Genomic DNA, 61808 nt, shown 5'->3' on the forward strand with positions numbered 1-61808 from the left:
ATGGTCAAAAAGAGGAAGGAGACTATTCTTTCTTGCCATTTCTAAGGCTGCAATCCAATACACATTTACATTGCCATGCCACTGAATTCAATGGGGCTTAGTATTGAGCCAAAATGCATTAAGATTGCACTGTAAAACTCCTACTTCTGGTCCTGTCTACTGCCTATTGCTTCCATTGAATAACATCTCCTTGAAGCAAGTCCCCTTTTTGTAAATGGCCCTCCTGAATGCTTGCTTGACTTCCACATTCCTGATGGTGTATATGAAAGGGTTCAGCATGGGGGCAATGACTAAGTTCAAGACAGCGACCGCCTTGTTGAAATGAAATGAGGAGTGCATGTTTGGTCGGCTGTACATAAACATAATAGCCCCGTAGGTAATGGAGACCACAGTCAGGTGGGAGGTGCAAGTGGAAAAGGCTTTCTTGCGGTCACTTGCAGAGGCAATTCGCAGAACCGTGGAGATGATGAAGATGTAGGACACCACAATTAGAAGAAAAGTGAAAAGCACAAAGAAGATGGCTGACAGCAGCCCTATCAGTTCAAGGTGTTGAGTGTCTGAGCAGGATAAACTTAAGAGTGGCCCAAAGTCACAGAAATAGTGGTCTATGACATTGGAATCACAGAAAGGTAAAGTCCATATCATGACAACTTGAATGAGTATCTCTACAAATCCTCCCAACCAGGATCCAATGGCCAACTGGATGCAGAGAGTTTTGGTCATGATGACTGGATAGCGCAGTGGATGGCATATCGCAATGTAGCGGTCAAAGGACATCACGGTGAGGAGGAGGAGCTCAACGGCACCAAAAGAAAAGATGAAAAGAACCTGAGCCATACAGCATTGGTAGGAAATGGTGGTCCTTGCACTAACAAATGTCTGCAGCAATTTGGGGACCACAGTGGAGGTATAGCAGATCTCCAGAGTGGCCAGATTGCACAAGAAGCCATACATGGGTGTTTGGAGCTTGGGATCCACAAAGACGATGAGGAGGATGAACCCATTTCCCAGAATGCTCAGACTGTACATCAAAAGAACCACTGAGAAGCAGAGGCTCCGTACGTGGTGAAGAGAAGGGAAGCCCAGAAGGACAAATTCCGTAACTGTGGAAGTATTCCTCACTTCCATGGCTTCATAGGACCAAACAGGATGTGTTAGAGAAGATACAAGATACTGATTTCCACTGAGAGTTACTGAGGGTTCAGGTGTGGACATTCAAAATCACTTGTGTTTGAGTCTTCTTTTTTAATCTGGTAGGAAAATAGAAAGAGAAGAGCTTCAGCAGACATTCAAATCTTTGTCAATATAAATGACAGAAAAGGCACTACTAGTAACAGCGTATTATGGAAAGATGGAAGGAAGATATTGGGGCTTCTTGTCTCTCATATAGCTAAAGGTGTTCTTACATGTTTTTATTGTTTCACAAATTTCATTTTTTCCCCATTGGAGGAAAAGTGCAGAAAGTGGTGTTATGTCATTTTATTCCAAAGGTGTGTTTTTATAAAGTATAATAATTAAAAGTGTACTCTTAATGTAGGTAGTATAGTGTCATCAAATACAGCCAAAATCATTACCCATGCACCCCCTCGTCCAGCCCATTATTTATCATTTATATTTATTATTATTAACATTATTATTAACAGTATTTATGTACCGCTTTTCAACTAAAAGTTCACAAAGCGGTTTACAGAGAAAAATCAAATAACTAAATGCCTCCTTGTCCCAAAAGGGCTCACAACCTAAAAAGATGCAACGGAATACCAGCAGACAGCCACTAGAACAGACAGTGCTGGGGTGAGGTGGGCCAGTTACTCTCCCTCTGCTAAAAATAGGAGCACCCGCTTGAAAAAGTGCCTCTTACCCAATTAGCAGGGGTATTTTTCACAGATCCTGTCTTTTAGAGTTTGTTTGTTTGTTTGTTTGTTTGTTTGTTTGTTTGTTTGTTTGTTTGTTTTTACAAAAATGAGGAGTGAAGAATGAGATATTAGGTGTTTTATTTTGTTATAACTGGAAAAAAAATCACACCTCTACCTATAGCATATGAGAAATCATACTCTGTACATTATATACCCAGAACAAAGAAGAAAACTCATTAAAGATTGTACAAGCTTCTGCCTAGAGAAAAGAAAGTTAAAGTTAAAATAAAAAAATAAAGTCTGTTCATGATGAAACTTGTCATGAAAAAATAAAATATCAGTTATCAAAAATAATCAAATATTGAGATATGGAAATCCCGTAAAACTCATGGAACCTCATGACAGATTTGGAATATTCAGTGTCTCAACCATGTCCAGAATGATGCCAATGTATGAAATGGTGCAATGACCTCTTCATATAGCCAGAAAGGTACATTAAGATTTAACGAGCGGGACTTCTGTAAGCTGCTATGCATAAGAAACAGGAAATCCTTATCATCTGGATGGAACATGCACTGAATGGTACCTGCTGAAACGACCGGGAAGTTTTTAACAAACTGTTTCTATACAAACCTAGTCATGGCTAATATATTTTCAGGTCTTAGATCAAGTCACTATTAGCTTTCCTCACTGAATTCTGTGAACATTAGTGATGGCTACATGTCTGAATAAAACCCGATGTGTATTTCAATATTCTTTTCTCCCAGCCCATAAACACAGAACAAATTTCCTCCCGTTGATTTCACTGGCGCTGCTCTCCTAAACGTACTTACTCAGATGCAAATTCTTTTGCAGTTTGAAGGGATTGAGGTTGACTGCAAAAATGCTTTCATGGACTGGGGCTCATATTTTTTAGACTCCGTTCAGATGCTTCACTTCTTGTTTCGGTGCTAGAAATGTTGTTGACATTGGGAAGGAGGCTCCATTGACATTCGGGAAGAGGTTCAGAGCTCCAGACGGGGGAGATGAACATGGCAATCTTTCCATCTACCCCCCATGTTCTTTAGAAGATTCTTCTGCTAGACTGAAACAATTATTTCCTGTCTTCTGGTAATAGCTCCTGCAACTCCCATTTCCCAGAGGAACAGCATCTAACAAAGGACTCCCAGACACTTTGAAAGCATTCATTAAAATTTATAAAGGGATGTTTACTACATTCAATCCTCCAAGCACCGAAAGATCCAAAAGTGCAGGTTGGTGGGTGGAATGGGATTGGGCCATGCCAGTACAGTTTGGATTCGAACCCCCACTCCTGACCCAATCAGCCTTACGTGCACTGCGCAGATTAACATTTCCATTAGCAGCCACTTTGCCACAGTAGAACATGTGCCTGCTCTCAGAAAAGGCTATGCGCAACAACTCAGCCCTCAAGAGGACTCGGCTGTTAGTGTGGATGAAACGAAATGTTTCTTCACAAAGACCCACCGTTCATCTGTGGAATTTGCAACCGGAAGATGTGGTGACGGCGACCAGCTTGGAGGGGTTCAGAAGGGGATTAAACACATTTATGGCATTCAGGCTGGCCTGTCACTGGCTACTGGTCATGCTGGCTATGGCTGCCTCCGTTTTCAGTGGCAGTGTGCCTCCATATACCAGTTGCAGGAGCATAAACGTGAGAAAAAGACATACTCTCATTTCCTGCTTGTGGGCTTTGCAGAGGCAACTGACAGATAAGCAGATTAAGTAGATAGAAGCTGGACTAGTCAGGCTTTGGCCATTTCCAACTGGGTCTTCTTAAATTCTTATGTTAATAAACCAACACTCATGCTTCATTCATTATGGGCGCAATCCAAATTTGCCCTTGGGCTGACACAAATCCCTTGCCCTGGCCCAGGAGGGTCGCAAACATGCCGTAAGGCATGTTTGCATTTCCTTGAAAGGAAGGCGAGCCGGCACTTGCGAAGCGCTGGCCTGCGGAGTCTGACGCAAGCCTCCATGCTGGCTTCCTTTCTCAGACTTGCGTTGGCCTGGCTGGGCTGACACAAGAAGAAAAGGTAGGCAGGGAGGAGATGAGGAGGAGGCGGGAGGGAGGCATTCCTGTGCAGGGGAGGGTGGTCCTGGGGCAGGTGGGTGGGAGGCAGGGGTGGGATCCAGCAGTTATGACAGATCCCAACCCCCGTTCCCGGGAAGAATGGAGCGGCTTCAATTCACTCCACTCTGCTCAGACTTGCACCACCGCAAGAAGTGGTGCAAGTCCAAGGATACACAAGGGCACCAGCAGCCCTTACCCAGAGTTGGTTGGCAACCTTCAGTCTCGAAAGACTATGGTTAAGGGAAAATGTTTCCCCTTGCCTCTGGCTGAGCCGCTTGCGGTCACAATTCTGCACTGATACAGCGCAAGCCTCTTGGCTTACCTGTTCCAGCGCAGGATAGGATGGCACCCAAAATTGTTATCTCATCTGTACTTGAATATTTATGTTCAGAATCATAGGGATTATACTGTGATATCAATACTTAAAATAAAAATCTGAATTTAAGAATGGGGCTTAAATTTTCCGAACCAAGAACTGCTCCTTCTCTTATAGTAAGAGACTCAGTGAGTATTTGGGGGGGGGGGGCGGTGTGATGGAGGGGGGCACCATGTCATGGACCTGCCCCAGGGCACAATGAAGGCAGCTCTTTTACTGCTTGCCATCACCACAGCACCTAGGCCAGATGAGAACCACTTACGCCTTGCAAGGAAGAAGAGGTGGTGGCCTGGGGGTGCTTCCGAGGGAGGGTCTCCCAACCAGCCCTCCAGCTCTGGCCGGCCCTGCTCAGGAGGCAGGTGCTGCGCCTGCAGGTCCCTCCCTGCCTGGGAACTGCGGTGCCCTCACCTCGGTGTCCAGCGGTCCTGTCGCCCAACCCTCCCAGACAGCCAGAGCTGTGGTGTCGGCTTGCCTGCAAGAGATGGAGAAGACCCACAACGAGTGGCTCAGAGCTTCAGAGGCCATCAAGGGGCAGGTGGTCTGTGGAACTCCTTGCCATGGGATGTGGTGATGGCATCTGGTCTGGACGCCTTTAAAAGGGGATTGGACAGGTGTCTGGAGGAAAAATCCATTACAGGTTACAAGCCGTGATGTGTATGTGCAACCTGCTGATTTTAGAAATGGGCTATGTCAGAATGCCAATGCAAGGGAGGGCACCAGGATGAGGTCTCTTGTTATCTGGTGTGCTTCCTGGGGCATTTGGTGGGCCGCTGTGAGATACAGGAAGCTGGACTAGATGGGCCTATGGCCTGAGCCAGTGGGGCTGTTCTTATGTTCTTAACTACAATTCCCAGGAAGCCTTGCAGGTCTCTTGTTATCCAGTGTGCTCCATGGGGCATTTGGTGAGCCACTGTGAAAGACAGGAAGCTGGACTAGATGGGCCTATGACTTGATCCAGCAGAGCTCTTCTCATGTTCTTAATGACACTTGAGGGTGGGAGGGTTGACCGAACATGTAAAAATATTGTGTGAATGCACAGGGCAGAAGTCGGTTTAGCCAAAGTGCTCCTAGTTCGGCTTCTGTTGTTTTGCTATTTCTGACTAAAATACGTGCTGATGTAGGACCCAGTTCGATCCAGCTTTGCAGTGCTGCAGTGCAGCCCCAAGCTAAAGGAACACACAGTCCCTTACCTTGAGGAGAACACCACGACTGCCCCTCTGCTGAAAGATGCAGTGTACATCCCATGGGCATGTTTGCATCGGTGCTGCAAACTTGGATAGGATCAGGCCCTTAGTATGCTAAACACTCCGACCTTAAGGGGGGCGGTCAAAACTTTTCCTATCAGCATGACTAGGAAAGCATCACCTTGATTTATCTTCCCTGCTCCTCTGGACTTATCTTTGTGCTCTGTTTGTGTCTCCATGTGAAACGCTGTAGTTTTGATGGGACAAGTCGAGACATTTTTCCAGGTCCTTCCAGTGGTCTTTTTTTATATGGGGGCTGTTTTATATCAGGCCTTCTTCTTCTTCTTCCTTAGGACAGGAGCAGGGTCTTGCTTAACTGAGGTACGTGACACGAAGACAGGCAACCTGCATACTAGGGGAACACAGCCAGGATAGGCAGGAGAGAGTGCGCACTTGTTTCAGATACAGGTGTTTTTTCAACTCTGTTTCAGTAGGGAACTCAAGAAGGCACCTTTGGCAGGTGTTTTGGCCAAGTCCTTGCAGGTTCCAAAGACTTTTTACTTTTATGTCAGTTCCAAAGACTTTTCACCTGACAGAAGGACTGTGGAAGCACCTCTGTAGCACCTCTGATAGGTGGGAGTGGAACCTTCCATTGTAATGACAATATTGACAAATGGACATTCATTGTTACCCACATGAACATATTACTGTAGTAGGGCTGTTTTGTCTTGGAAAGGGGGAAGGTCTCCATCCTTCCGGTTTGCGTAGGGACAATAAAAGCTGATTCACTAAACTACTGATTAGTGAAATACACATTACTCCCATACCCGCAAATAAAGAGACCAGACTTCGGCTTCCATGAAAATGGGCCACTTTATTAAGTCTTACACTGCAGCAGGGCAATAAATTATAACAACCAACGTGTGGGACTATATGGGGGAAACGGTTCTAGCCGTCTGCCTCCTCATGTGATCTCATTGAGCATACCACCTGGCTCGGGGCCCCAGCTGTCAGTTGCCAGCTCAGGTCTTTCAATGCCACCCCCAAAGGGGGCAAGGCAGCCGGACTTCAGACCAGTCGACAGAGCCTCACCGGCCCGACAGTCCAGGCAACGGGTTCGCCTGCCTGCCTGCCTCCTGGAGCCGGACAGGCATCATGGGAGCGGTTCAGGCTCACCCCTCACCTTGCTGCCTTGGATGGACACCGAGCCAGATACCTACCTACCCAGCCCCGCACGTATCCTGCCCCACACGACTGAAAGTGACCTAACCCTTCTTGGACCTAAGGACTGCACCACCCATTGCCAGTCTGAGGCAGGCGAAAAAACAGTCAGGATGACTGCAAAAAATTCCTACCTGGCCCTTGAAAAGCGACCAGCTAATCCCAGACTGGTTAACAGGCGGGAGGGTGGGGTTGCCAGCTGGGAGCAAACTGAGCCCAGTTGGAGCACGCGATCCAGGCTGGCGCTCTGGCCCCGCCTTCCCCCAGCCGCAATAGCCAATCGTGGCTCAGCCTCAGCCTGGAGGCACGAGGCAGGGAGGGGGGTAATCGGCCGCTGGCGCCGAAGTGTCGCCAACAGCTGTTGGGAGAGCTGAGTTGGGAAGGACGAGTACATATTTTTATAGGTTATGCATTGCTTGCGTCCTCAACCTGAACCCTGTTGTGACCTTTCTTTCAATTAACAGCTTCTATTCCTCTGTCCTGCTAAATAAACAAATGCATACAACTGATGGTTTCCTATTGGTCAGGAAGAGGATAGAAATACTGTGCCTTGCAATTTCCACAGCTCCAAATCCTATATGCACTAACCTGGCAGAAAGTCCCATTCAACTCAATGGGACATCCTACTGAATCGATATGCGTTAGGATTGCATTGTGTATCTCCTATTTGTGGGCCTCTCTGCTGGCTTTGCTCACACCGAATAATTTCTCTTTGAAGCAACTTCCCTTTTTGTAAACGGCCCTCCTGAACGCCTGCTTCACTTCCACATTCCTGATGGTGTATATAAAAGGGTTCAGCATGGGGGCGATGACTGTGTTCAAGACAGCTACCGCCTTGCCGAAATGAAATGAGGAGTGAATGTTTGGCCGGATGTACATAAACATAATAGCCCCGTAGGTAATGGAGACCACAGTTAGGTGAGAGGTGCAAGTGGAGAAAGCTTTCTGGCGGCCACTTGCAGAGGGAATGCGCAGGACAGAAGAGATGATGAAGAGATAGGACACCACAATCAGAAGGAGAGTTATAAGCACAATGAAGATGGCCAACAGTAGTCCTAGGAGTTCAAGGTGGAGGGTTTCTGAGCAGGATAAACTTAAGACTGGCCCAATGTCACAGAAATAGTGATCTATGATGTTGGAATCACAGAAGGGTAAAGTCCAAACCATGACAGATTGGAAGAGTATTTCTACAAATCCTCCCAGCCAGGATCCTACGGCCAACTGGATGCAAAGAGCTTTGGTCATGATAACTGAATAGCGCAGTGGATGGCATATTGCAATGTAGCGGTCAAAGGACATCACGGTGAGGAGGAGGAGCTCAATGGTTCCAAAGGAAAAGATGAAGAAAAGTTGAGCCATGCAGCATTGGTAGGAAATGGTGGTCCTTTCACTGATAAATGTCTGCAGTAATTTGGGGACCACGGTGGAGGAATAGCAAATCTCCAGAAAGGCCAGGTTGCACAAGAATCCATACATCGGTGTGTGGAGTTTGGGATCCAAAAAGATGAGGAGGAGGATGAACCCATTTCCCAGCATGCTTAGACTGTACATTACAAGAACCACAGAGAAGCAGAGGCTCCGTACGTGGTGAAGAGAAGGGAAGCCCAGAAGAAGAAATCCCACAACTGTGGAACTATTCCTCACTTCCATGACTTCATAGGACCAGCTCAGTTATCAGGATGTATTACAGAAGATAAAAGAAATTTAGTTCCATTCTGTGTTTTTGAGGACTCAGATGTGGACATATAAGATCATTTGTGTATCTTCTTTTTTTAATCTGGTAGGTAAAGGAAGACTGTTAGCAGACATTAATATCTTAGCTCATATAAGTGACTCAAAAGGCACTCTCATTGCATGTTATGGTCAGATAGAGGGAAGATGTCGGGGATTTTTGTTGGGAAGGAGGTCCCATTTTTTAAAATTGTTTTTGTTAGGACTTAAAAGAACGTTATATTTTCACCCTTGGCCTGCCTGGTCTGTGTTCACAGATAATTCAGTGGATTTTCATGCATCTTCATTCTATAGATGCTACTGTAGCATTGACTGTGGGCGGGAGGTCTGGTCTGGGGGTCTGGTTTACAGGGTTGAGCTGCTGTTATGCCTGAAGATATCATCTGAAGATCACCTGTTCAAGATCCCCGGAAGCCCCTTTAACAGCAAGACCTTGACAAGCTGAGCAGAGCTCTTTTGGGTGAGAGCCAATGAAGCTGGCTCTGAATCTCTTTGTGTGGGATGAGATGGCAGCCAGATTATGACCAGACTTTGAGAAGATCCACCTGGAATGTAATCAATTCTTGAAAGGTAGAACTTCTCTGTTCGTTGTAAAAACTCCTTCTGGGGTTTAGAGAAAGCCTGCCTATGTAAACCGACTTGAATAAAGCCAAAGGAGCAGCGCAATGACCAGAAAGGCGGTATATAAATATCTGTTGTTATTATTTTTAATTATTATTTGTCTATCTCATCTATAGCATGTGAAAAGCCTCAAATAATATCCTATACATTATATGCTCAGAACAAAGACAGAGATTAAACTTCTTAAACTGAGATTGTTTAGGTTTCTGATCAGAAACAAATCAAAACTTGATGAAGACAGGGTTTATCATGAGATATAAAAATATAAGTTATCAAGTTACTATTAACTTTCCTCAAGAAATTCAGGGATGAGCAGTGATGACTGCATTTGGGGGGGGTGTGGTGTTTTTAAGTGCTTAAGCAGAAGCACACAGAAAGCCTTGGTGCGATGGCAATTGCGGGCAAACCCTCCCTTGTTGGCAAACCGACAGGGATGCTAGTTCCCAGGCTGAAGTGTGACAATAGCTGATACAGCACTCTGTGAAGAAGCACCCATTGTTCTCACCCCTGTATGAGATTCTAATGTGGCTTTATCTGAGAACTGAATGTAGCTGTTAATGTTGCAAGCACAATAAAAACGCAGGAGGAGGCTAGTAGAATCAGCTTTTCTCTCTCTCTGCTTTTAATCTAAAAGTCTGTCTCTCGTCTCTTCCTTGGCTCCTTGATTCTTTCCTGCACTTATCCAGCAACCTAGCCCGGGCGCTTGGTTGCTCCCCCAAGGGTCACTGCAACATCTGGTGTCCGAGCAGGGACATCTAATCCTAGAACAGGACTTCTAATCCCAGAACAGGAACCTCTAATCCTAGAACAGCGACCCTCTGCAACAATCAGGTACAGTAGACAGGCTGCTTGTCCACTGGTGACCTCCCATTCATTGCTTTGACTTTCTGTTGCTCCAGGTTTCAAACCCTCAGAGTGCTTCTGCTTTAGCACTCTCCCTCAGGCAACAAGATACAGTCTTGTGTGTCTCCCAGGCAGCCTTGCGTTGCTACATTTGGGTTTATTCTGACTCTCTAACTTCTCACTGCACCTGTTCTTACAAGCATCCTGACTCTGAAGTCAAGTTGCTTCTCAACGCTATTGTAGCTATACCAGGCGCCCAGACGTGGGGCCAGCCAAGTATAGCAAACAAGCTGCTTTACTCTTTCCTATATCAAGTAGCCTGTTTCAGGTTGCTTCCCATTCATTGCTTCACATGACCCTGAAAGAGGGGGCATGATAGCAGCTAGCTTACCCGCCTTGCACAGGTTACAGAGCTCATTCATCCTGACTTCAGGATCCAGGTAAGTATAGCATTGGTAAGTATGGGTATAAGCTTATCAATATCGAAGCAATGATTTACTGTTTCTCTTTAGCAAAGCTCAGCACCATGTTTCCTCCCAAAAGGTCACAGACTTAATTTGCCATCCAAACTTATGCTCTACAAGTAGAGCTGCAAACACAGTCAGAGGAAATAAACAGTGCTACAAGCCCTCTTCCGCCAGACTATACATCAGCTTATATTTCTCTTTTTCCTCCTCTATACCAACCCAGCTAGAACAAGCAGCCATCCCATACAGAAACCATGGCTCAAAACACAATAGCATCAAAAAACTTAATAGCAGAGGAGTCTTTAAAGCTGTCCATAGTTCTCCCTGTAAAACAAGGTCAGAATGCCCAAAGGCAAACAGTCAAAAAACAGAAAGCTCTCCCCCATTCTGTGCCAAAAGAGGTACAGATTACACTTAAAAACAGTTAGCATCACTAGCATAGATGCTGAAGAATTACAAAAAGGTACAACACATACATATCTTTTAGTTCCCTATGGTTGGAAGTTCCTAAGAACCCCTGCACAGAATACAGTATAGCTCAGTAATGTTCCAACCACTTAAAAAGAAAGCCAGAAGTATCAGTAGCTAAGTTTTTTCCAAAAGCATGCTAAACAGCCCAAAGCATGTTAAATAGCCCAACTTCGTGTCAGCTAAGTGTAAATTAAACCTTATAGCCATTTATCATATGGATTTTAATAGCAGGTTCCCAAGTAAATCCTTTTTTCCTACAGGACCTGCCTTAAATTTCACAACAGTTTAGTTTTTATATAGTACCAAAAAAGTGCTAACACAAGCACTTTATTTGTAGTAAAGAGTATAAAGTGTTATTATTTCATGTTGTACCTGCAACACCTGAATTAAAAGTCCCCCAACAGTTAACTTTGGTGTAATTGCAACATTTAGAAGCAACATTTGTAACAATTGTTAAAGCCACTGTTTGACCACCTTAAAAAAGGTCAAAATCCTACAACACAGGCTATTTTCCCCCCAAATGCTTAAATAGCTTTATTTTTTATCTAACCCCTCAAAAAATGTGTTCTGCTATCCAGAAGCCATCATTTCCCTTGTTAGAAAAAGTAGGGAGCAAGCAATAAGACTTCAAAGTCAAGAAGTCTTAAAAATCACTCTACCCATTATAAAAAACAAAGAGTTAAGATTTTAAACTTGCCCAAGTAACACAGGCAAATCTCTCTTTAAAACCAGTTCTGATCCTCAAACTGCTACCAACAAGCTAAACTCACCCCTCCCTTTCAGTTTAGTTTGTAGTAGTTCCCTAACTTTTCAGTGTTTCTCATTTCACACACCTTTCAGAACAGCGACCACCAGCCAATTTACCCATCAGCAGCAGTTATCACAGCTTTAAAGTCCAACTAAACCTTATTCTGTTATTAGTCAGAGTTACACCTCTTTTTTCTAAGATGTTTATGTAAAGGTAATAACAAAGCTATTCAGGCTTTTAAAAAGTCTCCCTGTTCCCATAGCTTTGACTGATTCTATCCTGTTCCATCAGAAACCTTTTCTGATCCCAAGGCCCTTAAAGGCCCTTAAAAGACCTCCCTGAATTCACCAAGAAAATGATTTTCTGATCCCATTCTGCTGCATCAAAAAATTTCTCCTGATCCCATAGTTTAAATTCATCAAGAAAAAGATTTTTTGATCCCATTCTGTTTCATCAGAAATTGATTTTCTGGTCTCATTCTGTTCCATCAGAATCCCATAGTTTTAATCAAGCCCTTAAGGCCTTTCTGTTTTCATATACAAGTGACTAGCAGATAGTAATATTTTAAATTAGTTGTAGTGGTTTAACTATATCAGAAAAGTTTACACAAAGTTATTTCCAGTTCAAAGTTCAGATTCTCACAGAGAGTGCAAAAGATAGCAGTTTAGCAACAGTTATGTTGCATTTCAAAGGCCAAAGTAAGTCATACAATGGTTATGAGAAATGAAGTCGTTGTGATTAAAAGTGCAATGCCATTTGCTGACTGCAGAGAGTATGTGAATTGTATGTGTAAGATGGAACAACAGAATTGTTTCCAGTAAAAAATGTATGTGTTTCAAGGAGAGAACCCCACATTGTAATAACACACATACAAACTTTTCTCTTCTTCTTACTTCTGAATCTCACACACATACTCAATGCTTAGACATAAATCCCTTAAGATGTTGATGTGACTTCACTCACTCTCACTTCTAACTCTAACACTCTCTCAATGCTTAAAAATGTTCCCTTGAAACGCTGTGTTACAACCTTTTGCTAAATTCTAACTTTCACATTCATTCTCAATGCTTAGAAATAATCCCTTAAGATGTTTAAACTAAAGGCCTAAGAATTATCACCACTTCTGCCTGCTCAGTTTGTTTTCAAACCTAAGCATATCTCCTATAACATCTTAGACCTTGCAACACACATACACAGTGCATCTTACAATTTTTCTATTTAAATAATTAAAAAACGAGGGATATGAGATCATATTTAAGCAACACTTTACAAGGCTCAAGTCTCCCTGTCTTATTAAGTAAAACACAAAATGCAAATATAATGTGCTTTCACCCCCCATGTGCTTTTACAGATAATTGCCGGGCCCAGAGTAAAAGGGCAAGCTTCATTAATAACTTAGCAGCAAGATTCTGCTATTCTGTTTATTTTCACAGAAATGTTTTAAGTGTCAGCACAGTGCGTGAAGATGCGTGGCACTAAAGTTTCCTGAAGACATCCAGTGAACCAAGAACCCCTAATAAAAAGTTCAGTGTTGTTGTTTTTATGTTTGTTTTTGCTTTTTATAATTGTGTTAAAAGATAGTCATTTAGCACCCCCCTTAAGGGAGTGCATAGTATGTAACCAAGTTTTTAAACTTTCCCAATGTTTGCATAGCTCATGATGCAATGTCTTATAATGTAAATGTAATTCATGGTGAAATCTCAATGTTTTTCACTGCACACTCTTTATGTGGTCAGTGGCAGCAATTTAACATGTGTAAAAATATTTAACAAACCTTGTATGCCCATTGGAATGTGTTCCATGATAAAAACGTTTCTTTTAATTATGCAAATGTGTTGTAACCACCACCTGTTGTTTTAATTGATTTATAATAATTTTGTTCACAACAAATTATTTTTAGAGAAAAAGGCGTTGCCTTTTCTCCCAACTGTAATTTTAGCATGTATTCATGAAGGTCTTTTTGTCTTATCCAATGTCCTTTTTGAATGGTGTCAAAATTTGTGTGTTATGACCCCACAATACCAACCTAAAGTCTTCTTGTTTGGCTAACAAAGCCTACACTGATTTCATGAAATGCTATCTCAAAATTTAAATAAATAAAAAGGGGGACAATGTGGTGTTTTTAAGTGCTTAAGCAGAAGCACACAGAAAGCCTTGGTGCGATGGCAATTGCGGGCAAACCCTCCCTTGTTGGCAAACCGACAGGGATGCTAGTTCCCAGGCTGAAGTGTGACAATAGCTGATACAGCACTCTGTGAAGAAGCACCCATTGTTCTCACCCCTGTATGAGATTCTAATGTGGCCTTATCTGAGAACTGAATGTAGCTGTTAATGTTGCAAGTACAATAAAAACGCAGGAGGAGGCTAGTAGAATCAGCTTTTCTCTCTCTCTGCTTTTAATCTAAAAGTCTGTCTCTCGTCTCTTCCTTGGCTCCTTGATTCTTTCCTGCACTTATCCAGCAACCTAGCCCGGGGGCTTGGTTGCTCCCCCAAGGGTCACTGCAACAGGGGGGAACCCCTATGTGTATTTCATTGTCATTTTATCCAAAGCCCATAAACAAAGAACTGATTTCCTACCCCTGATTTCACTGGACCTGCTGTCCTAAATAGATGGGCAGCCAAATCCTAATGGGACTGTCTGTGCCACAATATAGGGGCAGCACAATGGCCTTTGCTATATCCGGCAAAAGCAAAGAGGCCACTGGAGGTCGCATCAAGGTTAGGGATCATTTATTCCCTTACCTTGGGTCGAGATCCAGCAGCCGCTATGTGCCCACTCTCATCCCTGCTAGCTACGTAATCCTTGTGTCACCAGGATGGGCAGATATCATAACTGCAAAAGGGGACCAAGCATGTAGGACATCCAAGAAAAATGTAGGATGTGACAAAATCAAAGCTAAAAACACTCATATATTGATTCCATGTGGGTAATGTCAACACTCTATTACAGATCACTAAATTTAAAATTATATTTCACATAATGTATTAGTATAATTTATTAATTACAGAAAGGCTATGCGCTGCCTGCAGGGGCTCTTTAACAGGGAAAAGGAGGACATTTAAGTTTTTTTCCAGGTCACAAGGATAAAACAGAGGGCATGCTCTGGAAAAAGAGGACAACTAGTTACCCTGCACTTAGCACTCTCAGGACAGAAAGGGAGGATAGTATCTGGTGGTTGTCTCAGTCCCAGTCCCCCTGCCAAGCTCAGTCAACCCACCTCCCACCACACTCCCCACCCAGTTTTGTCCCCTCCCAGCGTTCCTCTGTCCTTCCCCATTGCCTCTGCACCACTCAGGGGCATGCTCACCACTGACGCTCCTATGGCCTCTCCAACTGGTACACAAGCCAAGCATTCACCCACACGGGACTCCACGACGGCGCTTCCCTCTTCCTGACCCTTACAAAGTGCTTTACGGCACTTTTTCAATGGCCATCTCCTGGTAGCGCAAGCAAGACCTGTGCTACAGAATTGCAGGATCAGGCCTTACTGAGAAGCAAATTCTTTTGGCATTGGAAGGTACTGAAATTGACTGCAAAATAATCTTTCACAGGTTACAGCTCACATTCTTTAGGCTTCATTCTGATGCTCCACTTTTTGCCTGCAGTGCTATAAATATTGTTGACACTGAGAAAGAGGCTTCATTGACCTTTGGGTGCATAGGAGAGCCATGTATGTTCCCTCTAATCCACAGAACCGAATAAAAGAAAACATGACTGCCTTTCCACCTACTCCACATGTTCTTAAGAAGTTTCTTCAGCTGGAATGAAGCAATTATGTTCTGTCTTCTGGTAATAGCTCCTGCAACTCCCATTCCCAGAGGAACATCTTCTAACAAAGATCTCTCAGGTACATTGAAAGTATTTGCAAAGGTATTTTAAATTCATTTAAACCTCCAAGCACTGAACGATCACAAATAGTACCTACAATTAGAAACGACCTTGCATTTTTAGACATTGGTCTGCCATCCAATTAAGTACAGGTCATGTTTATCTCGTGTGGGGCTACCGCTAGATTCCCATAAAGTCTGTATGTGTGTTGGGGGGTGGGAGCTTTAATGTGTGACCAGGAGTGCTAAGCCTTTCTCTCCACTCACCTGCCCTGATACTTCCTCATTCCACCTTTTTTGTTTCCCTCTCAATGTATTTTGACATCAGAAGACATCATACCAGTAGGGGAAAGCAGATTTTTTTTTTTTTTTTTTGGGGGGGGGAGGTGAGAATACTACAGGAAGGGAAAGTTTCAGTTGACCCCTTCCTCACCAAGCACATTGCACTTTAAATGATCTTAAATACCATGGAGAGACAGTATCACCGTCAATCTAACCCAGTGTTTTCTAAATTGTGAGTCACGATCCACTGGCCTGATATGCTGTTAACTTGCACATGCCCAATCTCATCTGATCTCGGAAGCTAAGCAGGGCCAGGCCTGGTTAGTCCTTGGAGGGGAGACCTCCTTTCCAGACTGAAGGTTACCAACCAATGTGTGGTGGGTTGCAATCGGATGCTCAGTTGTTCACCTGCAAAGGCTTTCTGAGTGCCCCCAGGGGTCACTTCCAGATCTTGCTAGTCCTGTGAACCACTCCAGTGGCATCCAAGGTCCAAGAACATCTCCCAGAAGCAACTTCTGGTTTACTTCTGATTTGAATACTTGTTATTTGGAATCTTCCAGGAGGTGTTATGGAACCACAGACACTAATGGAGTGTATCACAGGCCTAGTGCAACTCGGAAGCAGCTTCCTAAGAAGACTTTGTATGTGAAGCACTGAACATTCATTTGTGACCCACCATAGAGGATGAGGTGGGTTGTGGCGCTCAAAAGTTTGGGATCCACTGATCTAACACATAGAGGCTTCATCCATAATGTTTAGTTTACTTTGCTGTGTCCGTAAAGGATACTTCTGGCATTTTCTATGTCTAAATTTTTGATTTCTAAATGATAAGCTTTGTAAAGTCGAATTAATAAATTGCTCTGTTTTATTTATAACACTTGCACAGGAGGTTGGGCATGGACAGATTGCCACAGCTTGTGGTCCTTCCCTTCTTGTCCTTACAGATGTGCATGGGTGCATTGATAGAACATTGCAATAAGCCAGTGTGATGTGACTGTACATAACAGCTGTAACAGTTCACTTGGTGTGTTGTCTTACCAGTGGATTGGGCTGTTAGAGTGGCGGAAATGAAGTGCATCTTAACACAGCCCACCATTACTACAAGACATGGTGATGGCCACTAGCTTGGATGGTTTCAGAAGGGGATTAGGCAAATTCATGGAGGACAGGACTATCACTGGCTACTAGTTGTACTGGCTATGGCTGCTTCCAATTCCGGCAGCAGTTTACCTCCATACATATACCATTTGCAGGACGGCAACAGTGGGAAAGGGATATGCTGTCATCTCCTGCTTGTGGGCTTTGTAGATGCAAATGATAGTTTTGATAGATGCTGGATTAGATGGATCTTTGACCTTTTCCAGCTGGGTCTTCTTAAATGGTTGGCAACCTTCAGTCTCGAAAGACTGTGGTATAAGCCTACAGCAGCCGATATTCCCAGGCGGTCTCCCATCCAAGTACTAACCAGGCCTGACTCTGCTTAGCTTCCAAAATCAGACGAGATTGGGCATGTGCAGGGTAACAGTTGCTGTGGGTCTTCTTAAATTTTTAAGTTATTAAACTAATACTCAAGCCTCATTCTTTAAATTATCTCATTTGTATATTTGTGTTAGTCATCATAGGGACTCACTATCGACCATGGCGCCTTGGAACACAACCTCGATTGTTGGAAATAAGAAAGCAGAGAACGAATAAGCCATAAATAACCAGCAAATAATTGTGGATAAATAGTGGTCAGGAGCACAGCATGCCTTCCTGAAAACCACAGCTCTAATAGAAATGAGCACCCTTTTGGAGACTCTGCTAAGGTCTGAGTCTGGATAGTCCTGAGATGACACAACCAGGCTTGAAGAGAGGGGCAAAGCAGGCAAAATTCCCAGCGTTGGGGCTTCTGGGGGACTGGGACATTACAAAACAAACTACAGGTGTGTGCCACTTAACGACGGGGATACGTTCTCCAATCCCAGTTGTTATGTGATTAGGTTGTTAAGCGAACAACCCAATCTAGTGCCTTTGTTGTGTAAACAGACATTCCCTGCCAGACACTAGCTGGCTGCACAGACTAGTGGGGGCTGATTGCCTCCTCTTTGCATTAAGAGCCTTTTTTGTGTGTAAACAGACACTTTGCAGGAAGGCATTGGGAGACCTGACTGCCTCATTAAAACCCTCTTTGTTGTGCATTGTCCAACATGCTTTGCAGCCCGTCATTAAGCAGAAGGTTGTTAAGTGATGCACGCCTGTATAGAGTAAAAAAATACATTTATTACAAAATTAATGAGGGTACCTCAGTCTCAGCCTATCAAGGGCTGTGTTTCCACTACAGCTTGAATCCACTTTCAAGTGCACTTCCATTACGCCAATGCGTTCTGGAGACTTTGGTTTCTGCTAAAGCTGTAGTGGAACTAAAGCCCAGGTCTGCTCCACTTATGTTACAACCTGTATTAGTACAATTCAAACACAGGAAAATGAAACTTATACCCTCTGACCGGAACTACTATCTGACAGGTGTGGAAACATGTCTGAAATAAAGAGATAGGTGGAAGCGGAACTTTACATGATAATGACAAGATGGACAAATGGACATTCATTGTTACCCACATTAACATGTTATTGGAGTAGGGCTCTTTTGTCTTAGAAATTGGAAAAGCCTCCATCCGTCCTGTAGTGAATATGTATAGTAACATTGAGTTTTCGTGAATGTGGCAACAGAGGGCACACCTGCTGTTGTGCAGAAGCGGTGGGTTTCTGAGCTTTCAGTGAAACATGACAACCATTTGGGTGGGAATACCCCCCTCCCCCTCTCCTTCCCCCCTTCCTCCTTCTTTTCTCTCATCAAGGAAGACCTTGGAAGTTTTTCTTTGTTATGGGAAACTAAAGGCAAGATGCCCAGCGCAGGAGAGAACCAAGATGAGTCATAGCATTAGATAAGGCCTAGAAGCAAGGAATGTGTTTCTGCTTGGGAAAGTGTGTTTGATCAGTGGCTGAGAGCAACTCCAGCCTGGTTGTAGATTGTTTTATGAGAAAGTAATAAAAGCTTGGGCTGCCTCAGAAAAGCAGGTCGAGCCCTTTGCACTTAAGCTGACAACTGATCTCTGAGTCTTCATTGCTCGTGACTGCTACACGACTGCTACATGTGCACAGGAACAATAAAAGCAGATTCACTAAACAATTGATTCGTGAAATAAACATTCTGAGACTGAGTTGGGAAGGTTGAGGACATATGATTAGAGGTCAAACATTGCTTGAGTCCATGCCCTGAACCTTGCTGTGTCTTCTTTGTTAATTAACAGCTTCTATTCCTCTCTCCTGTTAAATAAAGTAAGCATGTACTTACAACTATGGTTTCCTACTGCCAGGAAGAGAGGAGAAAATACTTCTTCTTGTCATTTCAATGGCTGCAATCCTATATACACATTGAACTCAATGGAACTTCCTTGCTACAGAGTCGATTTGCATTAAGATTGCACAGTAAAGGCCCAATCCTGTCCAACTTTCCAGCACCGGTGCAGCCACAATACAGCCCCAAGGTAAGGGAACAAATGTTCCCATACCTCAAGGAGATGTCTGTGACTGCTGCCGCACTACAAGATGCAGTGCATGCCCCATTGGCACAGCTGCACCAGCGTTGGAAAATTGGATAAGATTGGGCCCTGAATCTCCTATTTGTGGGCCTCCATGATGGCATTGCTGCCACTGCGATCCAATACACATTTACATGGCCGTACCACTGAACTCAATGGGGCTTAGTACTGATCCAATATGCATTAAGATTGCACTGTAAAACTCCTACTTCTGGTCCTGTCTAATGCCATTGTTTCCACTGAATAACATCTCTTTGAAGCAAGTCCCCTTTTTGTAAACGGCCCTCCTGAAGGCTTGCTTGACTTCCACATTCCTAATGGTGTATATATAAGGGTTCAGCATGGGGGCAATGACTGAATTCAAGACAGCGACTGCCTTGCTGAAATGAAATGAGGAGTGCACATTTGGTCGGATGTACATAAACATAATAGCCCCGTAGGTAATGGAGACCACAGTCGGGTGGGAGGTGCAAGTGGAGAAAGCTTTCTGGCGGCCACTTGCAGAGGGAATGCGCAGAATTGTGGAAATGATGAAGAGGTAGGACACCACAATCAGAAGGAGAGTTATAAGCACAATGAAGATGGCCAACAGTAGCCCTAGCTGTTCAAGGGGATGTGTGTCTGAGCAGGATAAACTTAAGATTGGCCCAATGTCACATACATAGTGGTCTATGACATTGGAATCACAGAAAGGTAAAGTCCATAGCATGACAGCTTGAAATAGTACCTCTACAAATCCTCCCAGCCAGGATCCAATGGCCAACTGTACGCAGAAAATTTTGGTCATGATAACTGGATAGCGAAGGGGAAGGCATATTGCAATGTAGCGGTCAAAGGACATCACGGTGAGGAGGAGGAGCTCAATGGATCCAAAGGAAAAGATGAAGAATATCTGAGCCATGCAACAATGGAAGCAAATGGTGGTCCTTGCAGTGACAAATGTCTGCAGCAATGTGGGGACCACGGTGGAGGTATAGCAGATCTCCAGAAAGGCCAAGTTGCACAAGAAGCCATACATGGGTGTTTGGAGTTTGGGATCCACAAAGACGATGAGGAGGATGAACCCATTTCCCAGAATGCTCAGACTGTACATCAAGAGAACCACAGAGAAGCAGAGGCTCCGTACGTGGTGAAGAGAAGGGAAACCCAGAAGGATAAATTCCATAACTTCTGAAGTATTTTTCACTTCCATGACTTCAGAGGACCAACTGATAACTCTCAGGATGTATTAGAGAAGACAGAAGATAGTTCCAGTTAGATTTTCTGAAGTCTCATTTGTGGAGATTTAAGATCACTCTTGTGCATGTATCTTCTTTTTTAATCTGGTGGGAAAAGAAAGAAAAGAGCTTTAGCGGACATTCCTACCTTTGTCAATATAGCTGAAAAGCCATTTTTGGTGACTGCAGAATATGGACAGATGGAAGGAAGATGTTGGGGACTCTTGTCTATCTCAAACTGTGGCATGTGAAAAGCCTCAGATCATACGCAAGACATTATACACTCAGAACTAAGAAGGAAAGTCCTTGAACTGAGATGGTTCAGATTTTCTGCTGAGAAGTTGTTTACAATGCGTTTCTATACAAGCTTCATTCTGACTATGAGATTTTTCAGGTCTTAAATCAAGTCACTAATAATTTTCTTCACTGAATTCAGTGGTGTGTGCTGATGACTGCATTTCTTTGGGGGGAAAAACGCAGCGTGTTGTTCATTGTCAGTTTATCCCAAGCTCATAAACACGGAACTGATTTCCTTCCACCAATTCATTGAAGCTGCTATTCCAAACATATGGGCCACTGAATCTGCCCATGCCACGATACAGGGGTGCCAAAATGGCCGTTGCTGTACGCAGCATAGGCAAAGAGGCAGCTTGAGGTCTCGTCGAGGTAAGAGAACATTGGATGGGATCTGGTGGTGGCCTCTGCCTCCATCCCTGCCCTCCTGCCAGGCCCAGTCCTCCCACCACCCTCCCACCCAGTTTTGTCCCCTACCCACCTTCTCCAGCCCTCCACCCACAGCAAAACACCTCTGCATCGCTCACCCCAAACCGCTTCCGGGGCCTCTCCGACAGGTGCAGTGGCCAAGCATCCACCCACCCAGGCCTTCATGGCAGTTTTTCCTGAGCCCCCAAAGTGATTTCTGGCACTTTTGTGATGGCTTCCCCCCCCCTGGCAGCACGTGCAAGACCAGTGCTACAGGACTGTAGGATCAGGCCTTACTCAGAAGCAAGTTGGGCCTTACTCTTTAACATTTGAAGGGATTGAAATTGACTGCAAAATAAATTTTTACAGGTCACAGCTCACGTTCTTTAGGTGTCATTCTGATGCTCCGCTTCTTGCTTGCTTTTTGCTTGCTATAAATATGGTTGATATTGAGAAAGAGGCTTCACTGACCTTTGGGTTCATCGGAGAGACAAGTACGTTCCCTCTTATGCACAGAAAGAACAAGCAGAAAAAGCTCCCGATGGGGGACATGAACATGACTGTCCTTCCACCTACTCCACATGTTCTTTAGAAGTTTCCTCTGCTGGAATGAAGCAATTATTTTCTGTCTTCTGGCAATACCACCTGCAACTCCTATTTCCCAGAGGAACACCTTCTAACAAAGATCTCGCAGGTATATTGAAAATATTCACAAAGGTATTTTTAATTCATTTAAATCTCCAAACACAGTGGCATGCCAGCAGCCCCTCCCCTTCAGAGCCATTGCAGGTGGTGGCAGCAAAACAGAGGCATTTGCCACTTGGGGTGACTTTCTATGGCATTTGCCTCCGTTCTTTGCACCCAAATGGCTCCAAAGAGGAGGGGCCCCTTGCACAGTGGTGAGGCTCCCTGAAAAACCTGGTGCTTAGGATTGGGTCCAGAGTCCCCTGTCATAGAGGAATTGCTGCTGCAGAGAAATGGAGACCTTGGGAGATCTAAGTTCTAAGAAATTCTCATGATCAAAGGCTTTCTGGGCACACCCAGGAGTCACCTACCAGGTCCTGCTGGTCTTGCAGCACTCATGGCCCCAGAACACCTCTCAGAAGCAATACTTCCACTTTACTTCTGATTTGGGTAAGTGATTTCTGGTCATTTCCAGGAGGCATTATGGAACCATGGAGACCAATGGAGTAGATTGCAGGCCTGGTGAAACCCAGCGACAGCCTCCAGGGACTCCCAGAAAGATTTTGTGCATGAAGCACTGATCATCAGGTCGCAACCCACCATGGAGTGGTGTGTGGAGCTCACAGATTTAGGAACCACTGATCTAGCACATAGGGGCTTCCTCCATAATGTTTCGATAGCTTCTATGTGTCAATAAAGGAGGCTTTATACTTTTTCCATGTCTAAATTTTTCATTTCTAAGTGACCAAGCTTTGTTGACCAAGTGAACAGGCCTTGCTGAGGGAGAATCAGCATGGCTTCTGTAAGGGTAAGTCTTGCCTCACGAACCTTATAGAATTCTTTGAAAAGGTCAACAGGCATGTGGATGTGGGAGAACCCATGGACATTATATATCTGGACTTTCAGAAGGCGTTCAACACGGTCCCTCACCAAAGGCTGCTGAAAAAACTCCATAGTCAGGGAATTAGAGGACAGGTCCTCTCATGCATTGAGAACTGTTTGGAGTCCAGGAAGCAGAGAGTGGGTATCAATGGGCAATTTTCACAATGGAGAGAAGTGAAAAGCAGTGTGCCCCAAGGATCTGTCCTGGGACCTGGAGACAGGGTTGAGCAGGGAGGTGGCTAAGTTTGCAGACGACACCAAACTTTTCCGAGTGGTGAAGACCAGAAGTGATTGTGAGGAGCTCCAGAAGGATCTCTCCAGACTGGAAGAATGGGCAGCAAAATGGCAGATGTGCTTCAATGGCAGTATGTGTAAGGTCATGCACATTGGGACAAAAATCAAAACTTCACATATAGGCTAATGGGTTCTGAGCTGTCTGTGACAGGAGACAGATCTTGGGGTGGTGGTGGACAGGTCGATGAAAGTGTCCACCCAATGTGCGGCGGCAGTGAAGAAGGCCAATTCCATGCTTGGGATCATTAGAAAAGGTACTAAGAACAAAACGGCTAATATTATGATGCCATTGTACAAATCTATGGTAAGGCCACACCTGGAGTATTGTGTCCAGTTCTGGTCGCTGCATCTCAAGAAAGTCATAGTGGAAATGGAAAAGGTGCAAATGAGAGCGACTAAGATGATTACTGGGCTGGGGCACCTTCCTTATGAGGAAAGGCTATGGCATTTGTGCCTCTTCAGCCTAGAAAACAGGCGCCTGAGGGAGGACATGATTGAGACATACAAAATTATGCAGGGGATGGACAGAGTGCTCTTTCCACTCTCACATAACACCAGAACCAGGGGTCATCCACTAAAATTTAGTGTTGGGAGAGTTAGGACAGACAAAAGAAAATATTTCTTTACTCAGCATGTGGTTGGTCTGTGGAACTCCTTGCCGCAGGATGTGGTGATGGCATCTGGCCTGGATGCCTTTAAAAGGGGATTGGACAAGTTTCTGGAGGAAAAATCCATTATGGGTTACAAGCCATGATGTGCATGTGCAACCTCCTGATTTTAGAAATGGTCTATGTCAGAATGCCAGATGAAAGGGAGGGCACCAGGATGAGGTCTCTTGTTATCTGGTGTGCTCCCTGGGGCATTTGTTGGGCAGCTGTGAGATACAGGAAGCTGGACTAGATGGGCCTATGGCCTGATGCAGTGGGGCTGTTCTTATGTTCTTATGTTTGTAAAGTGGAACAGATGAATTGTTCCGCTTTATTGATAACACCAGAAGTACTGTTCAAGACCACGTCAAAAACCTCAGAACACTTCCTGTTCAGTCTGGAGTGCTGCACAAATGCAATGGTTGGCAACCTTCAGTCTCGAAAGACTAGGGTATAAGCCTACAGCACCCAGTATTCCCAGGAAGTCTCCCATCCAAGTACTAACCAGGCCTGACCCTGCTTAGCTTCCAAGATCAGATGAGATTGGGCATGTGCAAGATAATTGTGGGGTCATTTTTGTTCTGTGAACCTACGCAAGGGTGGGTGCACAGATTAGGCCTGGCTTCTCCTTTCTTGAAATTTCACAAGAGGATGGAGGTGGTGGGCTCACATCAGACATGTTAGACCATGGAGAGCCAGGCAGTAGCAAAAGCTGTGGAGAGGCTTCCACAGCAGGAGAAGAGCAGGAGGTGAAGCTCTGCTAGATGTTCTTGACTTCTACAGCAAGAAAACTACAGCAAGGTCTGTAGGACTATAATATCTTTTTATTCTGAATTTTCAAGGACTCAGGATAGCTTTTTAGTCTCACAACAACCCTTTGAGTTTGGTTAAGATGGAACAGAGAGAGATTCACATAAGGTCACTCTATGAACCTGCTTATCTCCAGTTCTAATCCCCATCGAATGCTGCCCAGCCTTATGACTCCAACATACATTCCTTTAGGGCTTCATTTATGGAAAATGTGTCAAAACTGTAAACCGCCAGCAGGGTAGATTATTTACTTTATTTATTGGATTCATAACCCATTTATTCCCCCACCCACCCAAAGAGTACCCAAAGTGGTAAGGTCAGGCCTGGTTAGTACTTGGATGGGAGACCGCCTGGGAATACCGGGTGCTGTAGGCTTATACCATAGTCTTTCGGGACTGAAGGTTGCCAACCATTTTTCCCCAGAAAGGGCACCCAAAGTGGCTCACAACTGAAATAAAAATTCATATACAGGCATCCCCACCATGTTCGTGGATCTGGTATCTGCAGTTTCACTAATCTGCATTTTTTCCATAGACCCCTCGCCCTTGATTTTTTGTTTTCCTTGCTAAGAGTGGAAGCACACATGTTCTTGCTGGAGACAGGAACAGAGTTTTACTTATCTGAGGTATGTGACATCCAGACAGGCAACCTGCACGCTAAAGAAACACAGCTGGGGTAGATAGACAGGAGAAGTGTAGGCGCTTGTTTCAGATACAGGTGCTGCAACTCAGTTTCGGTAGACTCAAGAGGGCACCTTCAGCAGGTCTTTTGGCAAAGGCCTTGTGGGTTATGTCAATTCCAAAGACGGCAAGAACATCTTTTTACCTGGTAGGAGGACTGTGGAAACCCCTCTGAAACAAAGAGATAGGTGGGAGTGGAACTTTGCATTGCAATGACAAGATGGCCAAATGGACATTCATTGTTACCCACATGAACATGTCCTTGGAGTAGGGCTGTTTTGTCTTGGAAAGTGGTAAGGTCTCCCTCCTTCCAGTTTGTGCAGGGACAATAAAAGTGGATTCACTGAACAACTGATTGGTGAAATAAACACCCTGACAGCCGAGTTGGGAAGGATGAGTACAAACATATCATTAATGGGCAAACATTGCTTGAGTCCTCGCACTGGACACTGTCATGTCTCTTAATAAACAGCATTTATTTCCACTCTCCTGTCAAATAAACTAAACATGTACATACAACTGATGATTTCCTATTGCCAGGGAGACAAGAGAAAATACTGTTCCTTGCCATTTCCATGACTGCAATCCTATATACACATACCTGGCAGTAGGTCAAATGGAACTCAACGGGACATGCTTGCTACTGAGTCAATATGCATTAAAATTGCATTGTAGATCTGTGGGTCTCTCTGCTGGCATTTTTCCCAATGAATAATTTCTCTTGGAGGCAACTTCCCTTTTAGTAAACAGCCTTCCTGAATGCCTGCTTCACTTCCACATTCCTGAGGGTGTATATGAAAGGGTTCAGCATGGGGGCGATGACTGTGTTCAAGACAGCGACCGCTTTGCTGAAATGAAATGAGGAGTGTATATTTGGCCGAATGTACATAAACATAATAGCCCCGTAAGTCATGGAGACCACAGTCAGGTGAGAGGTGCAAGTGGAGAAAGCTTTCTTGCGGCCACTTGCAGAGGGAATGTGCAGGACAGAAGAGATGATGAAGAGGTAGGACACCACAATCAGAAGAAGAGTGATAAGCACAATGGAGACGGCTGACAGTAACCCTATCAGTTCAAGGTGGCGAGTGTCTGCGCAGGCTAAGCTTAAGAGTGGCCCAATGTCACATACATAGTGGTCTATGACGTTGGAATCACAGAAAGGTAAAGTCCACAGCATGGCAGCTTGGATGAATATGACTACAAATCCTCCCAGCCAGGATCCGATGGCCAACCGTATGCAGAGAGTTTTGGTCATGATGACTGGATAGCGTAGTGGATGGCATATCGCAATGTAGCGGTCAAAGGACATCACGGTGAGGAGGAGGAGCTCAACGGCACCAAAAGAAAAGATGAAAAGAATCTGAGCCATGCAGCAATGGAAGCAAATGGTGGTCCTTGCAGTGGCAAATGTCTGCAGCAATGTGGGGACTGCAGTGGAGGTATAGCAGATCTCCAGAAAGGCCAGATTGCACAAGAAGCCATACATGGGTGTTTGGAGCTTGGGATCCACAAAGACGATGAGGAGGATGAACCCATTCCCCAGCATGCTCAGACCGTACATCAAGAGAACCAGCAAGAAGGAGAGGCCCCGTACGTGGTGAAGTGAAGGGAAGCCCAGAAGGATAAATCCCGTAACTGCCGAGGTATTCCTCACTTCCATGAGTTCATAGGATCAGCTCAGTGATCAGGATGTATTACAGGATAGAAGATATTTAATTCTATTCCAAGTTTTGAAGGTTCAGGTGTGAACATACAGGATCAGTTGTGTATCTTCATTTTTTTAATCTGGTAGGAAAAGAAAGAATGTTAGCAGATATTAACATCTTAACTGATATAAGTGACTCAAATGGCACTCTCATTGAAGGTTATGGTCAGATAGAAGGAAGATGTTGCAAGATTTGCAAATCCTCAAAGCATACTCTGTACGTTATATGCTCAGAAGCAAGAAGGACATTTCTTAAACTGAGTTTACTTTTAGGGATCAGTGTAGTCTTGGTTGCTGTTTCTCTTTTCCTGATCACAGTCTTGGTGCTCGCAATTCTTATCAAGAACAAAGATACCCCCATGGTCAAAGCTAACAACCAGGATATCACATACACTCTCCTCATCTCTCTCATGCTCTGTTTCCTTTGCTCTTTTCTCTATGTTGGACAACCTGGGGTGTTGATCTGCCTTCTCCGACAATGTGCTTTTGGCATCCTCTTCTCCGTGGCTGTTTCTTGTGTCTTGGCCAAAACCGTCACTGTGGTTGTAGCTTTCATGGCGACCAAGCCAGGGTCTCGCATGAGGAAGTGGGTGGGGAAAAGACTGGCAAGCTCCATTGTCCTTTCCTGCTCCCTTATCCAAGTAGGAATTTGTGCCATATGGCTTGGAACCTCTCCCTCATTTCCACATTTTGATATGAAGACACTGACCAAAGAGATCATAGCAGAATGCAGTGACGGTTCCACCACCATGTTTTATCTGTCCCTGGGCTACCTGGAACTCCTCTCCATTATCAGCTTCACAGTGGCCTTCTTGGCCAGGAAGTTGCCAGACAGTTTCAATGAAGCCAAGTTCATCACTTTCAGCATGCTGATCTTTTGTAGTGTTTCGCTATCATATGTTCCAACCCACCTGAGCACCAAAGGGAAGTTCATGGTGGCTGTGGGGAGCTTCTCCATCTTGGCCTCCAGTGCTGGCTTCTTGGGTTGTATCTTTTTCCCCAAATGCTACATTATCCTGCTGCGGCCTGACATGAACAACAGAAAGCTGTTAATAAAGAGAAAGATTTAAAAATAGCAACACCTGTTTGTTTGCCTTTTTAATTTGCTGGCATATGTATATATAACTTTCCTGCAAAAGCATGCAGGGCAATTTGCATGGTTTGTATGTGCTCGTGATTGACCACAAGACACAGAAAATATAAAACTCTGTCCACTGTCCACCAATGAATCTAAGAATGAGTACAACTGATACCTACTCAGGATAAATAATTAGCAACTACAAGAAGGAGGGAGGGAATCATGTACACCATCCCGAAGTCCTTGGAGAAAGGGCGGTATAGAAATTGGAAAAAAATAATGAATAAAAAAAGTAGGGCAGCCCAATTCTATTCCCAGCAGCACTGCTGGGTGCAGCGGCGACAAAATGGTGAGTGCTGCTTCCAGTGGCACCTCTGAGGCCATCGGAGGTCTCCTTGGGGGAAGCCCATTCCCCACTATTTTGCTGGCACAGATTTGAGAACCTCCATGTCGTGCTTTGCAGGCAGACTCAGACAATCCTGCCAGTCCCACCCCCTTCCCGCCCTGGTTCCTCCCCCCATTCTGTCCACTGCCAGCATCTCCCCACCCTAAAAATACAGCTGGTTGGCACTGAGGTTCAGCGGCGACTGGCGTGGCCCAGCACTGGCGGCCCCTCCTCTCTGGGTGCCACAGACATGCCTTACAGCACATTTGTAACATCCAGCACTGGTGATGGAGTTCATCGTCGGCGCTAGGCCCATTTAGGATTGGGTCCAGAGTCCCCTGTCATCTATGACAGGGGACTCTGGACCCAATCCTAAGCACCAGGTTTTTCAGGAGCCTCACCGCTGTGCAAGGGGCCCCTCCTCTTTGGAGCCATTCCGGGCACTGGGCGCAAAACGGAGGCGAATGCCGTAGAAAGTCACCCCAAGTGGTGAATGCCTCTGTTTTGCTGCCACCACCTGCAATGGCTCTGAAGGGGAGGGGCTGCTTGCCTGCCACTGTGGGGATCCCTGCAGAACTGGGTGCTTTGCACCCCCTCTAGCTATGCCACTGTTCACCAGTGCAGTCAGTGCCAGGTACTCTTGATTCCTATCGCTTTAAAGGAAAACCCTTTCCCTATAAAATTCACTCTCTAAAGCAAAATAGAGTAAAAATCCATAACAAGCATGGTTACTATTATTATATATACTGCAGCTTGAATTATTAGATGGAAAGGAAAGAGTGATGGAAGGGGGGGGGAGATAGAAACAATAGAAAGATGACAACCGAAGAGTTAACAGCTTTAGAGCCCAATCCTATGCATGTCTACTCAGAAGTCAGTCCATTATAGTCAATGGGGTTTCCTTTTTCCCAGGAAAGTGTGGATAGGATTGTAGCCTTAGTATACAACTGGGTCTTGATGATGATGATTTAAGTAAATTCAAAAATAATTGGAAAAATATGAATTAGCATTTGACAGCCACAGAGAAAATTAAATAACTCTGAATGAAATATTCATTCAGAGTAATCTCAGTAATCTTGAATTACTGGTTTTTACCATAACCTGAACAAGTTTGGGGTCCTGCTGGAAGAGCCAACAACTTTTAGGTGCAAAGAGAATGCGCCCTCTGTTTTTAGCACATACACTGAAATGTAAAAATTTCTTTTAAAAAAGGATGGATGGGTAATTTATTCCTTTAGAACAGTGATTTTCAGCCACTGTTCCGCAGCACACTGGTGTGCCACAAAAGGTCTGCAGGTACGCTGTAGGAGTTTGGGGGGGAGTCAAATATTGGTAGGTTCATTGGGGGATGTGAGCCCCTGGCCAACAGTACTGTGTGCCTTATCAAATTTTTTTTATTTTTATTTGGGGGGGGGGGTAAAAAGATGCCTTGATCATTTTAGCACCATCGCAGTGTGTTGTGAGATGCAAAAAAAAGTTTGAAAATTGCTGCTGTAAAGAAATGGAGACCTTGGGAGATCTATGTTCTAAGAAATTCTCATGAGATATATTGCCTCCAATGAACTGGGGATTGTTTGAGCTGTTAAACTTCTAATTACATTACAATATAAACTTTTGTCAAGTATATCTCATGACAAAGGAATCATTTGTTTGGAACAATTCTCATGGGAATGATTTTGAAGAAGTTAAGACTTCTCCCTTACCAATTAATCATGTTAATTAAGAAACAAAGTTTTTTTTATTTTGTTTCTGTTTTTTTACAGATCTAACTTTCCAAGCATTTGAGAAAAAGACAGGATGAGGATATGTTTCTGTTGGGACAATTGCAACACTTGTTCCCATGTTGGGCTGTAAGATATATTTGCTTTCCAAAAAAGTTGGAGAGGAACCAAGGAGGAAAAAGGACATACATTATAAAGATATTTAAACCATTTATATTACAAATTTCACATATAATTTATATCATCACATATTTCACTCGCTATATGTATACGTTTAGGAAAAGTTTCCAAATATCCACAAATATATCAGTTTATGGATGTCATCTGCCAGCCATTTGCTCAAAAGTTTACAAGCCAAAAGACCCTCAGTCCATTGACTAATAGAAGAGGGGCGTTTACCCTTCCAGTTTTTCAGTATCAGTCTTTTAGCTACCATAAGGTCACAGAGAGTCCATTTCGGCTGTCCCACTGTCGCAGAAGGAGGGAGGAAGGCCCCCCTTCTAAGCCCACTTTCCCGATTGATGTGCAGAAATAAAGAAGGTTGCGTTGAAAGGTGGATTTGGCAAGGAAAACTGGTTTATTTCTTTTTTATTCCAGATCCAGGTACAATGTACCCCCTGAACCCTCGTCTTATGGGCCCTGGTATGTACTAAATGCTGGACAGTCTTTGACCTGGTAATCTTTGGGTCTGATTGTGTGTGTGCTTGCATTGACATCCCATCGTTCTTCTGTTGTGATACTCAAGATGGCATCCACAGCATTCCTATTTGGGCTACCATTCAGGAACTGACCAAACTGGACTTGGAAAAGTGGCTGCATCATTTAGATCTAGTTATACAAAGCAGACAAAGGTCTTATACAAAGGCAATATATATATATGTCTTATATGTCTTATATATAAGACAATATATATATATGTCTTATATATAAGACAAAGGTCTTATACAAGACCCGGGATCAGAGAAAAGTGGAGGAATTTGCACAAGCGCTTGAGGAATCTCTTCCAGGCCCGGCCGACGCAAACGCATCCAACAGATGGGAACATTTCAAGAATACCGTTTACAACACCGCCTTGTCCATATTCGGCAAGAAGACCAACAAGGCGGCAGACTGGTTTGAAGCCCACTCTGAGGAGTTGACACCAGTCATTGAGGAAAAGAGGAGAGCTCAAGCAGCATACAAGGCCTGTCCCAGTGAGCGCAACCTGCAGGTCCTCCGAACTGCTCGCAGCAAAGTCCAACAGACTGCCAGGAGATGTGCTAACGACTACTGGCTCCAGCTCTGTTCCGAGATACAGATAGCAGCTGACACGGGCAACATCAAGGGGATGTATGATGGTATCAAGCAGGCCCTAGGTCCAACACAGAAGAAAATTGCCCCTCTGAAGTCTGCCACAGGCGAGGTCATCCAGGATCGGGCGCAGCAGATGGAACGCTGGGTGCAGCACTACTCTGAGCTATATTCCAGAGAAAATGTAGTCACCGAAGAAGCACTGAACAACATTGAGTGCCTGCCTGTGCTGGAAGAGCTTGACAGTGAACCAACCCTAGAAGAACTTCACGTGGCCCTGGACTCTCTTGCCTTTGGCAAGGCACCTGGAAAAGACAGCATCCCTGCTGAAGTCCTAAAATGCTGCAAAGAGATCATAGTCACTGAGCTGCATGAAATCCTCTGTCTCTGCTGGAGAGAAGGTGGAGTACCTCAAGACATGAGGGATGCAAACATCATCACGCTGTACAAGAACAAAGGTGACAGGGGTGACTGCAACAACTACCGCGGCATCTCTCTCCTTAGCGTCGTAGGAAAGCTGTTTGCCCGAGTTGTACTAAAGAGGCTCCAGGTACTTGCAGAGAGCGTCTATCCAGAATCGCAGTGTGGATTCCGAGCCAACAGGTCCACCACTGATATGGTATTCTCCCTTAGACAACTGCAGGAGAAATGCAGGGAACAACGACAGCCACTCTTTATAGCCTTCATAGATCTCACAAAGGCTTTCGACCTGGTCAGCAGAGACGGCCTCTTCAAGATTCTCCCCAAGATTGGATGTCCACCCAGGCTCCTCAGCATCATCAGATCTTTCCACAAGGACATGAAGGGCACTGTTGTCTTCGATGGCTCCACATCAGACCCTTTTGACATCCGAAGCGGAGTGAAGCAGGGCTGTGTTCTTGCACCAACCTTGTTTGGGATTTTCTTCGCTGTCCTGCTGAAGCAGGCCTTTGGAACTGCAACAGAAGGCATCTATCTCCGGACCAGATCAGACGGAAAGCTCTTCAACCTCTCCAGACTGAGAGCAAAATCCAAAGTCCAGCTGAAATGTCTGCGTGACTTCCTCTTTGCCGACGATGCAGCTGTCACTACCCACTCTGCCAAAGATCTCCAGCAGCTCATGGATCGTTTTAGCAAGGCCTGCCAAGATTTTGGACTGACAATCAGCCTGAAGAAAACACAGGTCATGGTTCAGGATGTGGACTCACCTCCCTGCATTACAATCTCTTCGCATGAACTGGAGGTTGTCCATGACTTTGTGTACCTTGGCTCAACGATCTCCGACACACATTCTCTCGATACCGAGCTAAACAAGCGCATCGGTAAAGCAGCTACCACGTTTTCCAGACTCACAAAGAGAGTCTGGTCCAACAAGAAGCTGACGGAACATACCAAGATCCAGGTCTACAGAGCTTGCGTCCTGAGTACACTTCTGTACTGCAGCGAGTCATGGACTCTTCGCTCACAACAGGAGAGGAAACTGAACGCTTTCCACATGCGCTGCCTCCGACGCATCCTCGACATCACCTGGCAGGACAAAGTTCCTAACAACACAGTCCTGGAACGTGCTGGAATCCCTAGCATGTATTCACTGCTGAAACAGAGACGCCTGCGTTGGCTTGGTCATGTCGTGAGAATGGATGATGGCCGGATCCCAAAGGATCTCCTCTATGGAGAACTCGTGCAAGGAAAGCGCCCTACAGGTAGACCACAGCTGCGATACAAGGACATCTGCAAGAGGGATCTGAAGGCCTTAGGGATGGACCTCAACAAGTGGGAAACCCTGGCCTCTGAGCGGCCCGCTTGGAGGCAGGCTGTGCAGCATGGCCTTTCCCAGTTTGAAGAGACACTTTGCCAACAGTCTGAGGCTAAGAGGCAAAGAAGGAAGGCCCATAGCCAGGGAGACAGACCAGGGACAGACTGCACTTGCTCCCGGTGTGGAAGGGATTGTCACTCCCGGATTGGCCTTTTCAGCCACACTAGACGCTGTGCCAGAACCACCTTTCAGAGCGCGATACCATAGTCTTTCGAGACTGAAGGTTGCCAATACAATACAAAGCAGATTGCACAAAACTGAGCTTCTCATTTTATAAGCAAACACATTACACAACGTTGGCCGCAATCCTAACCAACTTTCCAGCACTGACATAAGGGCAATGCCGCTCCGAGGTAAGGGAACAAACATTGCCTTACCTTGAGGAGGCCTCCATGACTGCCCCCCAACTGCAAAATGCAGCACATGCCCCACTGGCACAGCTATGCCAGAGCTGGAAAGTTGGTTAGGATCGTGCCCAAAGTCTTCTAAAGGAACAAACTGTGCCTGGAGTGCGTATCAGGATGTCAGTTATCAGCAAAATTCAGTAGGGTCTATGGCTGGCTTCCTTGATGGGGGGACTTAAACAATACAATGAATCAGCAACACAAGAAGGCAGTTCAAGTTTGCATGCAGTACTTAAGCAGTGATTGGGTTAAAACAGTACAATGAATACAGTAATGTAGTAGGCAACCTTCAGTCTCGAAAGACTATGGTATCGCGCTCTGAATGGTGGTTCTGGAACAGCGTCTAGTGTGGCTGAAAAGGCCAATCCGGGAGTGACAATCCCTTCCACACCGGGAGCAAGTGCAGTCTGTCCCTGGTCTGTCTCCCTGGCTATGGGCCTTCCTTCTTTGCCTCTTTGCCTCAGACTGTTGGCCAAGTGTCTCTTCAAACTGGGAAAGGCCATGCTGCACAGCCTGCCTCCAAGCGGGCCGCTCAGAGGCCAGGGTTTCCCACTTGTTGAGGTCCACTCCTAAGGCCTTCAGATCCCTCTTGCAGATGTCCTTGTATCACAGCTGTGGTCTACCTGTAGGGCGCTTTCCTTGCACGAGTTCTTCATAGAGGAGATCCTTTGGGATCCGGCCATCATCCATTCTCACGACATGACCGAGCCAACGCAGGCGTCTCTGTTTCAGCAGTGCATACATGCTAGGGATTCCAGCACGTTCCAGGACTGTGTTGTTTGGAACTTTGTCCTGCCAGGTGATGCCGAGAATGCGTCGGAGGCAGCGCATGTGGAAAGCGCTCAGTTTCCTCTCCTTTTGTGAGCGAAGAGTCCATGATTCGCTGCAGTACAGAAGTGTACTCAGGACGCAAGCTCTGTAGACCTGGATCTTGGTATGTTCCGTCAGCTTCTTGTTGGACCAGACTCTCTTTGTGAGTCTCGAAAACGTGGTAGCTGCTTTACCAATGAGTTTGTTTAGCTCAGTATCGAGAGAAAGAGTGTCGGAGATCGATGAGCCAAGGTACACAAAGTCATGGACAACCTCCAGTTCATGCGCAGAGATTGTAATGCAGGGAGGTGAGTCCACATCCTGAACCATGACCTGCGTTTTCTTTAGGCTGATTGTCAGTCCAAAATCTTGGCAGGCCTTGCTAAAACGATCCATGAGCTGCTGGAGATCTTTGGCAGAGTGGGTAGTGACAGCTGCATCGTCGGCAAAGAGGAAGTCACGCAGACATTTCAGCTGGACTTTGGACTTTGCTCTCAGTCTGGAGAGGTTGAAGAGCTTTCCATCTGATCTGGTCCGGAGATAGATGCCTTCTGTTGCAGTTCCAAAGGCATGCTTCAGCAGGACAGCGAAGAAGATCCCAAACAAGGTTGGTGCAAGAACACAGCCCTGTTTCACGCCGCTTCGAATGTCAAAGGGGTCTGATGTGGAGCCATCGAAGACAACAGTGCCCTTCATGTCCTTGTGGAAGGATCTGATGATGCTGAGGAGCCTGGGTGGACATCCAATCTTGGGGAGAATCTTGAAGAGGCCATCCCTGCTGACCAAGTCAAAGGCCTTCGTGAGATCTATGAAGGCTATAAAGAGTGGCTGTTGTTCCCTGCATTTTTCCTGCAGTTGTCTAAGGGAGAATACCATATCAGTGGTGGACCTGTTGGCTCGGAATCCGCACTGTGATTCTGGATAAACGCTCTCTGCAAGTACCTGGAGCCTCTTTAGTGCAACTTGGGCAAACAACTTTCCTACAATGCTAAGGAGAGAGATGCCACGGTAGTTGTTGCAGTCACCCCTGTCGCCTTTGTTCTTGTACAGCGTGATGATGTTTGCATTCCTCATGTCTTGAGGTACTCCACCTCAAGTACACATACAGTGTACAGTAATTGAGTGTAATACTCAATTACATACAGTAATGTAGGAGACACTTAAACAATTATTGAAGATGCCAGACTTCCTCCCACAATGTGTGACCACAGGGAGGTGGAGGTTGTGTAACCATGAGCTTGTGACTTGACTTGATTGTGGCCTGTGTGCTGGAAGAAGTTTAGCCTGCATGATATTTTAGTAACATAACCAGATATAGAGAAAATCACAACTAAAAGGCAAAAGGGGATTTTCACGTAACGCTACCACCATCTTCCTTGCTGGTCTTGCTTCTGCGCTATATTTGGGGAGAAGGAACTGTACAACTATGTTGGAACTGCTCAGATACATTTTTTACTAATGGGACAAGATTCATTTCTTGAACGTTCTCATGGAACTACCCACTGGTCCTCTATACCAGCAGCTCTCAAACTTTTTGGAGCCCTTTACACTCCAAACAAGTGTCTTGGGGAGCCCCAGGGCTCCAAGAAGCACACATTGAGAAACCTGCTCCATAGAGGAAATCAAAAACATACATGGAACTAGGAATTTCACACTGCTCAAGAAAGGATATTCAATTATTCTTTCTGGCATTTTCTTTATTAGAAGGTTGCAGGTCCGCCTACGAATCTGATTGGAAAGCCTCTCTTTGAGGGGAACCCCCTTTTTTACCGACTGCTCTCCTAAAGGCTTTCTTCACTTCCACATTCCTGATGGTATAAATGTAAGGGTTCATCATAGGAGCAATGACCGTGTTCAGGAGGGCCACCACCTTGCTGAATTGAAAGGAGGAGTGCACGTTCGGCCGGATATACATAAAAATAATGGCTCCATACGAAATGGAGACCACAGTGAGATGAGAGGTGCAGGTGGAGAATGCTTTCTTCTGCCCACTAGCAGAAGGAATGCGCAATATGGTAGGGATGATGTAGATGTAGGACAGCACAATCAGAAAGAGGCTGATGACCACAATGGAGGTGGCAGAGAGCAATGCCACAAACTCAAGCAGGCAGGTGTCAGAGCAGGCTAGACTTAAGACGGGTCCAATGTCACAGAAATAATGGTTGATGACATTGCGATCACAGAAGGGCAAAGTCCAGACCAAGGAAGCTTGGAAGAAGACATGTACAAATCCTCCCAACCAGGCGCCCATAGCCAACTGGATGCAGACTGTGTTGGTCATGATCACTGGGTAGCGAAGAGGTTTGCAAATCGCAATGTAGCGGTCAAAGGCCATCGCGGTCAGGAGGAGAAGTTCTATCTCCCCAAAAGCGAAGACAAAGAAAATCTGAGTCATGCAGCAACAATAGCAAATAGTGGTTCTTGCAGTGAGGAAAGTCTGCAGTAATTTGGGGATCACGGTGGTGGTGTACGAGATCTCCAGAACGGCCAGGTTGCACAAGAGGACGTACATCGGGGTTTGAAGCTTTTGATCCAGGAAGACAATGATGAGGATGAATCCATTTCCCAGGATGTTTAGACTGTACATCAACAGAATCACTGAGAAGCAGAGGCCACGAATGTGGTTAAGGGAGGGGAATCCCAAAAGGACAAATTCAGTTACTTTTGAAGTGTTCATTGGTATCAGAAGGTGTCAAAGAAGCATCAGGTGATCTAGAAAGCAAGATATTCAGATAAATAACAAATGTTATCTTTGCAGCATGGTTTCAGAACAAAGATGCGGGCATATTTTTGGTTCTACTTTGTGCCTTCTTTCATCTGCTGCACAACACTAGTCACCAGAAATCTATCTTTTAACAACTGTTACAATTTAAAACAGGCATATCACTCTTAACAGCATTCTTAATATTATCATATTATGAATGGACATTGCTTAACTAGATCAGTGGTTCCCAAAAACTTTAGCACCAGGACCCACTTTTTAAAACAACAATCTAGCATGACCCACTAGACAAAAATAGAAGATCTAGAAAGAAATAATATTTTTATCTATTGTTAATAATAATTGATTATTAATAATCAGAGCTGTACTCACAAAGCTGTTAGACTCATGTGTGTACAGTATATGTGTGTAGACATTTGCTAGACCCTCCCTAGAAATGGAGTTCAAGGACTGTTTCCCCAAACCTTTAGGGTAGGGATTCTCAAACGTCTCGGGAATAAAACTCCTTAGGTAAGTCTTTGTGAGGGAGGGGGGAAATTGCTAATGGGGTGGTGTGTTTTTTTTTACTTACAGGGGGCTGCCGCTAGGTCCAGGAGGTGCGCGAAGCCCAGGCTCCCCTAGACTGAATACTGAATAAAAATAGAATACTAGAATAATACAATACTAGAATACTGAATAAAAGAGACCGGAAACCACCAAAAAAAGTACAGTTGTTTTGTTTGCTTCAAAAACCTTTTGCAACACACCAAAAATCAGCTTGCAACCCACTGGTAGGTCCCAACCCACAGTTTGGGCAACAATTAAACACTGATCATTATAGAGTAATTCAGATAGAGTATGAAGTTGTCCTTGAAAATCCCAGTTATTTAAGTAAGGCTGCAATCCTACACACACTTTCCTTGGAGTAAGCCCCATTGAATACAGTAGAAATTACTTTTGAGTAAATATGCATAGGATTTAGCTATGAGAGTATTAAGGACATGGAAACCAACAGGATCGAGGCTGCAGTCCTATGCATGCTTACCTGGTAGTAAGTTCCATTCAACACAATGGGACTTACTTCTGAGTCTGTATGCATAGGATTGTGCTCTAAGAATTATTTGAATTCTGAATTACATGCTCAGGGTATAGTCTGGCTCATAAGGAGATTGTTTATGGGTAGATCAAACAGTTTGCTTTGCTGCAAGATTTAGAAAATTTTTTTTTTTGTCTTAGCGATAATTCTTAAAAATCACACATTATCCTCAAAGCATCAATTCAGCGCCTAATCCTTTTAAAAGAATTCAGTGCAGCAGCTCTCCTAAGCCTCAGAACAGCCCTGCTGGATCAGGCCATAGGCCCATCTAGTCCAGCTTCCTGTATCTCACAGCGGCCCACCAAATGCCCCAGGGAGCACACCAGACAACAAGAGACCTCATCCTGGTGCCCTCCCTTGCATGTGACATAGACCATTTCTAAAATCAGGAGGTTGCATATACATATCATGGCTTGTAACCCGTAATGGATTTTTCCTCCAGAAACTTGTCCAATCGCCTTTTAAAGGCATCCAGGCCATATGCCGTCACCACATCCTGTTGCATGGAGTTCCACAGACCAACCACACACTGAGTAAAGAAATATTTTCTTTTGTCTGTCCAAGCCTACTTACTTGGAAGCAAATTCCTCTGGTGTCGATCAATTTGTGAGGATCAGGACTGTGTTCACTGAGTTCCATTCAGAAGATCAGACACTGAAAAATTGAGCATAAATAATTCTTCTGTCTTTCTTCCCATATTATATTAGTGGTGCTACATCTGAAGTTAGGACTTGAGTACAGCTTAGAAATGCAGAAGGGAAAGTGCCTGTTCCCTTCTCTGACTACATAAAAGAACAACAGAACATGTGATGAATTAGTAATACCAGCTTCACATCCTTTCTGTTTGCACTTGTTGTTTAGAAGCTGCTTAAATGAGAGTGGCATAATGATCTTGTTCCTTCTGGTGATAACCTCCAAGCATCTGCGCTTTCCTATGGGAGCAGTTTCTAACAATGCTCTCAGCACAATCTACACCACCCTCCTAAGCATGTCTACTTAGAGCTAAGTTCAACAAAGTCCTAAGCTGCAATCCAATATACACATTTTCCTGGAAGTAAGCCCCATTGCACACAAAGGGACTTACTCCTGGGAAAGGGTTGGAAAGGGCATGGGAGCAGGAGTGACTGATCCTGGGTGCTGGCTTGGCATGGTGGACCTTGGATTGATGCTGGAATGGAGTCACACTTGGAGTACTGCGTTCAGTTGTGGTCCCCACATCTCAAAAAGGACATGGTGGGACTGGAAAAGGTGCAGAAGAGAGTGACCAAAATGATGACTGGGCTGGGTTACCTCCCTTATAAGGAAAGTGTACAGCATTTGGGGCTCTTTAATCTAGAAAAAAAGATCCTGAGTGGGAACATGATTGAGACATACAAAATTATGCAGGGGATGGGTAAAGTGGATAGAGGGATGTTCTTTTCTCTCTTGCACTGTTACGTGAAAATCCCCTTTTCCAAGTTGTGATTTTTATATCTGATTATGTTATTTTGGATCATACAGACCAAGCAAGCAGGCCACTTCTCCCCCAGCACATGTTTCCAAAGGCCCTGGTCAGGCTACAAGCACATGAATTACACAACCCCCACTTCCTTGTATGCATTGTAACCTAATCACTGTGCCTCCTGATTCAATCACCGTTATGCAAAACAAGCATGCACCTTCGGAGGAAGAAGTCTATTGTTCTTTTGTTGTAGCTTTATCACTCTTAAGCACCTTATGCAAATTGCCTCCCTCCCCCAGAAGGTCAGCCTGGCTGGTAAGTTGGCTTCCGGTTCATCATGTCTTTCTTACATACTCCACATGTACCATTGTGTGTACTGAGCATGCACATCTAGGACAGCTGTAGGATACTTCCGGGTCATTCTAGGTCAGCCATAACCCTTTAAGAGGAAGCTCCAGCCACATGGTGTCTCTCTCTGGCTGCCTTCCCAAGGGAGAGGCCCTTCCTAAGACTCTTTCCCATCCAACTGCTCCCCAGGACAGGTAAATATATCTTGCGTCTAAAACTCTCTCCCTTCCATCCTACCTATTTCTCCCCTTCTTCCCCCATCTTTAGTTAGCAAGCAGGGTTAGGCAGACCAGGGACCCCTAAAATCCTTCCCTACAACCTATCCTTTTCTGATTCCTTATCGGATACACCAAATACATAGCACATGCAGCCATCTTAAAGCTAGGTACACTGTATCCAAATACTAGGATTCAAGTAGACATATACTTACCATTTTTCCTTTGATTGAAAGTTACCTTTCTCCCAGTCTCCTCTTTAAGCTAAACAAGGGATTTCTTTGCTTTACGCTGTCTTGCTATCCAGCCTATGGTCCTAAAGTTTCCAAAAGGGTAATTTAATAACTCCCTTAAACATAACAGCCCTTTTTGGTAACAGCACAACTCCGGAACCAGGGGACATCCACTAAAACTGAGTGTTGGGAGAGTTAGAACAGATGTAGTAGAGCAGAAGCGCTGGGCTTTGAAATGTTTTAGCATACTTGGCAACCTAGCAGACACATCTGCTTCTGCGCAGAGTAAACGCTGTTGGCCTTGGTATTATGCTGAGTGTCTGAGCCCAGTGCTGTAAACAACAGGATGAGATAGGAAGCGGTCAGACTTAAGAATGTGTTGTTGCTAGCTAGCGTTCTCTCTAACCGAAAGTAACATCAGTTTGCTCTGTATTGTTGGAGGAGGGTGAATAAAAGGCTGGAGAGAGGTTGGCATGGGGGCTTCCCTGCTTTCTCTCTCTCTCTCTCTCAGCACTCCCCCTTTAAAACCTGTCTCCGTGTTCATTCTGCCTCTCTAACTTCTAATGGCTTCTGCATCTGCTCCTGCACTCCATCAAGCCACAAGGCTCTAAGCCTTGTCTGCTTCCCAAAGTTGTTGCAACAAACAGACAAAAGAAAATATTTCTTTACCTAGCATGTAATTAGTTTGTGGAACTCCTTGCTATAGGAAATGGTGATGTCATCTGGCCTAGATGCCTTTAAAAGGGAGTTGGATAGATTTCTAGAAGAAAAGTCCACCACAGGATACAGGCCATTATGGGAACATGGAACCTCCTGGTTTTAGGCTACCTCAGAATGCCAAGTGCAAGGGTGTGGTACCAAGAAGCAGGTCTCTTGTTGTCTTGTGTGCTTCCTGAGGCATCTGGTGGGCCACTGTGATATCCAGGAAGCTGGGCTAGATGGGCCTATGAACTGATCCACTGGGGCTTTTCTTATGTTCCTAGCGCAGGGGTGCTCAAACTTTCAACTTTAGGGATGCTGGACCTTTAACAAGTGTATCGAAGAGAGAATTTCAGCAGGTGTAGCTTGTCATCTGTGGGATGACAAGTTGCACCTGCTGCAATTCTCTCTTCGATACACTTGTTAAAGGTCCAGCATCCCTAAAGTTGAAAGTTTGAGCACCCCTGTCCTAGCGCAAACCAAAAGAGAGGCTGAGCCCCACAGGGCCAGATAAGAGGCAGGCAGTGGCAGCAGTCGCTTGTGGGGTGTGCGACTCCAGCCTATCACCTGAAGCACTTGTCTGTCTTGGGTGTCTGTCTGTCTTGGGTGGACCATCCATGATAGAGAATCCGCAACAGAAAATTAGGTTAAGAATTCTTTCTTCGTAAGACATTTAAAACCACGTTGCTGCAAGGAGATAGTATCAAGGAGTGTTCATTCATTCGTTTTTAGAAGCACCAGGGTATATTCAGTGTTGTATAGAGTGAAAGTCAAGTCTCTGCCCTGAAGGGCTTTCAATCTGGATACTGACACAAAAGAAACAGCAGGAAGGGATGGATGGAGGCCAGGGGAGATCAGAGAAGTGTGTGGCGTAGCTAATGATCGTGTAGCCTGTTGCCAAGCTCAAAATGTTGCCCCGGAAGTGACATCACACGCAGGCTTTTTAAAAAGTGAAAATTGGGAGGAACCCACCTCCTCCCCCCAGCAGTTCACCACCCACTTGCTCTGCTGCCTCCCTCCAGTCAGTGGCATACCTAAGACATCTATCTGCAACCTGGAGTCAAAGAAGATTTTGTAGCCTCCCCCCCCCCCGCATGACAAAATCAAATTTAATTAAGTAAATAAATAAAAATTTATTGATTCCATGTTGCATCATAATAACATCTCATTGGCACTCAGAACAATCAGTCTCACAGGTCAGTTTGGAGTTCAGCAAATCTACTTTTTGTTCCACAAGTCAGTTGTGTTTTCATTTTCTAGTTAATTGGCCACAACTTTTGAAAGAATACAGATATTCCAATACAGTTTGCTTCATTGCGTTCAGCATTAAATTACCTTTCCAATGATATATGACATGATAGTATTATTCATACATACCAAGATTTTCACAATTTTGGTCACTAGTGTCAACCTCAGCTTGTTGCCCCCCCCCAAGCTTGATGTCCAGTGCAGCTGCTACCCCCTGCACCCCCTTAACTACGCCACTGTGCATTTACCTGTTTCAGTTACAGGTGTTTCTATTCCGTTTCAGTAGGGAAAAGGGCTCAGGTGTTTTGCCAAAAGCCTCATGGAAAATGTGGATTGATTCAGTCCCATCCAAAGCAGGAAAATTTGTCCCCACAAAGCAGAAGGACAAACACTTTTGAAAGCAAGTGACATGTGGGACTAAAATTTTACAATGTAATGACATCGTATGAACAAATGGTAAGATATTAATAGCTACACACATTAAGCTGCCATTGGAGCAGGGCTGTTCTGTCTTGAGAAGGGGATCTCCAGTTTTTTGTAGGATCAGAAAATGCTGGTTCACTAATAACTCCATCCCAACTTGCATTGAAACAGGCTGGCAGAGTGGATATTTTAACTCTTACCCAGTGACATGTGCCAGCCATCCCTATGGGGCAAATTCGGTCAGCCTGGGTAAAGCCAATTGGGTTAGGGAGGGTTAGAATTTGATCTGTGCTGCCACAGTTAATCCCACTCCCTCCCTGGCCCAATCCACCTCCAAGTCTGCCCACCGCACACCCAAAAATGCTACCTCCCACCTCTGTTCCACCCTCCCACCAACCTTTCCCACCTCCTGTGCCCGCCTGCCTTGGCTGGCACAAACATACTTTATCTGGGTCCAGATCCACCAGTCGTAAGGGGACACGGATATGCTTTATGGCATGTTTGCAACACTCCTGGGCCGGTGCAGGGGACTTGTGATGGCCAAAGTCCAGGTAAGGATTGCCCACTTTGACAAATAATTTATTGATCTGATTGGTAAACAACCATTCATTGATTTATTTTACAAAATAAATTACTTTGTGAACCCCTCCTGTTGAAAAGTGATATGCAAATATTTGTTGATGTTCTATGTAATAGGAGTAGTAGCAGCCATAAAATAAACATTCCAAGAGCTGTTTTGGAGAGGATGAGTACATATTATTGCTTGTGTCCTCGCCTGGACCCTGCTATGTCATTATAATAATAATAATAATAATAATAATAATAATAAACAACTTTATTTATACCCCGCCCTTCTCCCCAAAGGGACCCAGGGCGGCTTACAACAGGTTAAAAACAGATTAAAACATAATATTAAAAACAGATAAAAACATTAACATATTAACAAATATCATAAAAACAGTAATCAGATAAAAAATCAGGTAAAAGGAGCATAGAGCAGCAGATCATAGGAATCAGGCCTGTAAAAAATACTAAGAGATGTAGAAAAGATGTTTAAAAAGATATTAAAAAGGCCATGAACTCAGAAGACTTGTTTAAACAGAAGAGTCTTCAGGCCTTGCCGAAAAGTCTCAAGAGAGGGAGCCATTCTCAAGTCAAGGGGAAGGGAGTTCCATAGCGTTGGTGCCACTACTGAGAAGGCCCTACTTCTTGCCGCCGTCCCATGTGGCTCCCTAGGCGGCGGCACTTGAAAAAAGGCCTTCTCTGATGACCTAAGAGGAAGAGCCAGATTGTATGGGAGTAGGCGGTCCCTAAGATACCCTGGCCCAGAGCAGTAAAGGGCTTTAAAGGTCAAAACCAGCACCTTGAATTGGGCCCAGAAACGAATGGGCAGCCAATGTAGCCCCTGGAGAAGCGGACTGACAGAAGCGACCACTTGCTTAAGGAATGCACAGGATAGACGAGATGATGATCCCAATGTCATCAACCCAAAAAATCTTCTTTCCCCTACTAGTCACTTCTGATGCCAAAATACACTGAGAGGGGGAAAAAAGGTGGAGTGAGGCAGTATCAGGGCAGGTGAGTGGAGAGAAAGGCTTAGCATTCCTAGTCACACATTAAAGCTCCCCCCCCCAACATACATACAGATTTATGGGAATCCAGCAGTAGCCCCACATGAGATAAACATGACCTGAACTTAGTTTGATGGCAGACCAATGTCTAAAAATGCAGTCATTTCTAATTGTAGGTACTCTTTGAGATTGTTTGGTGTTTGGAGATTTAAATGAATTAAAAATACCTTTGTGAATATTTTCAATATACCTGTGAGATCTTTGTTAGAAGGTGTTCCTCTGGGAAATAGGAGTTGCAGGAGGTATTGCCAGAAGACAGAAAATAATTGCGTCATTCCAGCAGAGGAAACTTCTAAAGAACATGTGGAGTAGGTGGAAGGACAGTCATGTTCATGTCCCCCATCGGGAGCTTTTTCTGCTTGTTCTTTCTGTGCATAAGAGGGAATGTACTTGTCTCTCCGATGAACCCAAAGGTCAGTGAAGCCTCTTTCTCAATATCGACCATATTTATAGCAAGCGAAAAGCAAGCAAGAAGCGGAGCATCAGAATGACACCTAAAGAACGTGAGCTGTGACCTGTAAAAATTTATTTTGCAGTCAATTTCAGTCCCTTCAAATGTTAAAGAGTAAGGCCCAATTTGCTTCTGAGTAAGGCCTGATCCTACAGTCCTGTAGCACTGGTCTTGCACGTGCTGCAACCACAAAAGTTCCAGAAATCACTTTGGGGGCTCAGGAAGAACTTCCGTGAAGTCCTGTGTGGGTGGATGCTTGGCCCCGGAAGCCGTTTGGGGTGAGGGTGTTGCTGAGCGGTGCAGAGGTGTTTTGCTGTGGGTGGAGGGCTGGAGAAGGTGGGTAGGGGACAAAACTGGGTGGGGAGGGTGGTGGGAGGACTGGGCCTGGCAGGAGGGCAGGGATGGAGGCAGAGGCCACCACCAGATCCCATCCAATGTTCTCTTACCTCGACGAGACCTCAAGCTGGCTCTTTGCCTATGCCGCGTACAGCAACGGCCATTTTGGCACCCCTGTATCGAGGCATGGGCAGATTCAGCGGCCCATATGTTTGGAATAGCAGCTTCAATGAATTGGTGGAAGGAAATCAGTTCCGTGTTTATGAGCTTGAGATAAACTGACAATGAACAACACGCTGCGTTTTTCCCCCCCAAAGAAATGCAGTCATCAGCACACACCACTGAATTCAGTGAGGAAAATTATTAGTGACTTGATTTAAGACCTGAAAAATCTCATAGACAGAAGGAAGCTTGTATAGAAACGCATTGTAAACAACTTCTCAGCAGAAAATCTGAACCATCTCAGTTCAAGGACTTTCCTTCTTAGTTCTGAGTGTATAATGTCTTGCGTATGATCTGAGGCTTTTCACATGCCACAGTTTGAGATAGACAAGAGTCCCTAACATCTTCCTTCCATCTGTCCATATTCTGCAGTCACCAAAAATGGCTTTTCAGCTATATTGACAAAGATATGAATGTCCGCTAAAGCTCTTTTCTTTCTTTTCCCACCAGATTAAAAAAAGAAGATACATGCACAAGAGTGATCTTAAATCTTCAAAATTGAGACCTCAAAAACTCTAACTGGAACTATCTTCTGTCTTCTCTAATACATCCTGAGAGTTATCAGTTGGTCCTCTGAAGTCATGGAAGTGAAAAATACTTCAGAAGTTATGGAATTTATCCTTCTGGGTTTCCCTTCTCTTCACCACGTACGGAGCCTCTGTTTCTCTGTGGTTCTCGTGATGTACAGTCTGAGCGTACTTGGGAATGGGTTCATCCTCCTCATCGCCTTTGTGGATCCCAAACTCCAAACACCCATGTACGGCTTCTTGTGCAACTTGGCCTTTCTGGAGATCTGCTATACCTCCACTGCAGTCCCCACATTGCTGCAGACATTTGTCACTGCAAGGACCACCATTTGCTTCCATTGTTGCATGGCTCAGATATTCTTCATCTTTTCCTTTGGATCCATTGAGCTCCTCCTCCTCACCGTGATGTCCTTTGACCGCTACATTGCAATATGCCTTCCCCTTCGCTATCCAGTTATCATGACCAAAACTTTCTGCATATGGTTGGCCATTGGATCCTGGCTGGGAGGATTTGTAGAGGTACTATTTCAAGCTATCATGCTGTGGACTTTACCTTTCTGTGATTCCAACGTCATAGACCACTATGTATGTGACTTTGGGCCAATCTTAAGTTTATCCTGCTCAGACACACATCCCCTTGAACAGCTAGGGCTACTGTTGGCCATCTTCATTGTGCTTATAACTCTCCTTCTGATTGTGGTGTCCTACCTCTTCATCATTTCCACAATTCTGCGCTTTCCCTCTGCAAGTGGCCGCCAGAAAGCTTTTTCCACTTGCACCTCCCACCTGACTGTGGTCTCCATTACCTACGGGGCTATTATGTTTATGTACATCCGACCAAATGTGCACTCCTCATTTCATTTCAGCAAGGCAGTCGCTGTCTTGAATTCAGTCATTGCCCCCATGCTGAACCCTTATATATACACCATTAGGAATGTGGAAGTCAAGCAAGCCTTCAGGAGGGCCATTTACAAAAAGGGGACTTGCTTCAAAGAGATGTTATTCAGTGGAAGCAATGGCAGTAGACAGGACCAGAAGTAGGAGTTTTACAGTGCAATCTTAATGCATATTGGATCAGTACTAAGCCCCATTGAGTTCAGTGGTACGGCCATGTAAATGTGTATTGGATCGCAGTGGCAGCAATGCCATCATGGAGGCCCACAAATAGGAGATTCAGGGCCCAATCTTATCCAATTTTCCAACGCTGGTGCAGCTGTGCCAATGGGGCATGCACTGCATCTTGTAGTGCGGCAGCAGTCACAGACATCTCCTTGAGGTATGGGATCATTTGTTCCCTTACCTTGGGGCTGTATTGTGGCTGCACCAGTGCTGGAATGTTGGACAGGATTGGGCCTTTACTGTGCAATCTTAATGCAAATCGACTCTGTAGCAAGGAAGTTCCATTGAGTTCAATGTGTATATAGGATTGCAGCCATTGAAATGACAAGAAGAAGTATTTTCTCCTCTCTTCCTGGCAGTAGGAAACCATAGTTGTAAGTACATGCTTACTTTATTTAACAGGAGAGAGGAATAGAAGCTGTTAATTAACAAAGAAGACACAGCAAGGTTCAGGGCATGGACTGAAGCAATGTTTGACCTCTAATCATATGTCCTCAACCTTCCCAACTCAGTCTCAGAATGTTTATTTCACGAATCAATTGTTTAGTGAATCTGCTTTTATTGTTCCTGTGCACATGTAGCAGTCGTGTAGCAGTCACGAGCAATGAAGACTCAGAGATCAGTTGTCAGCTTAAGTGCAAAGGGCTCGACCTGCTTTTCTGAGGCAGCCCAAGCTTTTATTACTTTCTCATGAAACAATCTACAACCAGGCTGGAGTTGCTCTCAGCCACTGATCAAACACACTTTCCCAAGCAGAAACACATTCCTTGCTTCTAGGCCTTATCTAATGCTATGACTCATCTTGGTTCTCTCCTGCGCTGGGCCTCTTGCCTTTAGTTTCCCATAACAAAGAAAAACTTCCAAGATCTTCCTTGGATGAGAGAAAAGAAGGAGGAAGGGGGGGGAAGGAGAGGGGGAGAGGGGAGGGGGGTATTCCCACCCAAATGGTTGTCATGTTTCACTGAAAGCTCAGAAACCCAGCGCTTCTGCACAACAGCAGGTGTGCCCTCTGTTGCCACATTCACGAAAACTCAATGTTACTATACATATTCACTACAGGACGGATGGAGGCTTTTCCAATTTCTAAGACAAAAGAGCCCTACTCCAATAACATGTTAATGTGGGTAACAATGAATGTCCATTTGTCCATCTTGTCATTATCATGTAAAGTTCCGCTTCCACCTATCTCTTTATTTCAGACATGTTTCCACACCTGTCAGATAGTAGTTCCGGTCAGAGGGTATGAGTTTCATTTTCCTGTGTTTGAATTGTACTAATACAGGTTGTAACATAAGTGGAGCAGACCTGGGCTTTAGTTCCACTACAGCTTTAGCAGAAACCAAAGTCTCCAGAACGCATTGGCGTAATGGAAGTGCACTTGAAAGTGGATTCAAGCTGTAGTGGAAACACAGCCCTTGATAGACTGAGACTGAGGTACCCTCATTAATTTTGTAATAAATGTGTTTTTTACTCTATACAGGCGTGCATCACTTAACAACCTTCTGCTTAATGACGGGCTGCAAAGCATGTTGGACAATGCACAACAAAGAGGGTTTTAATGAGGCAGTTAGGTCTCCCAATGCCTTCCTGCAAAGTGTCTGTTTACACACAAAAAAGGCTCTTAATGCAAAGAGGAGGCAATCAGCCCCCACTAGTCTGTGCTGCCAGCTAATGTCTGGCAGGGAATGTCTGTTTACACAACAAAGGCACTAGATTGGGTTGTTCGCTTAACAACCTAATCACATAACAACTGGGATTGGAGAACGTATCCCCGTCGTTAAGTGGCACACACCTGTAGTTTGTTTTGTAATGTCCCAGTCCCCCAGAAGCCCCAACCCTGGGAATTTTGCCTGCTTTGCCCCTCTCTTCAAGCCTGGTTATGTCATCTCAGGACTATCCAGACTCAGACCTTAGCAGAGTCTCCAAAAGGGTGCTCATTTCTATTAGAGCTGTGGTTTTCAGGAAGGCATGCTGTGCTCCTGACCACTATTTATCCACAATTATTTGCTGGTTATTTATGGCTTATTCGTTCTCTGCTTTCTTATTTCCAACAATCGAGGTTGTGTTCCAAGGCGCCATGGTCGATAGTGAGTCCCTATGATGACTAACACAAATATACAAATGAGATAATTTAAAGAATGAGGCTTGAGTATTAGTTTAATAACTTAAAAATTTAAGAAGACCCACAGCAACTGTTACCCTGCACATGCCCAATCTCGTCTGATTTTGGAAGCTAAGCAGAGTCAGGCCTGGTTAGTACTTGGATGGGAGACCGCCTGGGAATACCGGCTGCTGTAGGCTTATACCACAGTCTTTCGAGACTGAAGGTTGCCAACCATTTAAGAAGACCCAGCTGGAAAAGGTCAGAGATCCATCTAATCCAGCATCTATCAAAACTATCATTTGCATCTACAAAGCCCACAAGCAGGAGATGACAGCATATCCCTTTCCCACTGTTGCCGTCCTGCAAATGGTATATGTATGGAGGTAAACTGCTGCCGGAATTGGAAGCATCCACTGGTAAGACAACACACCAAGTGAACTGTTACAGCTGTTATGTACAGTCACATCACACTGGCTTATTGCAATGTTCTATCAATGCACCCATGCACATCTGTAAGGACAAGAAGGGAAGGACCACAAGCTGTGGCAATCTGTCCATGCCCAACCTCCTGTGCAAGTGTTATAAATAAAACAGAGCAATTTATTAATTCGACTTTACAAAGCTTATCATTTAGAAATCAAAAATTTAGACATAGAAAATGCCAGAAGTATCCTTTACGGACACAGCAAAGTAAACTAAACATTATGGAGGAAGCCTCTATGTGTTAGATCAGTGGATCCCAAACTTTTGAGCGCCACAACCCACCTCATCCTCTATGGTGGGTCACAAATGAATGTTCAGTGCTTCACATACAAAGTCTTGTTAGGAAGCTGCTTCCGAGTTGCACTAGGCCTGTGATACACTCCATTAATCTGCTTTCCCCTACTGGTATGATGTCTTCTGATGTCAAAATACATTGAGAGGGAAACAAAAAAGGTGGAATGAGGAAGTATCAGGGCAGGTGAGTGGAGAGAAAGGCTTAGCACTCCTGGTCACACAGTAAAGCTCCCACCCCCCAACACACATACAGACTTTATGGGAATCCAGCAGTAGCCCCACACGAGATAAACATGACCTGTACTTAATTGGATGGCAGACCAATGTCTAAAAATGCAAGGTCGTTTCTAATTGTAGGTACTATTTGTGATCGTTCAGTGCTTGGAGGTTTAAATGAATTTAAAATACCTTTGCAAATACTTTCAATGTACCTGAGAGATCTTTGTTAGAAAATGTTCCTCTGGGAATGGGAGTTGCAGGAGCTATTACCAGAAGACAGAACATAATTGCTTCATTCCAGCTGAAGAAACTTCTTAAGAACATGTGGAGTAGGTGGAAAGGCAGTCATGTTTTCTTTTATTCGGTTCTGTGGATTAGAGGGAACGTACATGGCTCTCCTACGCACCCAAAGGTCAATGAAGCCTCTTTCTCAGTGTCAACAATATTTATAGCACTGCAGGCAAAAAGTGGAGCATCAGAATGAAGCCTAAAGAATGTGAGCTGTAACCTGTGAAAGATTATTTTGCAGTCAATTTCAGTACCTTCCAATGCCAAAAGAATTTGCTTCTCAGTAAGGCCTGATCCTGCAATTCTGTAGCACAGGTCTTGCTTGCGCTACCAGGAGATGGCCATTGAAAAAGTGCCGTAAAGCACTTTGTAAGGGTCAGGAAGAGGGAAGCGCCGTCGTGGAGTCCTGTGTGGGTGAATGCTTGGCCTGTGTACCAGTTGGAGAGGCCATAGGAGCGTCAGTGGTGAGCATGCCCCTGAGTGGTGCAGAGGCAATGGGGAAGGACAGAGGAACGCTGGGAGGGGACAAAACTGGGTGGGGAGTGTGGTGGGAGGTGGGTTGACTGAGCTTGGCAGGGGGACTGGGACTGAGACAACCACCAGATACTATCCTCCCTTTCTGTCCTGAGAGTGCTACGTGCAGGGTAACTAGTTGTCCTCTTTTTCCAGAGCATGCCCTCTGTTTTATCCTTGTGACCTGGAAAAAAACTTAAATGTCCTCCTTTTCCCTGTTAAAGAGCCCCTGCAGGCAGCGCATAGCCTTTCTGTAATTAATAAATTATACTAATACATTATGTGAAATATAATTTTAAATTTAGTGATCTGTAATAGAGTGTTGAAATTACCCACATGGAATCAATATATGAGTGTTTTTATCTTTGATTTTGTCACATCCTACATTTTTCTTGGATGTCCTACATGCTTGGTCCCCTTTTGCAGTTATGACATCTGCCCATCCTGGTGACACAAGGATTACGTAGCTAGCAGGGATGAGAGTGGGCACATAGCGGCTGCTGGATCTCGACCCAAGGTAAGGGAATAAATGATCCCTAACCTTGATGCGACCTCCAGTGGCCTCTTTGCTTTTGCCGGATATAGCAAAGGCCATTGTGCTGCCCCTATATTGTGGCACAGACAGTCCCATTAGGATTTGGCTGCCCATCTATTTAGGACAGCAGGTCCAGTGAAATCAGGGGTAGGAAATCAGTTCTTTGTTTATGGGCTTTGGATAAAATGACAATGAAATACACATAGGGGTTCCCCCCTGTTGCAGTGACCCTTGGGGGAGCAACCAAGCCCCCGGGCTAGGTTGCTGGATAAGTGCAGGAAAGAATCAAGGAGCCAAGGAAGAGACGAGAGACAGACTTTTAGATTAAAAGCAGAGAGAGAGAAAAGCTGATTCTACTAGCCTCCTCCTGTGTTTTTATTGTACTTGCAACATTAACAGCTACATTCAGTTCTCAGATAAAGCCACATTAGAATCTCATACAGGGGTGAGAACAATGGGTGCTTCTTCACAGAGTGCTGTATCAGCTATTGTCACACTTCAGCCTGGGAACTAGCATCTCTGTCGGTTTGCCAACAAGGGAGGGTTTGCCCGCAATTGCCATCGCACCAAGGCTTTCTGTGTGCTTCTGCTTAAGCACTTAAAAACACCACATTGTCCCCCTTTTTGTTTATTTAAATTTTGAGATAGCATTTCATGAAATCAGTGTAGGCTTTGTTAGCCAAACAAGAAGACTTTAGGTTGGTATTGTGGGGTCATAACACACAAATTTTGACACCATGCAAAAAGGACATTGGATAAGACAAAAAGACCTTCATGAATACATGCTAAAATTACAGTTGGGAGAAAAGGCAACGCCTTTTTCTCTAAAAATCATTTGTTGTGAACAAAATTATTATAAATCAATTAAAACAACAGGTGGTGGTTACAACACATTTGCATAATTAAAAGAAACGTTTTTATCATGGAACACATTCCAATGGGCATACAAGGTTTGTTAAATATTTTTACACATGTTAAATTGCTGCCACTGACCACATAAAGAGTGTGCAGTGAAAGACATTGAGATTTCACCATGAATTACATTTACATTATAAGACATTGCATCATGAGCTATGCAAACATTGGGAAAGTTTAAAAACTTGGTTACATACTATGCACTCCCTTAAGGGGGGTGCTAAATGACTATCTTTTAACACAATTATAAAAAGCAAAAACAAACATAAAAACAACAACATTGAACTTTTTATTAGGGGTTCTTGGTTCACTGGATGTCTTCAGGAAACTTTAGTGCCACGCATCTTCACGCACTGTGCTGACACTTAAAACATTTCTGTGAAAATAAACAGAATAGCAGAATCTTGCTGCTAAGTTATTAATGAAGCTTGCCCTTTTACTCTGGGCCCGGCAATTATCTGTAAAAGCACATGGGGGGTGAAAGCACATTATATTTGCATTTAGTGTTTTACTTAATAAGACAGGGAGACTTGAGCCTTGTAAAGTGTCGCTTAAATATGATCTCATATCCCTCGTTTTAGTAATTATTTAAATAGAAAAATTGTAAGATGCACTGTGTATGTGTGTTGCAAGGTCTAAGATGTTATAGGAGATATGCTTAGGTTTGAAAACAAACTGAGCAGGCAGAAGTGGTGATTATTCTTAGGCCTTTAGTTTAAACATCTTAAGGGATTATTTCTAAGCATTGAGAATGAATGTGAAAGTTAGAATTTAGCAAAAGGTTGTAACACAGCGTTTCAAGGGAACATTTTTAAGCATTGAGAGAGTGTTAGAGTTAGAAGTGAGAGTGAGTGAAGTCACATCAACATCTTAAGGGATTTATGTCTAAGCATTGAGTATGTGTGTGAGATTCAGAAGTAAGAAGAAGAGAAAAGTTTGTATGTGTGTTATTACAATGTGGGGTTCTCTCCTTGAAACACATACATTTTTTACTGGAAACAATTCTGTTGTTCCATCTTACACATACAATTCACATACTCTCTGCAGTCAGCAAATGGCATTGCACTTTTAATCACAACGACTTCATTTCTCATAACCATTGTATGACTTACTTTGGCCTTTGAAATGCAACATAACTGTTGCTAAACTGCTATCTTTTGCACTCTCTGTGAGAATCTGAACTTTGAACTGGAAATAACTTTGTGTAAACTTTTCTGATATAGTTAAACCACTACAACTAATTTAAAATATTACTATCTGCTAGTCACTTGTATATGAAAACAGAAAGGCCTTAAGGGCTTGATTAAAACTATGGGATTCTGATGGAACAGAATGAGACCAGAAAATCAATTTCTGATGAAACAGAATGGGATCAAAAAATCTTTTTCTTGATGAATTTAAACTATGGGATCAGGAGAAATTTTTTGATGCAGCAGAATGGGATCAGAAAATCATTTTCTTGGTGAATTCAGGGAGGTCTTTTAAGGGCCTTTAAGGGCCTTGGGATCAGAAAAGGTTTCTGATGGAACAGGATAGAATCAGTCAAAGCTATGGGAACAGGGAGACTTTTTAAAAGCCTGAATAGCTTTGTTATTACCTTTACATAAACATCTTAGAAAAAAGAGGTGTAACTCTGACTAATAACAGAATAAGGTTTAGTTTGACTTTAAAGCTGTGATAACTGCTGCTGATGGGTAAATTGGCTGATGGTCGCTGTTCTGAAAGGTGTGTGAAATGAGAAACACTGAAAAGTTAGGGAACTACTACAAACTAAACTGAAAGGGAGGGGTGAGTTTAGCTTGTCGGTAGCAGTTTGAGGATCAGAACTGGTTTTAAAGAGAGATTTGCCTGTGTTACTTGGGCAAGTTTAAAATCTTAACTCTTTGTTTTTTATAATGGGTAGAGTGATTGTTAAGACTTCTTGACTTTGAAGTCTTATTGCTTGCTCCCTACTTTTTCTAACAAGGGAAATGATGGCTTCTGGATAGCAGAACACATTTTTTGAGGGGTTAGATAAAAAATAAAGCTATTTAAGCATTTGGGGGGGAAAATAGCCTGTGTTGTAGGATTTTGACCTTTTTTAAGGTGGTCAAACAGTGGCTTTAACAATTGTTACAAATGTTGCTTCTAAATGTTGCAATTACACCAAAGTTAACTGTTGGGGGACTTTTAATTCAGGTGTTGCAGGTACAACATGAAATAATAACACTTTATACTCTTTACTACAAATAAAGTGCTTGTGTTAGCACTTTTTTTGGTACTATATAAAAACTAAACTGTTGTGAAATTTAAGGCAGGTCCTGTAGGAAAAAAGGATTTACTTGGGAACCTGCTATTAAAATCCATATGATAAATGGCTATAAGGCTTAATTTACACTTAGCTGACACGAAGTTGGGCTATTTAACATGCTTTGGGCTGTTTAGCATGCTTTTGGAAAAAACTTAGCTAATGATACTTCTGGCTTTCTTTTTAAGTGGTTGGAACATTACTGAGCTATACTGTATTCTGTGCAGGGGTTCTTAGGAACTTCCAACCATAGGGAACTAAAAGATATGTATGTGTTGTACCTTTTTGTAATTCTTCAGCATCTATGCTAGTGATGCTAACTGTTTTTAAGTGTAATCTGTATCTCTTTTGGCACAGAATGGGGGAGAGCTTTCTGTTTTTTGACTGTTTGCCTTTGGGCATTCTGACCTTGTTTTACAGGGAGAACTATGGACAGCTTTAAAGACTCCTCTGCTATTAAGTTCTTTGATGCTATTGTGTTTTGAGCCATGGTTTCTGTATGGGATGGCTGCTTGTTCTAGCTGGGTTGGTATAGAGGAGGAAAAAGAGAAATATAAGCTGATGTATAGTCTGGTGGAAGAGGGCTTGTAGCACTGTTTATTTCCTCTGACTGTGTTTGCAGCTCTACTTGTAGAGCATAAGTTTGGATGGCAAATTAAGTCTGTGACCTTTTGGGAGGAAACATGGTGCTGAGCTTTGCTAAAGAGAAACAGTAAATCATTGCTTCGGTATTGATAAGCTTATACCCATACTTACCAATGCTATACTTACCTGGATCCTGAAGTCAGGATGAATGAGCTCTGTAACCTGTGCAAGGCGGGTAAGCTAGCTGCTATCGTGGCCCCTCTTTCAGGGTCATGTGAAGCAATGAATGGGAAGCAACCTGAAACAGGCTACTTGATATAGGAAAGAGTAAAGCAGCTTGTTTGCTATACTTGGCTGCCCCACGTCTGGGCGCCTGGTATAGCTACAATAGCGTTGAGAAGCAACTTGACTTCAGAGTCAGGATGCTTATAAGAACAGGTGCAGTGAGAAGTTAGAGAGTCAGAATAAACCCAAATGTAGCAACGCAAGGCTGCCTGGGAGACACACAAGACTGTATCTTGTTGCCTGAGGGAGAGTGCTAAAGCAGAAGCACTCTGAGGGTTTGAAACCTGGAGCAACAGAAAGTCAAAGCAATGAATGGGAGGTCACCAGTGGACAAGCAGCCTGTCTACTGTACCTGATTGTTGCAGAGGGTCGCTGTTCTAGGATTAGAGGTTCCTGTTCTGGGATTAGAAGTCCTGTTCTAGGATTAGATGTCCCTGCTCGGACACCAGATGTTGCAGTGACCCTTGGGGGAGCAACCAAGCCCCCGGGCTAGGTTGCTGGATAAGTGCAGGAAAGAATCAAGGAGCCAAGGAAGAGACGAGAGACAGACTTTTAGATTAAAAGCAGAGAGAGAGAAAAGCTGATTCTACTAGCCTCCTCCTGTGTTTTTATTGTACTTGCAACATTAACAGCTACATTCAGTTCTCAGATAAAGCCACATTAGAATCTCATACAGGAGTGAGAACAATGGGTGCTTCTTCACAGAGTGCTGTATCAGCTATTGTCACACTTCAGCCTGGGAACTAGCATCTCTGTCGGTTTGCCAACAAGGGAGGGTTTGCCCGCAATTGCCATCGCACCAAGGCTTTCTGTGTGCTTCTGCTTAAGCACTTAAAAACACCACACACACACACACCCAAAAATGCAGTCATCACTGCTCATCCCTGAATTTCTTGAGGAAAGTTAATAGTAACTTGATAACTTATATTTTTATATCTCATGATAAACCTTGTCTTCATCAAGTTTTGATTTGTTTCTGATCAGAAATCTGAACAATCTCAGTTTAAGAAGCTTCCGTCTTTGTTCTGAGCATATAATGTATAGGATATTATTTGAGGCTTTTCACATGCTATAGATGAGATAGACAAATAATAATTAAAAATAATAACAACAGATATTTATATACCGCCTTTCTGGTCATTGCGCTGCTCCTTTGGCTTTATTCAAGTCGGTTTACATAGGCAGGCTTTCTCTAAACCCCAGAAGGAGTTTTTACAACGAACAGAGAAGTTCTACCTTTCAAGAATTGATTACATTCCAGGTGGATCTTCTCAAAGTCTGGTCATAATCTGGCTGCCATCTCATCCCACACAAAGAGATTCAGAGCCAGCTTCATTGGCTCTCACCCAAAAGAGCTCTGCTCAGCTTGTCAAGGTCTTGCTGTTAAAGGGGCTTCCGGGGATCTTGAACAGGTGATCTTCAGATGATATCTTCAGGCATAACAGCAGCTCAACCCTGTAAACCAGACCCCCAGACCAGACCTCCCGCCCACAGTCAATGCTACAGTAGCATCTATAGAATGAAGATACATGAAAATCCACTGAATTATCTGTGAACACAGACCAGGCAGGCCAAGGGTGAAAATATAACGTTCTTTTAAGTCCTAACAAAAACAATTTTAAAAAATGGGACCTCCTTCCCAACAAAAATCCCCGACATCTTCCCTCTATCTGACCATAACGTGCAATGAGAGTGCCTTTTGAGTCACTTATATGAGCTAAGATATTAATGTCTGCTAACAGTCTTCCTTTACCTACCAGATTAAAAAAAGAAGATACACAAATGATCTTATATGTCCACATCTGAGTCCTCAAAAACACAGAATGGAACTAAATGTCTTTTATCTTCTGTAATACATCCTGATAACTGAGCTGGTCCTATGAAGTCATGGAAGTGAGGAATAGTTCCACAGTTGTGGGATTTCTTCTTCTGGGCTTCCCTTCTCTTCACCACGTACGGAGCCTCTGCTTCTCTGTGGTTCTTGTGATGTACAGTCTAAGCATGCTGGGAAATGGGTTCATCCTCCTCCTCATCTTTTTGGATCCCAAACTCCACACACCGATGTATGGATTCTTGTGCAACTTGGCCTTTCTGGAGATTTGCTATTCCTCCACCGTGGTCCCCAAATTACTGCAGACATTTATCAGTGAAAGGACCACCATTTCCTACCAATGCTGCATGGCTCAACTTTTCTTCATCTTTTCCTTTGGAACCATTGAGCTCCTCCTCCTCACCGTGATGTCCTTTGACCGCTACATTGCAATATGCCATCCACTGCGCTATCCAGTTATCATGACCAAAGCTCTTTGCATCCAGTTGGCCGTAGGATCCTGGCTGGGAGGATTTGTAGAAATACTCTTCCAATCTGTCATGGTTTGGACTTTACCCTTCTGTGATTCCAACATCATAGATCACTATTTCTGTGACATTGGGCCAGTCTTAAGTTTATCCTGCTCAGAAACCCTCCACCTTGAACTCCTAGGACTACTGTTGGCCATCTTCATTGTGCTTATAACTCTCCTTCTGATTGTGGTGTCCTATCTCTTCATCATCTCTTCTGTCCTGCGCATTCCCTCTGCAAGTGGCCGCCAGAAAGCTTTCTCCACTTGCACCTCTCACCTAACTGTGGTCTCCATTACCTACGGGGCTATTATGTTTATGTACATCCGGCCAAACGTGCACTCCTCATTTCATTTCGGCAAGGCGGTAGCTGTCTTGAACACAGTCATCGCCCCCATGCTGAACCCTTTTATATACACCATCAGGAATGTGGAAGTGAAGCAGGCGTTCAGGAGGGCCGTTTACAAAAAGGGAAGTTGCTTCAAAGAGAAATTATTCGGTGTGAGCAAAGCCAGCAGAGAGGCCCACAAATAGGAGATACACAATGCAATCCTAACGCATATCGATTCAGTAGGATGTCCCATTGAGTTGAATGGGACTTTCTGCCAGGTTAGTGCATATAGGATTTGGAGCTGTGGAAATTGCAAGACACAGTATTTCTATCCTCTTCCTGACCAATAGGAAACCATCAGTTGTATGCATTTGTTTATTTAGCAGGACAGAGGAATAGAAGCTGTTAATTGAAAGAAAGGTCACAACAGGGTTCAGGTTGAGGACGCAAGCAATGCATAACCTATAAAAATATGTACTCGTCCTTCCCAACTCAGCTCTCCCAACAGCCGTTGGCGACACTTCGGCGCCAGCGGCCGATTACCCCCCTCCCTGCCTCGTGCCTCCAGGCTGAGGCTGAGCCACGATTGGCTATTGCGGCTGGGGGGAGGCGGGGCCAGAGCGCCAGCCTGGATCGCGTGCTCCAACTGGGCTCAGTTTGCTCCCAGCTGGCAACCCCACCCTCCCGCCTGTTAACCAGTCTGGGATTAGCTGGTCGCTTTTCAAGGGCCAGGTAGGAATTTTTTGCAGTCATCCTGACTGTTTTTTCGCCTGCCTCAGACTGGCAATGGGTGGTGCAGTCCTTAGGTCCAAGAAGGGTTCGGTCACTTTCAGTCATGTGGGGCAGGATACGTGCGGGGCTGGGTAGGTAGGTATCTGGCTCGGTGTCCATCCAAGGCAGCAAGGTGAGGGGTGAGCCTGAACCGCTCCCATGATGCCTGTCCGGCTCCAGGAGGCAGGCAGGCAGGCGAACCCGTTGCCTGGACTGTCGGGCCGGTGAGGCTCTGTCGACTGGTCTGAAGTCCGGCTGCCTTGCCCCCTTTGGGGGTGGCATTGAAAGACCTGAGCTGGCAACTGACAGCTGGGGCCCCGAGCCAGGTGGTATGCTCAATGAGATCACATGAGGAGGCAGACGGCTAGAACCGTTTCCCCCATATAGTCCCACACATTGGTTGTTATAATTTATTGCCCTGCTGCAGTGTAAGACTTAATAAAGTGGCCCATTTTCATGGAAGCCGAAGTCTGGTCTCTTTATTTGCGGGTATGGGAGTAATGTGTATTTCACTAATCAGTAGTTTAGTGAATCAGCTTTTATTGTCCCTACGCAAACCGGAAGGATGGAGACCTTCCCCCTTTCCAAGACAAAACAGCCCTACTACAGTAATATGTTCATGTGGGTAACAATGAATGTCCATTTGTCAATATTGTCATTACAATGGAAGGTTCCACTCCCACCTATCAGAGGTGCTACAGAGGTGTTTCCACAGTCCTTCTGTCAGGTGAAAAGTCTTTGGAACTGACATAAAAGTAAAAAGTCTTTGGAACCTGCAAGGACTTGGCCAAAACACCTGCCAAAGGTGCCTTCTTGAGTTCCCTACTGAAACAGAGTTGAAAAAACACCTGTATCTGAAACAAGTGCACACTCTCTCCTGCCTATTCCGGCTGTTTTCCCCTAGTGTGCAGGTTGCCTGTCTTCGTGTCATGTACCTCAGTTAAGCAAGACCCTGCTCCTGTCCTAAGGAAGAAGAAGAAGGCCTGATATAAAACAGCCCCCATATAAAAAAAGACCACTGGAAGGACCTGGAAAAATGTCTCGACTTGTCCCATCAAAACTACAGCGTTTCACATGGAGACAAAAACAGAGCACAAAGATAAGTCCAGCGGAGCAGGGGAGATAAATCAAGGTGATGCTTTCCTAGTCATGCTGATAGGAAAAGTTTTGACTGCCCCCCCTTGAGGTCGGAGTGCTTAGCATACTAAGGGCCTGATCCTATCCAAGTTTGCAGCACCGATGCAAGCATGCCCATGGGATGTACACTGCGTCTTTCAGCAGAGGGGCAGTCATGGTGTTCTCCTCAAGGTAAGGGACTGTGTGTTCCTTTAGCTTGGGGCTGCACTGCAGCACTGCAAAGCTGGATCGAACTGGGTCCTACATCAGCACGTATTTTAGTCAGAAATAGCAAAACAGAAACCGAACTAGGAGCACGTTGGCTAAACCGACTTCTGCCCGGCGCATTCACACACTATTTTTACATGTTCAGTTGGCCCTCCCACCCTCAAGTGTCATTAAGAACATAAGAACATAAGAACAGCCCCGCTGGATCAGGCCATAGGCCCATCTAGTCCAGCTTCCTGTATCTCACAGCGGCCCACCAAATGCCCCAGGGAGCACACCAGATAAAAAGAGACCTGCAAGGCTTCCTGGGAATTGTAGTTTAAGAACATAAGAAGAGCCCCTCTGGATCAGGCCAAAGGCCCATCTAGTCCAGCTTCCTGTATCTCACAGCGGCCCACCAAATGCCCCAGGGAGCACACCAGATAACAAGAGACCTCATCCTGTTGCCCTCCCTTGCATCTGGCATTCTGACATAACCCATTTCTAAAATCAGGAGGTTGCGCATACACATCATGGCTTGTACCCTGTAATGGATTTTTCCTCCAGACACCTGGACACGAATCCCCTTTGAAAGGCATCCAGGCCAGATGCCGTCACCACATCCCGTGGCAAGGAGTTCCACAAACCACCTGTCCCAGAAGGCCTTGATGGCCTCTGAAGCTCTGAGCCACTAATTGTGGGTCTTCTTCATCCTGGCAGTGGGCTGATCTGACCTCCCTCTCCGGCCACAGGCCGCCCTTGCCGGCAAGAGCCGACACCGCAGCTCTGGCTGTCTGGGGGGGGGGGGTCGGGCGGCAGGACCTCTGGACACTGAACTGAGGGCACCGCAGTTCCCAGGCCAGGGAGGGACCTGCAGGAGCAGCATCTGCCTCCTGAGCAGGGCCGGCCAGAGCTGGAGGGCTGGTCAGGAGACCCTCCCTTGGAAGCACCCCCAGGCCGCCACCTCTTCTTCCTTGCAAGGCGTAAGTGGTTCTCATCTGGCCTAGGTGCTGTGGTGATGGCAAGCAGTAAAAGAGCTGCCTTCACTGTGCCCTGGGGCAGGTCCACGACATGGTGCCCCCCCATCACACTGCCCCCCCCGGAATACTCATGGAATCTTGCACGACGCTCACCACTGCTCAAAAAGAGAGAGAGAGAGAGACTACAAAACATAAAATACTATAAGAGAAGGAGTAGTTCTGAGTTTGGAAAATTTAAACCCAATTCTTAAATTTAGATTTTTATTTTAAGTATTGATATCACAGTATCCATCATCCCACCTACTGTGGGAAGTGAAAGAATTTTGTCCCTGCAGCTCCAGTCATCAGCAGGACCTATCACTCTCATCAGTGCTTATGCACCGACTCTGTCGTCTCCAGCAGAAGCCAAAGACAAATTCTATGATGACCTGGCCACCACTGTCAAGAAAATCCCTGTAAA

At 44.6% G+C, this 61808-nt stretch overlaps 7 protein-coding genes and 1 pseudogene across 7 annotated transcripts; 3 read left to right on the forward strand and 5 right to left on the reverse strand.

Annotated features, from left to right (window-relative positions):
* Positions 1–156: 156 nt before the first annotated feature.
* LOC136653577 (olfactory receptor 6X1-like) lies at positions 157–1128 on the reverse strand. The gene has a single exon (XM_066630469.1). It carries the CDS (start codon positions 1126–1128, stop codon positions 157–159), a length of 972 nt encoding a protein of 323 aa, XP_066486566.1.
* A 6264-nt stretch (positions 1129–7392) lies between these two features.
* Positions 7393–8379, reverse strand: LOC136653578 (olfactory receptor 6X1-like). Its single transcript, XM_066630470.1, has one exon. The coding sequence runs from the start codon at positions 8377–8379 to the stop codon at positions 7393–7395; it is 987 nt and encodes a 328-aa protein (XP_066486567.1).
* Positions 8380–19506: 11127 nt separating this feature from the next.
* Positions 19507–20493, reverse strand: LOC136653579 (olfactory receptor 6X1-like). The gene has a single exon (XM_066630471.1). It carries the CDS (start codon positions 20491–20493, stop codon positions 19507–19509), a length of 987 nt encoding a protein of 328 aa, XP_066486568.1.
* Positions 20494–25956: 5463 nt separating this feature from the next.
* Positions 25957–26877, reverse strand: LOC136653580 (olfactory receptor 6X1-like). Its single transcript, XM_066630472.1, has one exon. It carries the CDS (start codon positions 26875–26877, stop codon positions 25957–25959), a length of 921 nt encoding a protein of 306 aa, XP_066486569.1.
* Positions 26878–36125: 9248 nt separating this feature from the next.
* LOC136653582 (olfactory receptor 6X1-like) lies at positions 36126–37082 on the reverse strand. The gene has a single exon (XM_066630473.1). It carries the CDS (start codon positions 37080–37082, stop codon positions 36126–36128), a length of 957 nt encoding a protein of 318 aa, XP_066486570.1.
* An 8948-nt stretch (positions 37083–46030) lies between these two features.
* LOC136653583 (olfactory receptor 6X1-like) lies at positions 46031–47017 on the forward strand. Its single transcript, XM_066630474.1, has one exon. It carries the CDS (start codon positions 46031–46033, stop codon positions 47015–47017), a length of 987 nt encoding a protein of 328 aa, XP_066486571.1.
* Positions 47018–49277: 2260 nt separating this feature from the next.
* LOC136654585 (5S ribosomal RNA) lies at positions 49278–49395 on the forward strand (annotated as a pseudogene).
* An 8095-nt stretch (positions 49396–57490) lies between these two features.
* On the forward strand, positions 57491–58477 carry LOC136653584 (olfactory receptor 6X1-like). The gene has a single exon (XM_066630475.1). It carries the CDS (start codon positions 57491–57493, stop codon positions 58475–58477), a length of 987 nt encoding a protein of 328 aa, XP_066486572.1.
* Positions 58478–61808: the final 3331 nt, after the last annotated feature.

This window comes from Tiliqua scincoides, chromosome 5 (genome assembly GCF_035046505.1).
Source record: "Tiliqua scincoides isolate rTilSci1 chromosome 5, rTilSci1.hap2, whole genome shotgun sequence".
NCBI classification, from domain to species: domain Eukaryota; kingdom Metazoa; phylum Chordata; class Lepidosauria; order Squamata; family Scincidae; genus Tiliqua; species Tiliqua scincoides.

Excerpts from the sequence above, each read along its gene's own strand:
- LOC136653580 (XM_066630472.1), bottom strand. The coding sequence starts at position 26,877 with ATGGAAGTGAGGAATACCTCGGCAGTTACGGGATTTATCCTTCTGGGC.
- LOC136653577 (XM_066630469.1), bottom strand. The coding sequence starts at position 1,128 with ATGGAAGTGAGGAATACTTCCACAGTTACGGAATTTGTCCTTCTGGGC.
- LOC136653584 (XM_066630475.1), top strand. The coding sequence starts at position 57,491 with ATGGAAGTGAGGAATAGTTCCACAGTTGTGGGATTTCTTCTTCTGGGC.
- LOC136653583 (XM_066630474.1), top strand. The coding sequence starts at position 46,031 with ATGGAAGTGAAAAATACTTCAGAAGTTATGGAATTTATCCTTCTGGGT.
- LOC136653578 (XM_066630470.1), bottom strand. The coding sequence starts at position 8,379 with ATGGAAGTGAGGAATAGTTCCACAGTTGTGGGATTTCTTCTTCTGGGC.
- LOC136653582 (XM_066630473.1), bottom strand. The coding sequence starts at position 37,082 with ATGAACACTTCAAAAGTAACTGAATTTGTCCTTTTGGGATTCCCCTCC.
- LOC136653579 (XM_066630471.1), bottom strand. The coding sequence starts at position 20,493 with ATGGAAGTGAAAAATACTTCAGAAGTTATGGAATTTATCCTTCTGGGT.